The following is a 66,315-nucleotide window of genomic DNA, read 5'->3' on the forward strand; positions in this document are numbered from 1 at the left end:
ACACATATATGACTAGCATGGAACATGAATGATTTAAAAAGAACAAAACATCTCTAACTAGTATGAAACATGAATTGTTTAACGATAATAATCGAGAATATTAAAATAGGAATACCATACAAGAGCAAATAAATTATAAACAAGGTAGCATAATTTCATCAAAGATGAAGATTTTAATGGGTCAATAAAAATAAGTATGAGAGATAGACCAAAATCACTATTTACATGAATTTCGGGTTGGGCATGGATTATCTACAGATAAAATATAACACCTGGCTAGTACCCACTGGATTTTTTAGGTTTTGGATGAGTGTATTCACGGGCAAAATGAACCCATGCTCATACCCATCGGGTCGGGTACCCACTGATATCTGAACCACTGAGTAAAATTGTCATCCTACATCTATTCAATGCTAACACCGCCTATGCGCAGCACGATTGCAAAAAGGAAACATATTTAAGACGGGACTGATAAACTAGGTAGTCTTTTGGTTTTTTAAGAGAAAAAAAATAAAAGACCTATTTACAAAAGAAAATAATTTATGAATAAAAAAATTGTATACATGTTATTTTGTGTTTTATAAGCCAACGCTTAAAAATAAACTTCGATTATTAAACACGAGCAGAAGCGAGAGGACGAGACTTCCCCCATTCTGAGTCATAATTAAGGACCGTGCAAACCATTTTTGATGGTGTAACCTGTTGCAACATACGAGAATGTTGCTCGTGAATAATAAAAAAAGGATGATTTCATTCTGTTTTACGCTCTCTTGAAGTTGCATGACGAATAACTGAGCACATTCTCGATAGATATATGATGCCATGATGGCCTGATGGATGAATGCTAGCACTAGCGGCTATATAGATACTCTCTGTTTCGTAATAGTCTCTCCTGTACTTATTTAATGCAGTTGACTTTTTATACAAGTTTAACTATTTGTCTTATTCAAAAAATTTACATAATTATTAATTTTTTATGTCATGTTATCTATTGTTCAATATACTTTTATGCAGATATATAACTTTATATAAAAAATAAATAAGACGAATGGTCAAACATGTATAAAAAAATAATGGCAACGAGTATGAGTAATACAATAACTTTGGAACCGATAGATAGAGTAGCTAGCTGCTACGTACGTGCAGTGAAATTAAGACGAATGTTGCGTTGGCTCTAATTGCGTCTACGTCGAGTGAAAAAGATGTGTCATGTATATATTCCCCGCGGAAGAAAAAGACGTACGTGTACATACGGAGTAGCAACAAGCATATACTCCTAGGCAAAGGCAAGCTTTTGGCGAAGCACTCCTTTTCTAAATTAATACTTATCATTAAGCACGGTTCATATTAAACTCTGACCGTTTGGCTTTTTTCAAAAAAAGAAAAAATAAATAGATGCCATGGTATCCAAGTATATATATTGTATACTAAATATAAATATTAGACTTTTCTTTATCATAATCTAATCATTTTTCATGTCATTACTGGCCAAAGTTATAACCGTATTGGTTAGATGTGATAAATATTTAGAAACAGAATGGGGACTATCTATACTTTAAAATATAAATATTTTTAGATTATTTAACATGAATTAATATTGAGAAAAAAAGACTATCATGTCACGTACGTACTAAATAAGAAATAGATGATGTGCGAGGGTGGATGTATATGAAATAAAAAAAGGTTTTAAATAAGAAATCGGAATGGTACAAAAATGATTGAATTGTAAATTAATATTTAAATGCTAGCTAAAAATACTTTTATTTTGAAATACAATTTAATAAATGCTTAAAAAAATACCAAAAAGGAGGCAAAGATATCGCATCTGGACGGTGAGGCGACGGGTCACCGCGCGCGTGTGTGGTCACGTCATGTCAAAATCCATGCGTGTCGGCTGGCGTACGTGCGCGCGCACCGTATCGTCGTCGGTGTCTGCCGTTTGTACCATCGTTGTTGCCGCGATCGATCGGTGCCACGGCGCCACCGAATTAACGGCTTTCTCAATGTTGCAAACCCCAGGCCGGCCCGGCGTTAGGGTTTATTTTACCGCGGAAAACTCGAGCCGTTGTCGACAGAGCATGATTATCACTTTAATGTTAATGGTTTATTTATATATCTGAACAATTTCTTATCACGACAATCATAGCAACCGTGACGGATGGGCGGAAGAAACCACCGGTTTCGCTTACCCGAGCGGCGCCTTGTCGATCTCAACCAGGAGTAGTGAACCAATACATGCAAATGCAGGTAGCAGGGCCCGTCCAACATACAAAGGCCCTGTGTAGTTCCTAAAAACTTTTTCCAAAAATATTATATTGAATCTTTAGACATTTAAATAGATCATTAAATACACATGAACATTAAAACTAATTACATATTTATGGAAGAAATCGTGAGATGAGTCTTTTGAGCATATTTAGTACATGATTAGCCATAAGTGCTACAATAACCAATATATGCTAATGACGGATTAATTAGACTCAATAGATTCGTTTCGCAGTTTCCAGGCAAAATTTAAATTTTGTTTTGTAATTAGACTATGTCTAATACTTTAAATATGTGACCGTACATGTCGATGTGACCTCTCTCCCGTAAATTTTTGGAACTGAACACAGCCAAAATGTTGACATAGTATAATAACTAACATCAGCTGGCCATATTTATCGGTTGTCATTTAAATTCTTAAGAAATATTATCTCATTCCCAAAATAAATTCAATTTTATATACTATCACTTATCCATGGCTCATTGTTTTGTTGTTTATAAGGAGCGAAACTATTTATTAATGATTAAAATAATCTATGAGTAAAACTTTTATATAGATGCTTTTAGTGATCTAACCGTGCTGAAAAATAAAATAAATAAAAAACCCTTAAAATCACCTCCAAACTTAAGCTTTTCATTAAATTTTTGGCTAATATGCATGAAACTAAGCAAAAAGATAAGCGTGTTAGATTAATATATAAAAGTAGAAGTACAATTAACATGCGTGTACAAAGCTAAAGTAGTGGGCCAAAACAACTAAGGGTATGTACTATGCATACCTCCGCTCTTCCTACCTAAGCTAAACCAACGATATTTTTTTATAAGATAATTGATCCATATTTTCACTTTTGTTTATGCTTATAAGTTAAAATTTAATTTTCTATCTTAAATTTAGAGTTGATTGAGATTTTTTTCACCAAATTTTATTTTCTAGTGTTGATTTTTAAATTGCTAACGACATATATATAAAAATTTTATTCACAAATTATTTTATTCAAATATATCATTTAATTTTTTTAAAAAAAAAACTCAAACAATCGCCCTCAACATTTCAAGAGAGAGAGTAGGGCAGGGCCACGGACCTTCTGGAGCACCACCAGTCCAGCACATGCCTGCCTGCTACTGTACTACAACATCTCAACTACATTTGATTCCTGCACTGCACTGCACTCTTGCTCCCACTTACTTGGAGTACCTCGATTATATATGGCTTCAATTAATCGATGCTTTTAAAAATATATTTACATTATTTAAACCTTATATCATAATATAAGTATTTTTCGCACTCTTTTATGGCCATTTTTTATCTTTTCAACCACTTTCAATCTTCTTTTTTCAATTTTCTCTCTACCTGCCTACTATCTTATTCTCATCGATTAATTACTCGTTTATATTAAGAGACGTTATAGTATTTTTTTCTTCAACTTTAATCCCTCCTAAACAACATAAAAATCAAATCTAGCTGGGTCCATCAGCGAAATGGAAGGATCTGAAAGCTGCGACAGAGAAGGTGGCAAGATCAATGAGATGGTGCCGGTCAGTCCGGTCCCCCAAGCTTTTTCATGAAACGTCCTCCCCCATGTCGCACCTTGCTAGCTACTACTATTACTACCACCTGCACGTCTGTCGTCTGTATCTGAATGTATCGATTATATATGGCTCCAATTAATCGTTTCGCCTTTTAAAGAAAAAATGAACTGGTTTATGTACTAATAAAAATTTTTATTATTCTAAGTAAAGCACTAGGGTTTCTATATACATGTTTATAAAATTAACTCCAAGAATTAAATTTAAAATTTACATTTTAGTTTATAAATGGTTGCTAAAGCGAAACAATGAAAACCGTATTGGTTTGGACCCAACCTACGTTTGGACCGATTGGTCACAATGCACATTTGTTTGCCATCTTTTCACAATTACAATTGTTTATAAATTAAAATTTAAATTCTAAAACTTAATTTTTTTTATAGTTTATTTTATATTTTTTTTATTTTGACCCAAGTTTTACCAGTAAATTACTTTTCTTCCGCAAAACGCGGTTTGTTTTTTTTCTTTTTCTTTTGCAAAAGGCAAAAAGATGGGAGCCGCACAAGTGTCACCCTGCAGCTGGCTGGCTGGGCTCTGCCCCGTACAACCTGGGCTCCACGTCACACTCATCATGCGCCCCAATGCCACGTCGGCATCCACTTCGTCGTCGTCTCTAATTCGTGTTGTACACAACTTGTACTGAGAATCGATCGATCGAGATTGCTCAGCGGAGAATCACACGTACGTACGTGTCCTTCTCCCTTAGTCGCCACCACTGCATGCATATACACACAGGAGATATATACTAGTCGAATCTGGATTCATTGACATTGTTTCGTAACATTCTCGATGATATTCTGTCACTGATATGTGGGTCTCGCATGTGTCTGGATCCACATGGACTCGCATGTCTGTGACAAAATATCACCAAAAATATCACGGTACAGTATGACTGAATCCGCGTCTATATTCTTCTTCCTGGCCATATATGAATTTTGCTTGTTGGATCGATCCAACTGCAAGCAAAAGTACCATCCATGGACCAACGACGTACCATGAATATATTCATGATGCAACACCAATATTGATCGATGCGATGTATATGATGCAAAGAGCAGCTGCTGTACTGTACTCTACTGTAGTTAGTGGCGCCACTTTGGTGCTGTCATGGAGGCAGCGCTGACACGTGGCTAACAATCATGCGCATATCCTAGGTTTTACGCACCGGAGTAGGTCGCCACCATCTTGGGTTTGGTTTAACGCGTCCTTTGATTTTTTTTTATAATGGAATAACATTCTGGTCTTTGCTTAATAAGCTACGGCTAATTATTACAAAATTCGTGTATGAATAAGTTTCACACACACTGACATAATATAGAGAAACTCTATACTAAAAGACACCAACCCAAGATAAAAGAACCCTTAATTACTTAATTCTATTCGAGAATCTTCATCCGAAGTTGACAAAAATGTGCATAATCGTCGACTCTAGTTTTATGACATGCATCATTTATTAGCTTGATATCATCATCATGCCTTTGCAGTTGGGCCCAACCCCAAAGCCAATATGTTATGCTGAAAAGTACCTGCAAATAAGATTTTGGTAGTTTGATGCCTTCAATATTACGTAACTAAAATTTTTTTTGTCGTATCTCTTTTAGCAAACTTTAATCATAAATAGACTCTTAAAAAGCTTTGATAAAAAATAAATATTTTTGTTTGGTGTCATGATCATTGGCGCCGAGGTCAAATATCTCGATGCTAAATACATGACATCAGCAACCTCGACCTCCCGAGATAGTTAATTCGTTCATATGAAGAAGGTTTGCGACCTATTTGCAAAAAGTTCTGAAAAAGGACTTATACATAAGAAAAAAATATTTTAATAGGTCTTTGGCACCAATATGACTAGAGCCGAGGACATAATTATAAATAATTTTTCTTACATATAAATGCTTTTTTGAGAGTAATAGACCGTTTGCACTAAAGGCATTGTCGGCATCCTTACAAAATAAATTTTCTAGAAAGTCTAAAATGTAAAATAATGCTGTCAATGATACACCGTATATGAGGTTTGCATTTATTTCTGGCTAGCTTTGTCCAAGTTTTCGAGAGATATTAAGCCTTAAATTTTATCCAACATGAATTTGGCACGTAACCAGCTAGAAAAATGTATTCAGTATGCATGCGCACAAACTTCCCATATGCGTACACTACCGATAAATACCACCGGAAGTTTTAGAAGAACTTATATATCTATTTCCAATGATATTACACAAATATACAAAGTATAATCTCTAATTTTATTATTAGGGATGTAAGTTTTAATTTGCCATAGGTTCTGGTATCCGTGAGTACTTGACCTGGTCGGTGTGGCCGTGTGGGTATGGGTATTAGCATATGCTTAATTATTTGCTAGTGGCGCTCCCGGCTGTGATCCAAAAATCTAGTGGGTGGAAGCTGATTTTATATTTTCTCTGTAGATAACCCAAGTCTAACCCGGTATTTATATAGAGGTTTAATTGTGGCTTATCTTTCATACCTACTTTCCATTGACTCATTAAAATCTTAAACTTTGATAAAATTATGCTAGCTCAAGGTGATAATTTGTGTTTATCTTTTAAATCATTGGTGATAATTTTATAATTTATTGATTTTGTTGCTCTTTGTTTAACTATCTATCAATTGAGATGTTAGCCATGTGAAATCCACTCACTGCCCACTAGGTATACCCTATCGGGCATGATTTGGACGGAATAAGACAGGTATCAGGTCAGGCATAGATTTTCTCTACTCGTGCCTGACCTGATATCAGGTCGTCATCCCTATTCTTTACACACATAGAAAAGACAAAAATTCAACAGATTTGTACTTTTAAAACTAGTAGATTTTTTAATTTTTTGTTACAGCTATAGTATAATAAATTTGAAGATAAACTTTGTACCTAGATGTAACTAATGACACCTTTGGAGAGGGATTACTTGAGATGTGTCCACCTTAAACTCTACTCTTTCAGCTCGGCCTTTTTGGAACACATCACTGTGAAAACAACGAAATTGCAATAACATAGAGATAGAATATTATGCTCATTGTATTTCGACGAGACGAAAAACTTAGAGAAGCATCGAACTATTATTTGAATGATACACAAGAAAAAAATAGGAACTGAGTTATAGAAAGGAAAATAAAATACATGAGTCAGTACCTCATGTTTATTTTCCTCAACAATTTCTCTAGAATTGTCCATTTCATAGCAATTTCAAGGGCTTCTTTCCAATGGAGGACTGCAGAAACACTAATTGACACAGGGAAAATAATAGGAATAAAATGTCGTGACCATTAGATTCATAGAAACTAAAATAATTGGACATTTCTACTATCGTTTAGATGACACAGGAAAACAGAGGAATGTTGAGGCATAGACAGAAGAAAACATATATAAAATAGAACCTCATGTTTATTCTCTTCTAAAATTCCTACGGATTGGTCCATTCTGTAGGAATTTCAAATAAAATTATAGAATCTTTGTTTAAAACTGTTCTATCGAAAGTTTTCTCATAGGATATCGTTCCTTTGTTCCAAAGGAGGCAAGGAGCCATGAAGTTTGTAAGAATTGATCCTTTGTTTCAAAGTTCTGTCTAGGATTCAAATCCCCTATGAAGTTACTATGTTTTTCCGTTGTCTTGAAGGGGCCTTAATTATATTATTATTGACCAAACAATTGTACGTTTGTCTAAGAAAAAATATTGAATTTTCAGAAATGATTAAAAACTAGTCAAGTCATATATTTTCTCCAGTTTCATAATTCCTGTCATTTTGGACAAATATGTGTTTAAATTTTTAAAACTTAGACTATCAATAACTTTTAAAATATTTAGTATGAAGATACTAAGCCTTTAAAAAATAGTTCAATAAAGGTAAACATGTATTTCACTTTTACATATTTTAATAGAAATCATAGTCAAAGATAGATTTTGAAAATTGGGTCATTGTCTAAATTATCAAACTAGATGGAGTATACACTACCAAATAAATGGCCGTTTCCATATGTTAGTGTTTACCTTGTGGCCATACCTTAACTATAGTGGGGATATGTTTTTTCTTTCTTCTTTCACATATATATTCAGGACGACAGTTTGTCGATAAGTCGTGAGGGCTTAGGCTCAATTCCAACCCTAAAAAAAATAATCCAATTTTCCACGTGAATGGAGTGTTGCTGAGCTAGTAGGATTTCTGGTGGTGGAACTTGGCCATCCGACTTTTGAATGTTAGACTTGACATGTGTGCTCGTATTTACAATTAATTACTCATTTAATAATAAACAATACACCTAGTGATGGTAAAGTGTTTGTGTTAATTATTTTGTTAATCTCAAGATTATATGCCGACCCAATCTCTCGAAGGTGTTCATAACCCTAGGGTGAAAGCATGTATGTGAGCCTTCAGCCTTGAACTGTGTTTAAAATATGAGTATTTTTCTCATCCAGGAGGTACCACCATTTTATATATAAAATTTGGTACTTCCGATATTTAAGATATCATAAGATACTAAATTTTATATAGAAAACAGTAATACCTCCTGGTACCTTCTTAAGGATGGTAAAAATTACTCTTAAAATATACTTTTCAATGTTGTTCAGGAATCCTTATACATTTCAAATATATTACTTTATTCGTCCCAGAAAAACTTCATTGATAAACGGTAACTATCGCATACGTACACATATAAAACTATAAATACTAAATGTTCTTCACTTTTTCAAACTCCAATACATTTTTTTTTTCAAATTTCAATCCATTGGGTACTGTTTATTTATGATTTACCCTTTTTAAAATCTTGACTGGATTTTTTCGTACGGTAAATTGTTATAATCGACGTGGTAGCTAGTTTTACACATGTATAAACAATATGAATTATTGAAAGCTTATTTTCAACCAGTATGGGTCAATGGCCGTACGTATTCCACTTGCACATAGTTGCATTTCCACTTGCACATAGTTGCATTTCTACTTGCCATAGTTCTGTTCCACACGGTGCTTAACTGCTAATAATTGATACAGTACACATATTAGCACCGGATGGTTGTGTCATAACCCAAATATGCTGATTTAATTTGTGTGCCCTACTGGGACGAGAGGATGTGAATAGCTAGCAGGAGCGCTCAAAATATCTTTAGTTGGCACATTGCTAGCCACTGTATATCAAATAATATATATTGTAATCAGGTTAATTTGGTGATGTTCATTTACAGCCCCACAGATAGTGATGTGTCATTGGGCAGTGAATAACACTGAAGCTGTGTTGTCGCCAGATATACTAGTAACTTTCATACCCTGGTCTTGCTAAACTTTTTTTTATCAACTTTTACACCCTTTTGTTTGGCTTTTTTTTAAAAATCAAACAAAACATATACATAAACAAAAAATAATTTATAAATAAAAACATTTACAGTGATCTAAAAATAAAGGCTGAATAATATAAGATACCATATTTTCTAATCTAGAACTTGTTATATTTCTTATATTTCCGTGGTAAATTGTTATATTAAAAATTTAATACTAGTACTTTCTCCATCAAAGACAGTATTTTTTTTCCTATCTAGCTACATTACCGTAGACATCGACCAAATATCAACAGTAAGGATTAGTTACGCGTTTTGTATGCACATTTTTCTATCTAGTTCTGCACCACAAATTAATTTGCACGATAAGATTCTTTTTCCATCATAAGACGGCCATGTACACAATCCACGGTCGAATGGTCCTCTCTAGCTACCACACACTTAGAAGAGACGGATGTCAGCTCGCTAATTAATTTGGTAATTAAGTTTTTTTTTAAAAAAAAAGAGAGATTGACATGTCCAAAACTAGCTACGCTAACGCCGGAGTGGAGCGCTGGACGTCTCCGCCGGCGACCTCGCAGACGGCGTGGAACACCGCCCTCACCGGCCGGTGGTCGGAGATCCGGTAGCCGCCGCACCGGTCGTACCTCACCTGCCTCAGCCCCTTCCCGCGCCACAGTATCCTGTCGCACCTGCAACGTACCATCGTCGCGGGTCGCTGGAGCGTGAGCTTTCAATTCATGGATGGGGATGAGAGAGCGGTGAGGTGTACGGGGCGGACTGACCATGCCGGCGCGCGCCGCGGCTGCTGCTTGTCGCCGCCGTCGACGCGCCAGCAGAACGCGTCGGAGTTGAGGTGGTACTTGTAGGTCGGGGAGAAGGTGACGAGGCCCTCGCGCCAGCCGTCGAAGCAGCCGCCGTCGGAGAGCTCGGGGAGCAGCTCGTCGTTCTCCAGCAGCATGCTCCACTTCTTCGCCTGCACCAGCAGCCGCGCCTCGCCGTCGTCCATGGCGATCCGGTAGTTCAGGTCGCCCAGCAACACCACGCGGCTGCGCCATGCGGATCAATGGAGCGTGGTGAGCTATATACGGCGGCGCGGGTAGCGTCGGGGGAAGGATATATAGTGGCAGTAGTGGCATGGCACCTACTCGTGGTCGAGGATCTTCCGCGGCAGCTCCTCGGCCGGTGGCGCCGTGGCGGGGCGGCGGAAGGTGGTTCTGGCGAGGATGTCCGCCGCGTCGGCGTTGCGGAGCTGCGCGTCGCCGTCCTTGCCGCCGGAGGCGAGGTGGCAGCAGACGAAGCAGAAGCTGGTGCCGTGCAGCAAGAACCGGACGGTCACCGCGCCCTGCACGCACAACACCGCACGAGCACATGTCCGGCACCGGCGCGCGGCCGTTCCACGGTCACCCGCGTGAGTCTAGCTGCTTGTTGCCCTCGCCTGAGGCCGCGCCATTGCTGGCTCGAGCTGACTAGCTAGCTGTTACTAGGTACGCACCTTGTTGCCCAGCCGGCCGAGGACGCCGGCGCCGACGCAGGAGGCGGCGGCGTGGCGGACGTGCCGGCGGAGGCCGCTCCTCGCCCACACGGACACGAAGATGCCCACCATCTGCTCGCTCACCACGAACCTGAACCGCTGCTGCCCATGGAGCCGCTGCGCCTGCGCCTCCTCCTCCCCGTCTCGTCTTCTTCCCGTGGACATGTTCAGAGCGTCGCCGATGAGCGAGTTCCATTTCATGGCCGCCGAGCTCTTCGTCGGACCGAGCACGTTCCTCGCGTTCAGCGGCACGATCTCCTGCAACCTGAACCACCCCAAATCTCACGACAAGAACTCGACGTCGCCATTGCCGCGCTGATGCTGATCTGATCAAGAAACCATCAGGTTCACGTACGTACGTACCCAACAACGTAGATGTCGTAGGAGTTGGCCTTGGCGTCCAGCCAATCCTCCAGGTCCAGATCGTCCGGCGGCGCCACGCCGGCGACGTTCCACGTGCCGGCGAACATCCTGCGTCACACAACCTTCGTGTCAATCTGCCATTTTTCTTTTCTCTCAAGCTCAGCTCCACGCAGATTCTGCAAGAACTACCTGTAGTTGACGGTATCGCTCTGATAGCTCTCGTGCAACGCATCCTCCCCGACGCCGGCGAACTCGGAGACGAGCCGGCGTCGCAGCAGCTTGCCTGCCACCCGTCCTGGCCGGAGAATCTGAACAAACAAAGCAGAAGCTAATAATGTTACTGATGAACAGCTGAAACAGATCGGTGAAACGCAGCGCTGCAACTGCAAGCAACGACGGTGGCTGTGCTGACTTCTGAAAGCTTGGAGCTTTGCTTCTCCTCCCCCATAATGCAGCACTTCCAAGATACTTCTCCTTCTCACTGAAGTTTTCAGCTCTGAATTTTTCTTTTCTAACACCCTGAAAACCCTCTGAATTCAGTGAGCAGGTAAGTATCAAATATGAACAGATCCTGAGAGATATATAGCGAAGGAGGAGGCAGGTCGAAGAGACAGAGAGAAAGCTATATATCGACCTAGCTACTGGCAGCGATGTTGACAAGAACAGGAGATACTACATGTCAAGCATCCGACCACACATTCGGTGAGGGAGTTGTCAAGTCCTCTACACCTGCAGGCTCCAACTGTATAATCTTAGACCTCACAAAAACCAGCACCTTCTCTTTCATCAAACCAGCTTACAGTTTACTCTCCCTGTCACTTTCTCACTTCATTACAGATGAACAGTGTAAGCTGAAAAGACTTCAAGGTTCAGATTTCAGAGTTGGAGCAGAAAAAAATCGTTGGCCATTGGTGTAATTTTCAGCATTAGATTGGGTTCTGAGCTACAGCAGGTAAACGAGTATAGAAGTGGGGGCCAGGAACAATGCATTCTAGAAAGTTCTGATGGGAATGTCAATACTGCCATGTGTGCAACATGTTTCAAGGTTTGGCTGGGGAAGCAACATAGGGAACTTCTTTAAAGATCTTTCTTTTTTTTTTTTTTGAGTGATGGATGGATGAATGGCTAAGGATGGGCAAAAGATTGTCAGTTTCTGCAACTTGGCTGCATAATATGCATAGTTTTTGTTATCTGTTTTGTGTGCCGCCTCTGGTTGTGGCAATGTCTGCCAACAAAAACCACTGCAACTTGCGCCTGAATTTTTTTGCCTGAAATTGGTTGACTCTTGTGATTGTTTTCATATGTTCCTACGAGATATCTGAAGAAATTAGCAGATTCTTTTTTCTGGAGATGACTGTTCTTTAGACCTGTAGATACATAGATACTCACATGCAGAAATAAAATTCTTCTCAACCCAATCTTTCGCACTGCCATGTTTTATTTTGTTTCTATTATTTCTTTTGAGAATGCGCGAAATCTTTGCGCACAATCTCATCAAAAGAGATACATGATGGATATTGCTGTACTTGAAGGGAATATGCAGTCAAATTGGTAATTGGTCACATATCGCTTCATTTGAGAAGCGCACGAGGAAAATAATTATGCTTCGGCATTGGAAGTGACTTTTGCATCGGTTCGTCTGAACCACAGGTTGGGCATAATGTTTGGCAAGTTTTCTCTGAATGATTCAGCTGTACGTCAGTCGCAAAATTTGACTGCTTTACTTCTGTGATCGAACTCCCTATGATTGAAATGAATCCATCCCCCCAATTCATTTTGACTTTGACATTTTCTGTACCACGTAAGTTACTCCATTCTCTTCATTCTACTTATCGTTTGGGACATAGAGATATCTTCCAAAATTAACTTCGAAAATTATGTATCTCCCGGTAATTTTTTTAAGGATGGTACAATAGCGCATAAAACTTAAAATTAAAACGGTAAAAAACATTTAACAAGAAAATGACATGAAAAAAGACAGCGTACCAAATAAAACCACCTTGTACCACCATTATAAGGACTTAGGAGAATCGACTCGAATACTATACTTGTTATTTTTATCTACAGAAACCGTTAAAAACAATTAAACAAGATCATTTTCTTACAATTGTACTTATGTTATTTTGTATTCTTAGCTGAATGGAAATATTATGTAATAATTGTGTTCGTTTCCATCTCAATACGCAGAGGCCTGGAGTTTGTAAAGCATGTCTCCATCTTGACGTTAGTGAACTCCAAATAAGTTATAAAAATATGAACAGACGTTCACGTTCATATCACTTATACAAATATCTTGTATATTTTATACTTTTCTCAAAACTGCTTTATAATGTCCAGTACAGCACCACAAACCATGAATTTAGAGTCTTTTCCAAAAGTTGATGTATCAGCATTGTTTAAAAATCCTCTCAAGAAAGGAGAAAGAAAATAAAATCCCCCAAAAGGAAAATCCCACTTGAGTCTGCAAAAGGAAGCACAAATCTCCAACTGTTGTGGGAAACAGGGACAAATCTTCACATCAAATTATTGAATCATTTTTATGATTAAAAAGCTGTGAATGGAGAGATAAGATTGGATTTTCTATCATTTCCTCCACTAACAGCACACCAGCAATAAAACAAGAGCTTTTAACTGCAATTAGGCAGAGCATGCTAACTGTGACAGCAACAACAGTGGCAGGTTAATTAACTTACCCAAAACCAGTAAGAGACAAGCACAGGGCAGCAACTTGTTTTGGGCAAGACAAGAAGAGCAGATGGCCAATAGTATGATGAAACCAGCCAATCAGCCTTGGATTCAGAATTAATAGCTTATCACTTTGTTAATGCCCTTATCTATTCTACATTATCTTTTTGCCTCAGGAATGGCCATGTTGTTGATTTAAAACTAGACACTGGGCAGCATCAGCCGCCATAGATCGAGTTGATGTTTTCCTGCTTCCTTGTCTTTAATCTCCAAGTGTGAAATGCAGAAAGAATGCATTAAGAAGAAACTGAGGCAAGCCATTAGTACCTAGCTAGAGACAGAAAGATAATACTGAATTCAGCAGAGAGAAGCACACAATATTGGATTTGGAGAACATATGTAAACATTGTAGCATGCACTAACTGGTGGCTATTGATCGATCGAGCAACGCCGTTGCTAATTGGGAGATAGCTCATCAAAAAGGAGTCCAACATTAACCACATGTATATGTCTAGCATTAGAGGCAAAGTTATATGCCCATGTAGAATCTCCAGTGGCCATCATGAGACGTTATGCCGGTATGGTGAGGGAGATTGGTGAGTTTAATTTAGCCCATATCTGTTGGAAAAAGCTTAAGTTGGGGCTCCGATTGGACGGGCTTAGAGTGAACTTCGATTGAGGGGAGATTATTGGCCTGCATAACCATGGTGCACCCTCTAGGTTTAAAAGAGTACCTTCGCTTGTAGAGTCTGACAAGAATTCTACTACTCTACTCTAATCTAACCATAATTAATTTTAAATAAATAGGACTCATACATATGACTCCTGCTCTAACAATATTCTTAACTGTTAATTAGGAGAATATTATGACCATGGATTTGTGTGGCTAGGTGATGTTGGAAGGGGTGTCCTGATTTTTTTATTACAGGAATGGTCAACCCAACAACAAGGGTGTTTGTTCTTGCAAGTAATTGAGAATTAGCAAGAACTAAGATGAACAATAACTCAAATTATGGAATAAATATGTAGGATTAAATTAATAAGAGTGTCAAAAGCAAGGTTTAATCTAACCTATCATGGATTACACGACAAATTAGCGAAACTAAACTTTGATGTAAACAAAACCCAAATTGATCTATGCGGCTAAAGTATAGTCAACCCAACCACGAAGGGGATTGCTCTTGTAAGAAATTGGGAATTAGCAAGAACAAGATGAACAAGTAACTCAAATTGTGAATATAGATGTAGGATTAAATTAACAAGAGTATCAAAGGTAAGGTTCTAAAATGAGTAAACCGGCAATCTAACCTATCACAAGATTACACAACAAATTAGTGAAACTAAACTTGATGTAGACAAAACCCAAGTTAATCTATGGCGCCTAAAGTAAATATATAGGTGAGGGTATGAGATAGTCCTCTAACCCTAATATGTAAATATATAGGTGAGAGTATGAGATAGTCCTCTAACCCTAATATGCATCCCTAACGAATTATACTTGATAGTTGATACATGGATCTATGGCCAAAAACTAGTGGAGCAGCACTGACTTGGTCATAACATCCTGATATTATTTTGGAATTATAGACGATTTGAGTGGAATCTACAGATAATGCCACATGCATTTAAAAGTAGACTTCGAGACCTTTCCATCATATACTTATATGTCCCAAACAGACTTCTGGGTCAATACGTTGCACATGAGGCCAAGATAGAAACCATCTTCCTTCATCCTGTGACACATGCTCACCTCTTCTCCCATTCATGAGCACAATAACATCATCACAAGCATTTATTAGTATCTCAGGCAATAGATTATGCTTATGCAATACCAATAAAGCATTCACCTGATAATTAAGTTGACGGTTACAAACACATACATGTGATTGGTCCTTGTATCACTAGTTTAGTTCGTGGACTTGGCGCGATTATATCCTTGGTGGAGAACTGGAGATGTCCTATATGAAGTACAAAAGAAAATGGCAACTGCTGACTTAGTATTGGCATAAAAAAACATTCACGATTTTATGCAAACAGATGTGTGCAGTCCATACTTGTATAATTAATGTGTGTTTCTCCAGAAAATGTATGACAAGTATAAAGTATTATTTGCGTGGTGGAACATGCACATACCTAATCGATCTTTTTAGAATGCTTCAAAAACCACAATTTTTTAGAGGTCAACATTTATTATATTGATTCATACACTTCTAAAGGTGAACAAAAATATTGATATATTCCCCATAGTAAAAATCACTGTATTTATAATAACTTTTAATATTATAACTTTTCATAGCTGTGTGGTCCTAAAATTTTGTAGTCGAAGCAGCATGTTGTTGATGCCGCTGGATACTAACATAAATATTTAAAATTATTTATAGCAGATATGTCGATAATAAAATAAACACGCTGTTTTGGGTGTTTTCCAAATGAAATTATAGTCTCTCATGGTCTGTTTGCAGTCTGTAGCTTACCGATTGACCCTAACCAAAATTTAATTTTTAGATCTAATTTTAGAGTTGATATGGTTTATTTACGTAATCTATACTTTTCAATAATATCTTCCAAACTGCTAATAACGCACGTATTAAAGTTTAATCCATAAACTTTTTTATTGCTTTGTTTAGCCCTTTTCATGGCTTATCAGCCATAGATAAGCCATAGCTCAAACAATTACAACAATAGTTTGTACCCAAACGTTAGGGTAACTAACGTACTACCTCCGTCCCATAATCACTTTATTTTTCGATATCTATATCCCACATTTTACCATTCATCTTATTTGAAAAATTTTATAAAAAAAATTAAAAAAAATTAGTCACGTATAAAATACTATCTATATTTTATCATCTAGTAGCAACAAAATATTAATAAAAAATTAAATAAGGCGAAGAGTCAAAATATTGTATCTAACAACTGAAAAATAAACTTATTTTAGAACGGAGGTATTATCAATTTCATCTGAAAATTAACTTTTTATTGTGCATATCCCCTTGGGGCGCCACATGTTGGCCGGAATGTGCCTTGCCATTTTACCAACCGGGGAGGCTGGCAAGGCGAGCGTTCTAGTTGCAGACCTGCAATCATGATAAATATATTTTTAATTGAGGAAAACACTAAACACCTATGATCAAAGTCAGTTTAAATATTTGCATATTGTGGCTGTAGGAGGTACGGATTGGTTATAGTAATATGTTTATGTATCCCAACGATGCCTTTTGCTATGGATTTAAAAATGCGAAACATAAGGAATATAGCTAAATTCTCGATGATTGCAGAAACCGCAGACTATGTTGAACACAAGAAAAGTATGGAATCCAAACCTAACTCAGGACATATATATGATTCTAGGTTCACATGAATAAATAAAGTACTTCGAAGTTTCAAATATGCTCCATATCGAGAAACCTAATGGCGATCGATTACGACGTGCTGATCAATTTTACACAAATCACTGCCAATGAAAGCTGCGTAGAAAAAGAAATCATTACTTCATTCAAAAAAAGTGCGAGTTTTGCAAACCGAGCCAAGTTCACCTCCTCGTGGTGGAACCTATCCAACCGGGTTAAAATACTAAACTTGATATTAGCGCACATATTTACGACTAGTTGTTGTTTTCATGGTCAGTGATGTACCTCTGGCGGTGACTTTATCACTCTCAAGATATATCATCGATCACTAGAGGTATAAGTAGGCCAAACCCATGAATCCACTTATAGGCTAATTAAGTGGGTAACCTGTTCTTTCAAAATATTCATAATAAACTCATGATCATTTCGTCAATCTCACTATCAATACGGTGTCTCAGTATTTGAAGATGTTTGTAGAAATAAAATGTGCTTGTAATATTCATAATAGGATGTATGAATGTATATCTTTAGGAGCGAGTATACGCGTTGGTCTGTACCGTGTTTCGACAAATAAGAACGATTTGCTTGTGAAGAGTAAACACAAGCACCGATCTAACTGTTGGCCCGACGGAACGGGATCATTTGACTTAGAGTCAAGGGGACCCCTCTCACTAACATGTGGGCCCATATACGGTGAGTCCACACGTTAGCCTCGATGTTCCTTTAGTTTTAACTCAGAGACAGCACACAGGCTTTCTCTTGTACGAAATGACGGCCCATCGAAGCCGGGACAGGAACAGGGCTACGAATAGCGTGGCGGCCCATTACAGTTGGACCAGAAGGTGGGGCTTTCGTCGGACGCGCGGCCCATCTTCGGTACCGCGCCGGGCGGATCGAATCTCTGGGCCAAGATGGGCCGCAATGGCTCGGTCTGGCCCGCCGAGCGCCGCGCGCCAACGTCACCGTGGTGTGTGCACCGGCGACCGGCGGCGACGGCCGGAGACGTCATCGCATCGCAGCCGCAGCCGCGGGCGCAGTGCACTAGCGAATCAGCCGAAAGGCAGCATGGCGCCCCACGCGATAAGGACGAATCGATTCGCGCGCCAAACACCATCATATATATATATACAAGAAGCATATACAAGAAGAGAAGATCTCGTCGACCCCGACAGGAGAGAGAGAGAGGGCGGGAGCTCCCTTTCTGTCGATGGCGAGCCTGAGCGTGCCGCCGGTGCCGACGGACCCGCGGCGCGACGCCGTCGACCTGCACAGGGCGTTCAAGGGGCTCGGCTGCGACAGCACCACGGTGATCGCCATCCTCGCCCACCGCGACGCCTCCCAGCGCGCGCTCATCCAGCACCATTACATGGCCATCTACCACCAGGACCTCCTCCACCGCCTCGCCTCCGAGCTCTCCGGCAACCACAAGGTATAGACCCAAGTTACCCACCCACAACACACGGTCGCCGGCGCGGTCGAGTCGAGCTGCTCACCGCCGGTCTCACGACGTCGTCTCTCATGGTCGCGTGCAGAAGGCGGTGCTGCTGTGGGTCCTGGACCCGGCGACGCGCGACGCGGCGATCCTGCACCAGGCGCTCAACGGCGACGTCACCGACATGAGGGCCGCCACGGAGGTGGTGTGCTCCAGGACGCCGTCGCAGATGCGCGTGGTGAGGCAGGCCTACCTGTCCCGGTTCGGCGGCCACCTCGAGCAGCACGTCGCCGCCCGCGCCTCCGGCGACCACCAGAGGCTCCTGCTGGCGTACCTGCGCTGCCCGCGCTACGAGGGGCCCGAGGCCGACCCGGCGGCGGGGGCGCGCGACGCCAGGGAGCTGTACAGGGCCGGAGAGCGGCGGCTCGGCACCGACGAGAGGACCTTCATCCGCATCTTCAGCGAGCGCAGCGCCGCGCACATGGCGTCCGTCGCCGCCGCCTACCACCACATGTACGACCGCTCCCTAGAGCAGGTGATCGGCCACGCAGATAGATGCTTCTTCTTCTCTTCTCCTCACTGCTTAGCTTTGCCGTTCTGTCTTTCCTTCGATATTTTTTCTTCATTTTATTATATAATTTCTATTTCTTTTTCATCATATCATAGAAGACATACAAGCGAGCACACCATTGTGTAAGGGCTCACGCACAACAAACGTAATACATAGGGTTTAGATAACTAAGATGAAATAATTGAACAATTATCTGAATTTTGATAGCTATTTGCAGATATAAACAACCTGAATTCATTACTATAAAATGCATAATATTGTTTTAAGAAGATCAGATCAGGAACTTTTGCATAAAATGAATAATATTCGCTGACAAAACATATCGTTTAGTTAAGAGCTTGAGAAACGTGCATACAAAAACCCAAAATCCATAATTGAACTGGAACACAGACTAGCATACACCCACGAGCATGTCCCTTTACCACACTAACATTAGTAAAGTCCTTGCATGTTTTATAACATTAGACCAAGAATGGACCTTCTTGTTAATTATAACAGCTTATGATTTGTTTTCATTTTCTTTTTAAAATTAAAAATATTTGTGCACATTTAACTGTGTCAGGCTGTGAAGAGTGAAACATCTGGCAACTTTGGGTTTGGCCTGCTCACAATCATCAGGTGTGCCGAGAGCCCGGCCAAGTACTTCGCCAAGGTATACAAACCAATACAAGAAACCCGTTTTCTGAATTCCCTTTAAACTCACGAACGCACCTTTTGTAAATACAAAAAAGAGAGCCCAAAATGCGAATGAAATTCATGTGAAAAATGAGAGTTCCAAATCGCCTCTGGATTCAGGTGCTGCACAAGGCGATGAAGGGGCTGGGCACGAACGACACGGCGCTGATGAGGGTGGTGACGACGAGGGCGGAGGTGGACATGCAGTACATCAAGGCGGAGTACCACCGGAGCTACAAGCGGTCGCTCGCCGACGCCGTCCACGCCGAGACCTCCGGCAACTATCGGACCTTCCTCCTCTCCCTCGTCGGCCGCGACCGCTGATCCTTCAGTTCAGCTTCAGCTGCCACCATATCTCATCCACTTTATTTACTCCCACTCTGATCAAGGCGAAAAGAAAAAAAAAATTTCCCCAGATGTAGCGGCCACTCTCTGGATATATACAGCTGTTTATGTAGAATTTGGGCGCTATAACTTGTTTGTTATTCCCTGTTTCTGATGCTGCTGCTGCTGTTCTTGCACTGCACAAATTGTTGCATGTAAGGTATGTATGTATTCTGGATGGCCAGTTTATATATTTGTGTGAAATTGATTTGTAATTGGCATCGTGCGTGTGATGCGATTGCCAACCATGCCACGTCATTGATATGTTGGTGTTGCTTTATTTTATGGTTTGTTCTTGTGTATTCAGTCCATTTTTGCACTCTTTCAGAAGACGGTCAAGGAAAACAAGTGCATTGCAGCACGGCTTATTTCATACCAACTATAGTACCAAATCATACAAACTAGAGGTTTCAGAGACGGCACCTCACACTAAAAGGGAGCAATATACATAGAGATCAGCCATGGATGTACTGTGCTACAAGCATATGTTCTATACACTCTTGAAAAGTAGGCAAACCGTAATTCATATAGAGGCATAGACCGAGGAGCTGCAGCTCACCCGGAACTGAATCACAGCTCGCCTCAGTCAACAGGCTTCTGCTTCGCATGGCGAGAAGCAGAGTATGACTGGGTGGCGGAATTTGTCACACCGATCGAGTGCTTTGTAAGGTCCATGCTCTTCCTTGCTGCAAACCAAATCATCCAAAAGAATCCAAGCCAACCTGCAGTAGTCAGGACTCAGGACATTAGTACGGGTCATGTAGACAGCTTGTTAGGAGGTAAAAATCTGTTGTCGTGGCCTGGCAAAGAATAGACCCATAAAGAGTAGCCTCATGCAGAGAAGCTGCTTTGTCAAAAATATTAGCCTCTTTTTTAGGAGAAGAATCAATATGTGTTCACATTTCTAGATCTGCAGCATCACAATCTTCATAAGTTTCGAAACCATTCAATCATTCACCATCAACATAGCTATTTCTGTTAAAGTAGTACCTACTTGTCATGCCACTTTATTCCCCCTTATCGCAATCCACCCGTGTTCATGTCTATGCTTTTCTTTTATTCTCCAAAAAAAGTGCAAGATAGTGCCGTGGTGATTGATGACTACCATTCCAAAAGTTAAGAAGAAATTGGCAGCATATTCTACTGTACCAGTCAACAACACACTGCTCTGGTAAAGCTGTATGGGAGATGATTCTCAAGACCAAAACTTGTAATCACCAGTAGTGGATATAATTTGATCTCTTCATGCTACATATTTTCATTTTACTGCATAAGATTCAACTTTCATTGTTGTGTTCATAACTTTCTTGTACTTAACTTCTGTAAATGCCCCTGACATTAAGCAGAAATGATTCCCTTATGCCCCTTAATTAGTAGTAAACAGCCTTTTCACCCATGGAATTCACTCGCTCTACATATGAAGCATGAATAGTAATTAAGGTGCCTCCAGATTACCTGATGGCACTGCTAGTTAATTACAGAACATAATGCCAAAGAGAACACTATAAATTGCATTAACAATTAACCAAAATTGTGTAGCATATTGTAGAAAATTTACATATTGGCTTCCAGTAATATAAGATAACATTAAAAATACTTCCAAGTTGAAAAAATTGCTCCACAATTATAAATAGGTCTAACAAATTAAGACAACCACTGGGTAAATAACACCCGGTGCCTTTTAATCTTTAACTAATTTACGCAAAATTGCATTGGGTGCCAAGGGAAGCTCATAGCCATAAGTATACTTTCATGTTAACAATGTGTTATGTACAGAAGATTGTGTCCAGTCAGCCTTGTCATCCTAGCAACAGTTCCATTATTTCAACAAGAAATGTCATTATGGTCAGTGGCGGACCCAGAACAAAAATTATCGGGGGTCAGTGGCAAACTTATTCTTGTGTTCTAATCTTATCTCTCCTCTTAAGAAGCAATCACTGGTTAGTTGTTCTCTTGGTGGAACTTATCCCATAATGTCCTACTATTTCCATTCCATATTGTAAGACTTTCTAATCCTGCTTAGATTCATTTATTGATCAATGTATGTGTCAAGATTCATTAGTATTCATATGAATATGGACAACACTAGAAAGTCTTCCATTGTCGAATTGAGGGAGTAGTACATTAAAAAGTGAATAAATGGACTGAAGACGCATAACATTTTCAATACTTATCACTGGATTTATCATGACAGGATAATTAAGAGTGACATTTATATGTATAGCATTATTAAATATGACTAATCAAATATGTTAAACTGGTATGGGAAAAAAGTTCATTGTGCTAATATTGATAAGCATGGTATTATGATTACAGATTAACTAATGCTCCTAAAACTAGTTTATAAGTACGGATACCGCAAGGGATTTTATAGTTTTCATGAGAGAGGAAGAGAGTGTATACCAGTAGCAACCATGACACCGACAATTGCTGAGATAACTGTGGCTGAAATGACAAAAACAGCAACTGATACCACTCCGATATACACTGCAACCAAGCAAGCAAAGAACATAGCCAGGAATCCTCCAGCAGCTGCCAGCGACATCAGGACAGAAACAATGATGGCATTGGTTGTTGCAACAAGCAGGAAGAACATGAAAACTAGAAGGCCAGTCAATGCTATAAGTGTGATCGTTCCAACCTGCCAAACCAGGGACAGATGAAATTAGAGTATTTACTGTTTAATTCAAAATACAATATCATGTATTCCCAAACTGTATGGCAAAAGAAACAATACCTGCCAATTATATAACGAAATGTTATACCCAAAAAATGAGTTCATGCCCACATCCCACAGTGCACTGCACCCCCACCGCTACCCCCAAGGTACAAAACAAAGGCATCATCTTCAACTTATCACTGATGTGTTACACATCTCAAGAGTACAGCCATTTGAAACTAGGTTGCTTATCCATCCAAAAGAAACCCAGATTCTTTATGCTGAAGCATGCTAGTCATGTAATTGAGCAAATTTAGTGGTAAATAGAGATAGCACATCCTCTATAGAGTGAAAGTACGGGCCGTAACTGCTAACCAACGCAAAGGTGGTAATTTATCATCCTTTTTACATTTTCACAAAGATCACAGAATTTTGTAAACATTGAACATCAAAGCCTAAAACAAGAATTGTGGTCATTACAGCCTGATAATCAAATTTACACATGCCAACCAACAAGTCAAGCCCCTAATGCCAGCATGTCTCAGTTAAATAGTATTCGTTTCATATTACAAGCACTTTGGATTTATCCCAAGTCAAATCTCTTGATGTTTCACCAAGTTTATAGAAAAGTATAACAACATTTTCCATACAGAATAAATACACTACAAATATACATCCAGTGGTGGATTCAATGAGGTTAACTTGGTGTTGTGAATGTTAGTACATTTTTCTATAAATTTGGTCAAGCAAGAGACTTGAGTTACTTATAATATGAGAGGGAGGGAGTATTTACTCAAGGAAAGGAGATTAACCACAAATTAAGGATATGGAAATCACAACGCGAGCATCTCTATTGGGGATAGATAGTCAAGAGAAATGCAAAGGTGACGCATGGATCCCATTTATAAGCGTGTAATGGGGAAACGAAGATCACTACTCGAACATCGAGAAACCGTCCAGGTAGAGAGGGGAACATTAGGGGAAGGCGGGCACGCGCGGCCGGCGACGGTGGGTGGGGGTGGAGGGCTTACCGAGATGACGAGGATGGCGCGGAGGCCGCTGCCCCGCCTGGTCCACTCGACCAGGTCCCGCGCCGAGTTCCTGGACGCCTCCCGCAGCCGCGGGGCGGCCTCGCAGGACGCCGCCCTGATCCGCCGCAGCAGCGGCTCCCCTCCGCCGCCGCAGACGCCCTCGACGAAGCTGCGGAGCACCCCGGGGAGAGTGTCCTCCTCCCTGGAGGACACCTCCACCGACCGGCCGCCGGGCGCCTCCTCCCCGTTGGCAATCTTGCCTGCCGCCGCGTCGGACTCTTCCATACCCTGGGCGGGGCGGGCGCGGTGGTCGTGGTCGGGGGCTCGTCGGCGGCGAGAGGAACGGATGGGGATAGGGGAGCGATGAGTTGTTGCTGCCGACTGCTACTACTAGATTTAAGAGGGGGTTACGTGACACGTGTCCCTTTTGACCGGGACGAAACTGCCACGTGGGCTACAGGTGAGTCGTGTGGACCCACCCGTCAGTGGCCATGGGAGGATTGAGGTGTGCTGGATGGATTGCGAGTCTTGCGACCCCAATTTACAATTGTGTATTCTATAATTTTTTTTAACACAGTACGACGCTTATAACACACGTACACGCACACTTTTTTTTTCTAATAACACACGTCTATCTAACCACTAGGCCCATTCATGTATTCTATATTTATTTTGATTGAAAACACAAATTATCCATGAATTGGTATGTCCCCGTGCCCATAACGTGTTTCAATAACAACGTGCAAAGTGCTGCTCGATTGTACCAGCGACTTAGCCACGTTAAAATAGTTGTGACCATCCATTGATCGGTTAGTTCGGTTTGGCTTTTCATGAATTTCGGCTATCTAAACTTTAAGACCGAATTACACGTCAAAAAACTTAAAAGATCCATCGATGTTTGGTTTCAATTAGTTTCGTTTGGTCTTCTGACGTGACCTCTTTTAGGATCTACTCCATAATTAATTAATAGCACATAATAATTAAAAACAATATATTATGCAATAAGTTACGTACCAAGATAACAACAATTATTATGGATTTTACTTCCAACTTGTGCTCTTAATTACCAAGATTACGATAACTATTTGTATTTTTTATTTTCAAATTTAAGTTATTTGGGTCATTTTGATTACTCACAGATGATACGGAATTAACCAGATTAGTTTCAGCTAATTTGGTTCAGCTTGTACGACGTTGACATGCTCGGAGACTGCACCGTGCACAGGTCGAAACGACTAAACGCGCGCTGCAGAGAGAAGTACACCTCTCCAAGGCGCGCGGCGGCGGCGCGCATGTCGTCGCCTCGCCTCACCTGCGCCTCCGTTGCTGCTAGCTGTACGTTGTACTACCACGGCGCGGCGCGTGCACCAGCGCCACAGACGAACACCGTCTTCCCGGCGAGCGAGGTCGATCGCCCTCTCCCCGCCGGGACTAGCTGCGCGTCGTCGTCGACGGTGGGTGTTAGGATCACGTACATCTATATTCTGACTGACCTACATCAATAATAAATAATGCCTTCGACCCATTCCAAATGAGTCACCAATTTGCTATGGGCTTAATTCTCTGAGCTGACAGCTAGTAGCTCGTAAACAGGTAGTCTAGTGGTTACAAGAGCAACCTAAGGTTCTAGGTTCGATTTCTGGTTGAAGCGAATTTTTCAGGATTTTCTAACGGCTTTGTGTTTTCAGGGAGATGCTCTAGGGGTAGGGTTTGCATGCGTGCGTTCTTAGGGGAGAGAGTACGTGTATATATGGAACAGAGATTAGTAATTGGCTAGTGTAGGTAAACTATAGTGCAAAATTGATTTGATTATATTTTCTGGAAAATATGGTGTCATAAATATAGTTACCACTTTTCTTTGTAGTGATGTAATCCATTGAAATTTTTTATGTACGTTAGACTGTTTATTTTATATAAATTTCCTTTTACAAATTATATGTAAGATTATAAAGTGTAGTTAAAAATAGTTTTTATAATAAATCAAATTAAAAGAAAATAATTAATAATTATATTTTATTTTAATACGACAAATGATCGTCCACCGCCAATAGCGTTAAATAAAAAGTTATTTAGGCAGTATGTATGTACGTGGTCCGTCAAGCAGGAGGTTATTACGGAGTCGTGTCCGTGAGTGGGTGAGTCCCTAAGCAAACGGGTCTGTACAGTGGCAAAGCTTCCTAAATAATCCTACCCGTTTAGTGAGCTAACCACCCAGCATTAGTTACCACCACCAAAGCATCGCAAAAAGCAAGCCAAACACAACACAAACCCACCGCAAAAAGCAAAAACCCTAAGGAAGAGCAAGACGATCGAGCTCGCCGCCGCAGCTGCTCCTCGCCTCCTCCTCGGCGGAACCAGCGACCGGCCGGCCGTCCGTCGTCCGTCCGCCTCTCAAGGTAACGTACGCCAACCTAGCTTTCCGCCCTCTACTACACGTACCCTGTAGCTCTAGCTCTCGTGATATATGGCGGCCGGTGAGTCGATCATGGGGTGATCCGGCCGGCCGCCACCCTCGGCGACGGCGGGCGGAGGAGGATCCCGCTGCCGGCCCCGTTTCGTCGATCCTAGCCGCTATTTCTTTGTATTGTGCTTTTCCGGCTCGGCAAAGTTGAGTACGTTCTAGGCGGGCGGCGCTCCGGCCGTCCGGTACAGAACACTGCAGATGCAGGCAACGAACTAGGAGGCCCGGCCAGATCTCGGTAGATGGATAGATTTTGGGTCCTCGATACTCGCCGAATCTGGCCTTCGATCGGGATCTGGCTGGTGCGCGCGGAACCAATATATTCATCACAGTTTTTGTTTTGAAATGTAGTTCACTGTTTTGGCTGGCTTAACCTTCATTCGATCGTATATACTGTACTGCTTTGGATGGCTTTGGATATATGTAGTAGTGCGTGACAAATTAATTGAAGGCCATTTTCATGGTGGATAGGTGTGCCCTCCCAACGATCGATCGATCGATCGAGCGAGCGACCGGCGTTGTAGTGTTAAGTTTGATGTGGGCTGTGAATTAGGGGGGTGGATTTTAAACCCTCGAGGGGATATCTCCTCGTTTATTGCATGCTATCCAAATAGTCATTAATAAAATTAAAAAAAATTATGAAGACAGATTAATATAAGATACATCACTATACAAACATGCAAGTTCAAATATGACTTCTACAATCCATAGAAAAAATAACAAATATGACTGTGAGTATACGTATACTATTCAGAGTTTAATTTGTATTTTTGTTGTGGATCGTAGAATTCATATTTAAATTTGTATGTTTGTATAGTGATATATCTTATATTAATCTATCTTTATAATTTTTTTTCAAATTTTTTGATGACTATTTGGATACCATGCAATAAACGAGAGATATCCCCTCAAGGGATTAGAATACTTTCCCATGAATTAGATGCAGCAGTGGCTTGTATGGGTTCGATCAGAGCCTTTTCCATGTGTTTCTCAGATCGTGCCATCCATATGATTAGGTCACGTACTGGGTTTTCGCTGGCCTCCTTCTGATATCCTTGTTCTGGATCGATCTCTGGGTAAAACATTGCCGGCCCTGCTTGGAGCAAGGTGCAGCATCAGTGCAGGCATGGTGAGGCCGTCGTGCATGGTTGAGAGTTTGAGCCTCATCTTTTGGTTTTTTCTAATAAAAAGTCAATAATATCTGTACCGGATTGGTTAGGAGTTTGATAATATCCGGATTGCATGATAGGAAAATTTAATCGGACATATCCGTAGAATAGATTTTAGTCTTATGAAATTAGAAATCTATCATATTTATAAGTCCTACCCCACACTATATAAGAGGTTATGTGGCACACATCAGGGGACACAGAATTATACATCATCAAATACAATCTCAGTAGGACTAGCGTATTATCTCACCACCCGAGAGCCTGAACCTGAGTAAACCTTCATCTTCATCCTAACCATCGACTTCCACGTCTTTTAGCCAACCTATAATATTATTGCTGATCTAGATCATCGATAGTTGACGCGCCAGGTAGGAGGTGCGGTATTTTTTTCAAGGCTTTTTCGACGAGAATGGATCCCCACTCAAACATTATGAAGAAGAAGTTCACCTCAGGACAAACCTTCAAGTTTGGCGGGATTAGGCTTCAAGCTGATCAGTTCGCACGCTCTCCTGGACGGATTCAGATTCATCCGACTCTGAAGATGAAGTATTCCACTTCGAGCCCGACAAGACGGTACCAACACAAACTGAGATCTAATATGGGTGTCACGACACAGAGATGTCATCTCCCGAGTCGGCACCCTTGCCGATAGAAGCGGAAGACAACGCTGTGCCAATGGAGGTCGAGATCAACCACAGGGCAGTGCTGATTGCTCAAGTCGGCACATCAAAGACCCACAACAGCACGGGAAGCTTCGTGCCGCCGAGGAAGATCTTCGCCACCATCCACCAAACAACAAGCGACGTCGAGAGACATCTACAAGAGGAGCATGTGGCCAAACTAGCTGAAGAGCGACGACTCGAAGACAAACACTGATAACGAGAAGAAGAAGCCAAACACCAGCGCGCGGATCAATCTCACGAGGAGCGGAGGAGCAAATTGCACAGAATGTAGCGCGTTCTGCTCTGAACACAAGTTGAGGGGCATGACGTCTTCAAGACCCCTCAACAAAATGTTCGAGTGGCGGCCGATCTACTCGGCGACGTCCTTTAGCAACTCCCAGATCCGGACCTGCCGGTCATTGAAATAATCCACATAATCAAGGAGATGGTCACTACGGCAGCCATCCGGTAATCGCTGCAGCCCAACTCGGGAGCACCCCCACCACGGTCAGAGGCCCAATCTTCTAGATCACCTTGATCTAGGCCACCTTCTAGGCGTCCTTCAAATTCGAGATAGCCTTCCACCAACAGGTGGGGTCGGGCATCTCCTATCTCGGAGCATAGGTGTTAACACCGGATTTTGGCAAATCATCGTTATGGACTAATGCACAATTAAAGACTGAATCGGACAGGAAAAGACGAATCGGCTAGAAACAGAAGATATAAGATGACACGGATGCAGCCGATAGAGTTGAATCGGACAAGGGTTAGAGTCCGATTGGGCCTAGAAATTAGAGATAGATTCAGTATTAATAGAGTCCGTGTAAATTAGTTAGTTTTTATCTTAGAATTTGTTTTGGATTTTATATTTAATTAGAGTCCGGATGTAATAGGTTAGTTATTAATACGAATCCTTATCCGGTTAAGTTAGTTAAACCCGAGGGTATAAATATATATGCCCGGGGTCATTGTAAATCATCAATCAGATCATCTATTAAACTTCGCCGCATCGCCAATTGTCTCAACTTGCTTGAGCTCTCAACGTGAAGTTTGTCAGTTTTGCAATGTAAGTTTTAAGTTCGTTAAACCCGTCGGTCGGCTAGAACAGGACTGTCTCGATTAAGTTCGATCTCCTACCTAGCTGATCGATGGTTTGAGTTCTATTATTACTTTGATCTACTTGTAGTTTGGAGTAGTAGTAGTAGTTCTCGATCAAGTCCTTGCGAGTTCCTTTGTTCGATTTACTAATATGAATCTGTTCGCCTGGATTCTGTCTTGGTTTGGTCCGATCAATCTAGTCGGCTAGATTCGTATGGTCAGATTGAATCGAGTGCTCGTGAAGGCATATCGCTGGAGTTCTAGCCAGCATTATCCCACGTAATTTACTGGTTTACTCGTTAAATTTACCGATCTTCATGTCCCTATAATTATATCGTACTTGATCGTATACTATCTTGGTTAGGTCCGATCTATGCATGTTTGGTATGATCTACTTATAAGAATCCGTCCGATTGATTGATATTAGCGAGCAAATTGATAGGTTACGCTGGTTTGATATCCTGTTACTCGTATGCTGCAATATTATACTGATTTCATGCATGATTGCAGATCTGTACTGTCTTGGTTGAGTCCAATCTTCTAGGTTTAGCGCGAGTATGTATGCGATTGATTATTATTGTTTTATATTAGTAATTGGTATAGCAATCCAGCTTATTTCAAATTCAATGTTCAGTCTCCTATCGGCTTCTGACATGTGCAATAAGTGCCAGATCGGTCCGATCGGCTGATTAATCTTAAAACTGTCTTGGTTAATTCCGATCTTTTAATTTTAATTGGTCGATTAGTCTGTTTGTTGGTTATCCTACTTCTAATTTAGCCAATTGCGCATATTTACATCTACCATCATGAAATTCCTATAAAGTCGATCGTCTAGTTCGTCGGCTAGGGTCCTAAAACGGTATTAGCTATCCGGCCGATAGCGATTTTAGGTTTAACTCTTTTTCCATGACATATCTTGTCAGTTACAGGATCAAACTGACTAGCACACCCAACATTCTAAGAATTAGGTCCTGCACTGGAGTGGTCTTAGAGTAACTCCCAGGTCTACGTGTGTGACACGTTGTTGTTATTTTCAATGTCAACAGTAGGAAGGAGATATCCAATAAGGAGCATCGCCTCAACGACGAGCAACACCGACTGGAGGAACAATGCCAAGAGCTTGAGGCTGAGAAAAAGCGGCTTGGTTGGAACAACAGTTTTGAGCTTCGCAAAAAGCTTGACCGCCTGCGCAAGGCTCAGGAGGAGGTCCGCCGTCAAGATAGAAGTCAAGACCGCCTGAGTCATAGTCGGGAGTCTATGCATCGGTCATCTGAGAGCTTTGACACCGATGTGAACGATGGCGTCCCAGCATTCACCAGAAGCCTGAGCCAAGTCACATGGCCGACTAGGTTCAAACCGACTGGAATCACGAAGTACGACGACACCTTCGATCCCAAGTCCTGGCTAACAGTCTACACTCTCGCCATCCGAGCGGTCGGCGGGGATTCCAAGGCATTGGACAATTACCTACCAGTCGTCCTCGATGAGTCGACAAGACACTGGTTGATGGGACTGCCCAAACGATCTACCGATTCCTGGAGTGAGCTCCGCGACCGGTTCATTGCCAATTTTCAGGGCACCTACGAGAGGCCACGGACTAAGTACGACTTGTACCACGTCCAACAACGAAAAAACGAATCTATGTGGGCCTACATCAAAAGGTTCTCCGAGGTTCACAACTCCATCCTAGACATCAAGGATGACGTGGTCATCGCCGCCTTTCACAAAGGCGTAAAAGATGAGCAATTCATCGCGAATTTCACAAGGAAGGAGCCGACAGCCATGAAGAATCTCTTCAACCTGGCAAACTCGTATGTGGCGGTAGCAGACGCTGTCTTAGCAATACGAGGCAATAAAAATGAGGACAAATCTCAGCCCTCGAACAAGGACAACAAGAAGGAAAAAGAACCGCAAAGACTCGAACAAGAGAAAGCAAAAGCCAGAGGAGCTGGTTGCAGCGATCGATCGACAATTGATCTAGCAACTGAAGCTCAATGACTACGACGAGGCCATGAACAATCGGTGCCCCTATCATCCAAAGTCCTCTCACCTCACAAAGATTGTTTCGTCATGTGCAAGTATGTGGAACAAGTCGGCAAGAATCTATCGGGAACAACAGGGTCCAGTAAGGAAAAGCATGCCGACAAGAACGACGATGACTTCAAGGACCCGCAAGCTGAGCTCAACCACATCTATGGTAGGCCACTCACCTACAAGTGAAAGAGGAAGCAGAAGCTAACTTTGAGGGAGATCGACAAAACAATGGTGAACGTCCCTTAGTACATACGATGGTTGGAGGCCCCAATCACATTCGACCGCTCGGATCATCCTAACTGAGTGGCTCACCCGGCCGGTACTCACTGGTATTAGCCCTAGTCATCAAGAACATCAAGCTGAAGCGGGTGCTCATCGATGGGGTAGCACCCTCAACATCCTCTTCGCTAAGACCCTCAACGACATGAAAATTCCTAGGTTTGAGCTACGCCCGAGCAATGCACCATTTCACGGAGTCATCCATGGGCTATCTGCAATGCCACTCGGACATACTCTTTTGGTAACCTTCAGATCGAAGGACAATTAGTGGACAGAGAGCATTTGCTTCGAGGTCACTAACTTCAATACGGTTTACCACGCCATCATCGGAAGACCTACCCTGGTGAAGTTCATGGGGTCCCGCACTACACCTATCTCATGGTAAAGATGCTGAGCCCTCACGGCGTCATCACCCTACACAGTGACGTCAAACAAGCCTTCACCTACAAAGCCGAGAACTGCGAGATCGCGTAGAGTGCTGAAGAGAAGATCGGTCAGGAGCAAATACGCTAGGAGTCAGCATGTTAACCGGAGAAAGATGAAGTACTGTCCAAAACGACGGCCAAGATTTCCACCAATGACAAGAAGCAAATCTCCCTCGACCCGGCCGATCCCTCCAAGTTTACATTCATAGGGACACAGCTAGATCCAAAATAGGAACTCACGCTTGTCACTTTCCTACAAGAAAATAAATATATGATATGCCAGGGGTTCCTGGGGAAGTGATCGATCACTCTTTAAATGTTAGACGTGACACAAAACCGTTCAAGGAACGACTGTGATGCTTTGCACAAGATAGAAAAGATGCGATCAAGGAAGAGCTGACCAAGTTACTCGCGACAAGCTTCATAAAGAAAGTTAAATATCCCGACTGATTGGCCAATGTAGTCTTAGTCAGAAAAAAGAACAAGTGACAGATTTGTGTCTTAGTCAGAAAAAAGAACAAGTGACAGATTTGTGTGGATTATACGGATCTAAACATGGCATGCCCAAAGGATCTGTTTGGTCTTCCGCGCATCGACCAAGTGGTGGATTTGTCAGTCGGTTGTGAGCTACTTAGTTTCCTAGATTTCTACTCGAGCTATCATCAAATTAGTTTGAGGGTTGGAGATCAAATGAAGACTACCTTCATCACACCATTCTGAACAACTACAACATTACCATGCCATTTGATCTGAAAAATGCTGAGCAATCTATCAACGAACGATCCAGGGTTGCCTCCATGATAAAATCAGACGTACCGTGGAGGCCTAATCGACGACATGGTGATCACGATGAAAAAAATGGAAGATCTCATAGATGATCTGCAAGAAATGTTCAACAACCTTTGACGCTATCGGATGAAGCTCAACCCTAAGAAGTGTGTATTTGGCGTCGCTTCCGGGATGCTACTCGGTTTCATCGTGTCCCACAAGGGCATCGAGGCCAACCTAGAGAAGATCCATGCCAGAATCAACATGAAGCCGCCAAGTGAACTTAGACACGTCCAGAAGCTGGCCGGTTGCATGGCCGTGCTCAGCCGATTCGTTTCTCGACTCGGCATGCGTGGTATGCCCTTCTTCAAGCTACTAAAAAGAGCGATCACTTCACATGGACTCCTGAAGTGCAAGAGGCCTTCAACGACTTCAAGAAGTATCTGACTTCGCCTCTAGTGCTAGCCTCACCAAACTCAAACGAGCCACTCCTATACGTCTCGGACACCGAACAAGTCGTCAGCACCGTCCTAGTGGTCGAGCGCGAAGAAGGACATGCTCAAGCGGTACATTGGCCTATTTACTTTCTCAGTGAGGTGCTCAGCGTATCGAAGCTAAAGTACCCCCCAAGTTCAGAAGCTGCTATATGGCGTGCTCACCATAGTCCTAGTCCATTACTTCTAAGCCCATCCCGTCTCAGTCATCACATCATACCCACTCGACGATATTATACATAACAAGAAAGTCCAAGGCTAGATTACAAAATGGGTCCTACAGATGATGCCTTATGACATCGCCTTCAAACCTCACACTACAATCAAATCGTAAGCATTGGTCGTCTTTCTAGCCGAGTGGACCGACATCCAATTAGAGACTTCACCGAAGAAATTGCCCCATTGGACAATGTACTTCGATGGATCTCTACGGATGTCGGGGGCTGGGGCTAGGGTGGTAATCATCTCTCCGAAGGGCGAAAAGTTCAAATACATCCTTCAAATTCATTTCTCGGCATCACACAATGTCGCCGAGTACGAAGCATTGCTCCATGGGCTACGGTTGGCTGTGTCCCTTAGGATCAGGTTGCTATTGGTTCATGGAGACTCCCATCTTGTGGTCAATCAAGTCATGAACGAGTAGACTTGCATCGATGACAACATGGAGGCATACTGACAAGAAGTACACAAAGAATAAATTCGATGGACTCGAGCTGGTTCACGTCCTGCGACACAACAACGAAGCCGTTGATGAACTAGCAAACCTCAGGTCAAAGCATCTACAAGTACTGACTGACATCTTCGCGGAGCACCTCCTGGAGCTGATAGTCAAGAAAAAGGCTGAGACAGAAAAGGCGCCAAATGGAAAAACGAAGGAAGCCTTGTAGACAACAGAAGCGAGCAGTCAACCGAGGAGCACAACACTGATGACCGCACGGTAGCTATCATCACGGAAGACCAGAGGATCCCCTTCATCAAATTCCTGACAGAGGAGGAACTTCCGACCGAGAAAGCAGAAGCCAAACAAATCATGCACCGAAGCTACTGTTACCTTGTCTCAGATGGAGAACTCTTGCGGTGAAGTGCAACCGGCATCCTCATGTGTTGCGTACTATCCGACGAAGGCAAGAAGATTCTGTAGCCATGCCTCTGAGAAGACACTAGTCAAGAAAGTATACATGCAGGGCTTTTTCTGCCCGACCGTTGTCTCAAATGCCCACGAGTTGGTCAAAAAATGCGAGGGATGTCAATTCTTTGCAAGGCAGACCCATGTGCCAGCCCAGGAGCGCCAGACAATCCCATTCTCTTTGTTGTTCGCTATCTAGGGACTCGACATTGTCGGCCCTTCAAGCGGGCTCCAGCGAGGACATAGCATTAAGATCTGCTACGCTTCTGTAGCACACTTGAAGAGCAACGGGCAAGTCGAGAGGGCCGACGGTATTATCCTCCAGGGGATCAAGACCAGAGTCCTCGACAGACTAAAGTCTTATGCCGGACGATGGGTGCAAGAATTCCCTCTAGTTCTCTAGGCTCTTCGCACATCTGTCAATCGGACAACAGGTTAGTCTCCCTTCTTCTTGGTCTATGGAGCTGAAGTAGTCTTACCTATGGAGATTGAGCATCAATCCTTTCGCATACACAACTACAACGAGTGTACAGTTGACAAATCAAGGGAAGATGACATCAACAGACTAAGGGAAGCTAGGGACATCGCCACGATCCAGTCAGCACGATATATGTAGGCTCTGCACCGATACCACAACCAAAACGTTTATGGTCAGACATTCCTGGTCGACGATCTAGTTCTACACAAAGTTTAGAATACAAAAGACCGACATAAGCCCTCCCCCATCTAGGAGGGACCATACTCCATAGCTGAGGTCACTCGGCCCAGCTCATACCGACTTAAGATGGAAGACGAAGGACTTAGGGAGAACTGATGGAACATCGAGCAGCTACGTCCCTTTCACATTTAGTCACAATTTTTGTATATTTTTTATTTTTGAACCTTTGTCTGCCACCGCCGAGCGGTTACACCCTCGACAGGCCAGTCAAGGGCTACACTGTACATTGCCCTTGGGCTTATAATGAAATCTATTGCTTAATCTCTTCATTTGTCTCTGAGAGCAATATCTGAATGTGGTTATACGACCTCGTGGCTACACCGTACTTACCATACCGAACAAAGTAAATGATGCTATGCTGCGCGCTGCTAAGTCCACTCGGGGGTTCTCGGGATGGGTACACTCCATGAAGTTAAACAACACACCTCACGATTGCGAGATCTAAAATAGTAAAAGGCTTACGATAACAGATTAAATGAAAAATGTTCTTCACCACAACATTGTATTCACAGTCATTACATATTGGCCAAAACTTTGAAGTACTACAAAGACACTAATCTACTCTTTACATGCCTCATGTCATGATTATAGAGTCCGCTGCATCCTAGGCCTCGTCCATTAGTGCCAAGGCCTTCTTCGAGTCGTAATCGGCAGCGAACCCTTCGATCATCGCAGAGACATCCACTCGAGGGTACATGGACTTCACGACGACAAAAGCTTGGCATGCAACAACTTTTGCCAAGTCCCTCGTCTCCTCGAGCACTCGAGCTGGGGCCTCCTACAACCTCCGCAGTAGCTCTCGGTCGGGGCAGACCTTGGTCCGACCCTCATGCTCTCAAGGACCCTGAACACTGCTTGGGCTGCGGAGACGAACCGTACCTGCATGGCTCCAGCTTCCTTTAACCGAGCTTCAAGATCGACCACCGCAACTTGGGTGCTTTGGCACATCTCTGCTAAGCGACAAGGGAAAACATGATCAGTACGGGAAAATCAAAGACTGAAGCTCTCAATAAACGGTTACCAACCTGACAGCTCAACGATGACAACCTCTTTGCCCTTGATGAGCCGCTAACGCTCAACCTCAAGGTCAACGTTATGCTTCCGTAGCTGTTCTAGCTCAGCGGCTTGGGCTAAAGACAAGCAACCAAACAACGTTAGACTATGGAAAATGTAATGACCAATGAATACTAGAGAAATACAAACCTTGCAAGGCGTCCCACTGGCTATCTCGGCTAGTCGCAGTGCCTGGATCTCGGTGGCCTGCTTCTCCTCGACCGCCTTGGCCCGAGCCAAGATCTCCGCTCAATCCGTCTCCATCTCCTCCAGATTGGCAATCCGAGGGCTCAAGAGACAAAGGGTCATGACTTAGTATCCGATCGGGCTTGGATTCGCTGTAGACACAGAAATAGTCAAAGATGGCGATGGAACTTGGGAGAGACAGAAAAAGCAAAGTTGATACATGAACTTACTCCAAGAAGAGACACCGACTTGTTGATGTACTTCTCCATCATCACCAACTCGTCGCTTTCGCCGAAGGATCAATGGCCAGATCCTCCCGATGCCCCACAACAACGTCTCATGAAAGCCTGAAAGGCTGTGGGACCCCGTCACCCGAGCCCTCTAGCCGGGGAGCTGCTTGAGGAATCTCCTCCAACATAGCCTCCTCGGGGCTTGGCAGAGGAGATTGAGTCCGTGTGGGGACCGGGGTCGCTCCCTCGACTGCTTGTCTCATTCTCGCAGTTAGCGTTGGAGTCGGTGGTGTTATGGCTGGTAGAGTCAGGGGTGGTGTGGAGCCTAGCTGCACAGGAGTAGGTGTAATTCGAGACGACGGTGGGGTAACCGCAGCATCAGCCAAAGCCTAGGTGATGCCAGAATTACTCGGAGGCTCGGTTGTGTCGCCTCCGGCAGTAGCAGATGACTCAGTGGGGTCAATGTCGCTAGAGACCCTAGAAACAAAAGACAAAGCTTACCAACGAGCCACAGCATCACAATTAGAGTTGATTTGAGCAAATTAAGCGGAACTTACCGTGAACCCTGCCTGAAGTGAAAATATTTTCTCACTCGACCAAGGGGAGAAGGCGGCGAGGTGCTCATAGGGCTCGAGATGCCGACATCTTCCAGAGCTTCGGCCACCTCTAGCTCAGCATCCAGGTCAACAGCCAGCCTCTTGGCAGCTGACTCATCATCAGATGGTTCTCTGACACGTTTCCGCTCAGGCAGGACATGAATTGGTGGTGGTCCTATAGACATCCAACGTCACCAAGGTTATGTGCAATATTGAGAAACAAGTTAATCAGAAGAAGATTTCAAGACGATTCTCCTTACCGCAGGCGACTGTTAATACCAAAATTTGGTAAATTTCCTTATTGGATTCAAATAAGGAGAGGTGCAATTGCCGATAGAGATTTTATCCGGAAGAGTTCGAATTCAACAGGGAATCGTGAAGACCAAGGCTTAGCAGCGTAAATTTATCTATTAGTTAGAGTTAGTTAGAATTTATCTCTAAGGGAGTTAGAGTCCGAACGAGACTTGTTTGTTTTTTTTATCTATTAGAAACATTGTGTCATGTTAGAGATAGAGTTTGTTATTTCTTTTTATCTATTAGGAGTCGTGTTCGATATAGACTAGCATCCACCGGAGGGTATAAATATGTATGCTCGGGGTCATTATAAACTATCTACAATCAGATCAATCAAATTTCGGTGCATCGCCACCCTCTTGTCCAAGGTTTTCAACTCCGGCGGAACTTGGCACTTAACGCGGGGCTGCATCGCTTCGATCTCCAGCGGAGGGGTAAGTCCTACGTTCCGCCGGGCCATGGTAAGCGCATCGGCTAGAGTAGGACTGTCTCGGTTGGGTCCGATCTTCTAATCTGGTTGTGCGATTACTAGTTTTCGCATTAGTTTCAGCTTGAGTTACTTCCGTATCTGGAGTTGATCTGGTCGACCACTTTGGGCGATCTATGTTGGTTTGATATTTGCTATTTGATATATTCAATCTAGTACTTTCTCGGTTCGGTCCGATCTAGTAGATTACGTTTATCAGATGGTTTATATAAGATTTCATCATTTTATCAGAGTACCAGCCGATAAGTTATCAGTCATCGGCTCATTGGCTTGATAGCAATCTAGATCGGTTTAGTATATAGCTTGACATTGCTAGGCGTAATTTTGAACTGTCTCGGTTGGGTCGATCTTCTATGTTTATTCTCAGCAATCTGGGCTAGATATTTTATAGATTTTGGTTGTTTGTCCGTCGTCTATAGCCGATGATTCTTGCCGATCTACATGCTTATCATATTCACATCAATAGAGTAGCCGATCATTTTACTGTGTTATTTTTACACCAATCGGCTTGATTTATTTAGATCAGCAGTTATTTATGTTGCATCGGCTTATGAGAATTACATGCAAGTTGAGTTTAGCCGATGATTTTTGCCGATCTACATGTTCATTATATTTACATCAATAGAGTGGCCGATTGCTCTACTACATTATTTTTATACCAATCGGCTTAATTTATTTAGATTGATAGTTATTTATATTGCATTGGCTTATGAGGATTACATGCAAATTGGTTTTAGCCGATCATAACACATGATTCATTGTTTATTCTAAGTAATTCATAGGTTTATTTATTAACCTTATCGATCTTCATGTTTCCTATAATTATATCGTGCTCGACTACATAATGTCTTGGTTAAGTTCATCTATGTATGTTTGATTCGATCTGGTTATAGAAGCTTGTCCGATCGACTAAGATTAATAAGTAACTTGGCGGATTACGCTGGTCTAATTTTTATTTCAAGTCTACTTCTATCAAGTTTCTAGCCGATCTAAGCTTTTTATGACCAATCGTTTGTCCTATTGGCTAAGTACTACTACACCAATATCCGAACGGCTGGATCTTCAGTTACCTATCGGCTCGATAGCCGATTAGCTTGTTTTACCGTTCATCTTGTCAGTTGCACGATCAAACTGACTAGCACGTCCGCGCATTCTAAGATTTAGGTTCTACACTGGAGCTGTCTAAGATTGACTCCCAGGCCTTCGTGTGTGACACGTCAACGTTCACATTTTGACGTCAACAACGACTGGAAGCTAGCATTGAAGGGCCTTGGGAAATCCTCACCCCGAGTAGGCATGTCGGTCCCGGACGCGCAGAGCCGCTTTATTCGGGAAGCGATCACCCTTGTCTTCATCGGCTCAGGCGATTCCTGGGTCGGATCAGCTTAGCCCATGTAGTCAAAGGAGAGATGTACCCGGTCTTTCAAGGACTGGATCTGACGATGGATGAAGTGGATTGCCAAGAAAAGTCTCTTAAATATAAAGAAAAACAGAGATCTAGAGGATAGAATTGGGGTTTGGATGGTGGAGCTCAAGTTTGTAGAAATCAAGCAGACCACGGAAGGAGGACACATGAAAGCTGGATCCTCGCTCAAAGAAGGAGAAGGCAATGATCTCATCGGAGTAGGGGTGGGGAATGGCTCACCTACGGCCGGATGCCACCCCACTACGGCATGCACTGGGATCAGTCGGGCCAATGTCAACAACGCTACATCTCGATTCCCGGCAGTCAACTTCTGCCCCTTGCCGCAAGTGGCAGCTCTTGACCAACGTCTTGCGGAGAAGCCATTGATGAATCAAATCCCAATCTATTCGCGAGGACCGGTGGTGGAGTTTGGTGGCGGGGATGTTGCTGGAGGCAGAAGCGAGGTCGTTGGGAGTGCAGTGGCCTTGGTCTAAAGGGAAGAAATGGTGGCGGGGTTGGAGAGAGAGAGAATCAGTGGGGTCAACGAGCAAGGAGAACGGAAAGACGAAGGGTTTAAGGTGAAGATAAATAGGTTGTGCCCCTTCGGCTTCATTGGCCCAATGGTCAGAAATGATTTGTGGCCCAATAGCTAACAACAGTTCACCAAGAGTAACGACTAAGTGTTACGGTGTCCCTCAATGGGTCTAACAAGCCGGAGATTAATCGACAAGACCAGTGCTGACATAGTCTATACCATGCTATATTTGGAACGTTACGGATTTATGGTTAACTTAACGGTAACATAAATTTCGTAACTTCCTATAAAATTGGGAATCAACAGTGCGCCTGTATAATGCTCGTGACCGTTTTACAGAGGGACTGCTTGATAATGCCCAAGGCACTTAAATGTGCTACACAACCTGTGCCTAAATATTGAGTAAACATGAATCAGTATTAACTACTCGGCTGTAATGGTTAAGCTATTCAGTGTAACCTACCCCACAAGCAAGACATAATTCTAATTATATGTTTGGGGATACACGTCAAATAGTCATCTCCAAATTACTCGGGTTCAAATCGCTCAAAGAGAGCAACCAGAGCTAGGTACCACTCGGGTCTAGAAGCACTCGGAACAGTGTTGCGCGAGTCAGGAATCTCAAAAATTTGAGGACGCCTTTGGTAACAGTTCATAGAAGACTTTATGTTTAATTATTACGCATTTAAGCATAGATTCAGGACTACAACTAAATTTTTAGACAGTCTTGAATAGACTCTATGGTTAATTGTTACGCATTTAAGCATAGAGTTGGGGGCTACATATAATAGTCGCCTCTCCAATCATCACGGAGCACTCGGGATCACTCGAGAAGCACTCGGACTATGTCGAGTATACTGCGTGAAAATATGCTTGATGATCTACAATCTACACGAACGATTTACGTGGCTTTGTACGACTCCGGAGGCTGCTGTGGGATACCTATATTAGGGGTATGGTCATAGGGGTATCGAATAGGAAACAATAATACATGAATTGGATCGGTTAGGAGTTTGGTAATTATCGGATCGCATACCGCATGTACCGGACCTGACCGTATCCATAGGATAGATCTTAGTCTTATCATATTAGGAATCTACCATATCTGTAAGCCCTACCTACCACTATATAAGTTGGTACGGGGCACCCCTTAGGGGACAAGCAATCGTACATCATTAGATATAATTTCAGCAAGACTAGTGTATTATCTCGCCAGTTGAAAGACTGAACCTAGATAAACCTTTGCCTTCATCCTAACCATTGACTTCACCGCCTTTTAGCCACACTATAGTATGTTTGCCGACCTAGATCGTCGGCAATGATCTTTTATTTAATTGCATTATGTTAATTCCTATTCGTTAGATTTTATCATATAGCTTGTTTTCTTCCACCTAGAATAGAAATATACATGTTGTTGCATAATAATTTCTCATTTCACTTCATGTTCTCTATTCTTATGTTAAAATTGTGTCTAAATTTGAAGTGCATAGAAGTTTAAAAATATGATCTTTATCATGTATCTTGTTTTCCTTTTTTACTTTATTGTACATTGTGAATGAATGGCATGTGCTTATTAATATCTTTATATATATGGTTTGAATCACTCATCTATGAATCTGTATTTTTTTAATGAGTTCGTAGTATCAATTTTGTTTTACTTTCTCCTTGGCCTAATATGTGCATTTATTATTTTGAGCTTTTTTATAATTCATAGGAGTAACTAGATGTATTTTCTAATGTAAAAATATGTAACTTTAGGTTCTTTCTTAAGAACTATAAAAATTCTACTACTATGTGGTTTTAGTGCTTGCAACCTTCATTAATAAAGTTCATCTTTTCTATTTTATATAGATGGTTCGCCACGACGTCATTACATATTGGTATGAAGTAAAATCAGTTGAGACCGTCAATCCTTTCGGGGATAAAGAGGAAAGTTTCTTCAGAAGATACTGCATTGCGCGTGCCCATCGCCCAGATGTAACTCTTCCGTGCCATATCTGTCTGAAGAAGAAACCAGATGAATCACTGGTGTTTATCAAGAGCAGCAAGGTAAATTACATTATTAGAAAGTATTCTGTTATGTTAAACAGGTGAATTAATAATAGATTAGTGGCCATATTTTTTAACCTTATAAAATATGCAATCTAGTATATAACAATTAATTAATTATTTTTAACCTTGAAATAATGATGACAAATCATTAGTCTATTCATCTGTTCAACACTGGAGAACAAATGACTTAGAAATGCTAAAATATGTCTCTTATGAGCTAGTCTTAGAATGTTTGGAATGCCACATCTGGGCAAATTTTATAGAAATTTAAAACATATTGTGCTTGGATGGTTCATAGAAATATAATTATAGGAATTTGATGGAATTAAAAGAGATGAGAGATTAAGAGAGAACATGCACTGTACTTCTCAAAGGAAAAATGAAATGAGGCTTGAGCTTGGTAATATTTTGAAAATAAAATGGTGTGTAGGATAGTAATCCGTGGAAATTTGATATGCTAAAACTGTTTGTTCTAAACAATACATTTAGCAAAAAAAAAATTCTATGGTTTGGAATAGTTTAAAATTTCATCAATCCAAAGAAGCCTAAAGCGTGTTGTTTTGTAGATATAATATCACTCATTTTCATTCTTACAAATTGTGTAGCTCAAGCACCACTGTCGCCGACGTCATCCTCGTTTTGAATTTAAGTGTGAGTATACCAATTGTGACGTATACTTTGAGAATGCCGCTGACAAGGGACGGCACACGCACTATGTCCATCAGAAGTCACACGGTAAGTCATGATTATAATTGCAGTATTCTGCTTATGTTTGGTGGACTTATAATTGCACACTCATTTGTTTTATCTCTTTGCAGCTTGGTGGTGGAGCTTTTGAGGGTGCTTTTACATAAAGCGATATAAGTAATTCTAGATGTAGATACTCTTCTTGTCTAGCAAACTAAGCATGAACCAGGTACGGTGCAGAACTTCAAAATGACATGCCACTGTTGGCCTATTGCGATCAGCCATGGTGCCAAAATCCCTGCCTGCACCTTTGGCTATATTCCGCTTTCTAGTTTTTCATGGGATTGGGAATTGGTTACTAGTGAAGTAGAGCTGACCCCAGCGTCAGGAGGTAAATGACCTGTTGATTTGGCCAATGAACTGTCAACACCAAACAAAGCAGTGTGTGACGACACATTCTTCAGTTGTTCTGATACTACAAAAAAAAAAAAGTAGTATATTCCTATACTTAGTTCTGGGATGTCTTTCCAGTGCTTACATATGCTCAATCATCGCTTATGCAAAACCATGACGAAAACATAGTGTCGAGCATGCATGCTCAAGCCCATCCGCACAAAGTATGCATGTCCAAACCCATCTGCACATTTAATTTCCGTAAGTAAACTTAAGATTTCACCAGTGAAATGCTAACGGTCTAGTGCTATGCAAACAAAAACATAGCGCACCATTACAAGGAAAATCTTAGACATTGGTCAATAGAGAACTGTACCATTCAAAGTACAACATGTAATGTTTCAAAAATATATAGTCATCTGTTTCCAAGATTTAAGCACATCAAATCATATATTTAAGCACATCAACGGTTCTGATTTCTAACATGGAAAAGGAAAGAGGGCAAGAAATTCCACTTAAAATCAGTCCTGCAACAGCATAATCAGAAGCAATTTTGTGAGGTCATCTCCATTGCGTCCTCTAAGAACTTTCAGGCATCCATATATGCACAGAAGAAAATTCACCAATTGCAGTTTTAGATGCAAGCATATGTAATCACTCTGTTTTCTACGGCCCATGTAGATCCAATTACGATCCTCTGCCATCCTGCCAGTTAAATAAAACCATTAAACATTAGAAAGTCCAGCATAAAAAAATTTAGGAGCTGTTGGTTTTCCCTATTCATACACGAACGAATTTTCTATTAGGATGACATTCTAGGTGCCGACGTGTACAACTGTAAACACTTTCAGGTGATCAGACATAATTGATAGGAAAATCAGTAAAAACCAACAATTTTTATGTCCATAAAAGCAGAAAAGAAAATTCAAAAACTCGGTTCATTTAATGATGGAGGACACCCACCGTTCAACAGGGAATTCAACAGAGATCTTCTCATATTTATAACCTGGCAAGAATAGAAGATAAATGTTAGATGTGAAAATGAATCTTGGTAGAATGAATAACAAAATTAAGTGCTAGTTATTGCAAACTTGATAAAGACTATTGCAAATTTGAAAAAAATACAATTGGTATGTTTTATAAACAAACTTTTACATACGAGTTTTTCATATTGTGTAGCTCTCGGTCCTACCGCATACGCATCCCGCAACAATCGCCTCTCCCCACGTGCTCGCTAACCACCGCCATGCAACCGCGGGCCACAATCCCTGTATTGCCGCCGCCAACCACCTCCCCACCCTTCGTGCGCCACAGCCATGCCCGCCTCCCTATAAATACCCTCCCCCGGTCGCCGTTAGCTTCCCCTTCATCCGCTCACGCCGCCGCTCCCGTGCTACCGCTTCGCCGTCGCTCGGATGTCGCGGAGCCGCCTCGCGCCGCCACCGAGCGATTCTTCGCCACCTCCTTGTCGTCACCGGGACGCCGCCGTCTTCCTTCCTTGCTTCCCCTCTCTCCTCTCTTCCTCCCAGCCCGCGCCCATACGTCGACACCGTCGCTGCGCCGCCGTCGGTCTTCGTCGCCGCCGCCGTTGGGCCAACCCAAGGTCACCGCCTCTGTCTCCTGCTCTTCCCCCTTTCTCCTCCCTCCGCCTCCGCTTCCCTAGCCTTCCTCTCCTTGCCGCCGTCCCACTCAGCAGCTGTCACGCCCCAAGTTTCTATCCCAAGCCAAAATTCAATAAAGAAATTGTTAATTAATAACTGGTCTAATAAAGCTTAGGAGAAATACCCCTTTAAAGAGCTATTTTAATTTAAACAAATCGAAGCCCGCTAAATCATTCACTGGAGTTAAAGTTGAAATTCAAATTATAAAATTTGCCCCAAAAATTTAATTTAAAATTTTGGCTAGTTGAGGCTCCCTTTTTCCTTTTCTCTTTTTCCTCTTTTTTTTTCTCATTCTTTCTTCTTCCCTTTCCTTCTTTTCTTCCCCGGGCCGGCCCAGCTGCTCGCCCGCGCCGCGCCTCCCTCCGCTCCCACGCCACTGCCAGGTGGGCCCCACCTGTCAGGCCGCCCTTCCTCGAGTCCGGCTCGGCGCCGCCGCCGCTGATGCCGCCACCAGCCGCGATTTGTACCACCGCTTTCCAAACACGCGCCACCTTCTATCCCGGCGACACCTTCCAAGCTCTAGTCTCCATTTTAGTCCATTCAAATTTCATTAAATCTAGAAAAATGCCAAGAATCCATTAAAAATAGTTTCTTTTACTGTTTTAGTATAGTTTATGCCTGTTTATTTTTGTACTTTGTCGTATAGATTCGAACCCCGCCGAAGCTCCTGTTTACTTCAAGATCGTCACGGAAATCCCTCCAGAAGCTGAGCAAGGCAAGTGGCTCTCCTTTTGACCATATTGATCCTAGTTATTGTCAAATTCTCGCTTATTCAATTAAAACATGCATTATCTATTTACGGTATTTTCTGTACTTTACTTTATGTTATTTTCTAGGTTCAACCTATTGTTTTATGTCATTGTTTATCCACACTTTAATCCTGTTGTACCAAGGGTAACTGAAGTAGTGTTAGGTCTAGGCCATGCTTAGACTTGCTTAGAACAAGTAGCACATGGGAATCTGAAATCACCTTTAGACTGATTTTAGCTAATAATCATCCATTACATGTTAGGGTTAATATCAACTAAAATACTATTATTGGTGGGTCGTGAGTGCATGGTTTTGAGAGTTGCACCCATGACAATTAAGGACCGGTTCACGGGAAACCCTGGAAGTAATCTAGTGCTAACCACATGCCGAAATGGGTAAGGTGGGATTTGAAGCATGGCTTCGAGCTATTTAACGTACCCAGACAAGGGTGGGCATGGTGGAGTATGGATGGGAGTCGTGGTGTAACGATGGCATATGTTGCTTTCGGATTCACCAAGGCACAAGAGGGGACTGCCCGACTTGGTTTAAAGTAGGGGGTGAAACCTGAATTGCGGTGCGATTAAATAGGGAGAGTTATGTGACGGGTCCTATCATGGTCTCCTATCCGGGTATGTCATGGTGACATGTCGGCGCACGTTCAAGTGTAGTGGAGTCGTGTCTTGTGGGTAAAGTTGTACACATCTGCAGAGTATAATCTATTCGAATAGCCGTGCCCACGGTCGTGGGCAGACTCCTAGATTCACTATGATTAGTTGAACCATTAATATCCTGGGTAAACTGGCTTTCGCTTGGGCCTACTGCAACGTGGTGTAATATTGAGTAGGGGTTGGGCCTGTTGCAACGTGGTGTAACGTTGAACAACATGTTGATGCTTTATTTAATTACTTTATTTAACTGTTTCATTTATCTAAATTCTATATTACTTAAATCTCTATTTTACCTAAATTGCTGCTTTGGTGCAACTAACCCTAGCATATCCTTGTGTTTACCTGCATACATTTATTACTCCCTTTCCGTGCTACTTGTTGAGTACGTGGATGTACTCAGCCATGCGTTTTCCCCTTAAGAAGTTGAGTACCGTTCATATGGAGGCGATTCTGAGGTTTAAGGCATGTCTGCCGTAGAGGTGTTGCCTATTCAGATGTTGGTGTAGTAGCGCTTAGCCGATAGGCTGAGCAATCGGTTGTAAAAAGCTTGGATCGGCTATAAACTTGATAGAAATAAACTTGAATTAAATATTAGACCAACGTAATCCACCAAGTTACTTATTAGTCTTAGTCGATCAGACGAGCCCCTATAACCAGATGGAACCAAACATAAATAGATCAGACTTAACCAAGACAGTATCCAGTCGAGCACGATATAATTATAGAAAACATGAAGATCGATATGGCCAATAAATAAACCGATGAATTACATGGAATAAATAATGAATCATGTGTTGTGATCCGCTAACCCCAACTTGCATATAATTCTCATAAGCCGATGCAACATAAATAACTGTCGATCTAAATAAATCAAGTCGATTGGTGAAAAAATAACAAAGTAAGATGATCGACTACTCTATTGATGTGAATATGATAAGCATGTAGATTGGCAAAAATCATCGGCTATAGATGACGGACAAACAACCAAGATTTATAAACTATCTAGCCCAGATTGCTAAGAATAATCATAGAAAATCGGACCCAACTGAGACAGTTCAAGATTACGCCTAGCAATATCAGGCAAGATACTAAACAGATCTAGATTGCTATCAAGCCAATGAGCCGATGACTGATAACTTATCAGCTTGTACTCCGATAAAATGATGAAAAAAATACATCGATCTTATATAAACCATCTGATATACGCAATCTACTAGATCGGACCAAACCGAGAAAGTACTAGATTGAATATATCAAATAGCAAATATCAAACCAACATAGATCACCCAAAGTGGTCGACCAGATCAACTCTAGATGCAGAAGTAACTCAAGCTGAAACCGATGCAAAAACTAGTAATCACACAACTAGATTAGAAGATCGGACCCAACTGAGACAGTCCTACTCTAGCCGATGGGATTACCGTGGCCCGGTGGAACGTACGACTTATCCCTCCACCGGAGATCGATTCGTTGCAGCCCCGCGTCAGGTGCCAAGTTCCGCCGGTCTTGAAACCTCGATGAAGACGGTGGCGATGCGCCGAGAGTAATTGATCTAATTGATGTGTAGATGATTTATAATGACCCTGGGCATACACATTTATACCCTCGGATGGAGGCTAGGCCATGTTGGACACGACATACAACTCCTAATATATATAAAGAAATAACAAACTCCTATTTAGACTCTATCTCTAACACACAAGTCCCGATTGGACTTAACTCTCTTAGAGATAAAAGGAAAAATCTAAACTACCTCTAACTAATAGATAAAATTAAATTTCCCGGACTCTGATTATTCCCGAATCTATCTATAACATTCTAGGCCCAATCGGACTCTATTTCTTATCCGATCCATACTCCATCGGCCGAATCCGAGTCATATTTCGTCTGATCTTCTATCCGATTGCCCTGTTTCCTATCCAATTCGGTATTTAATCACAGTTTAATCTCCTACATCAATTATCCAAATTCTAGCATTAACACGGGCGCGGCGGGGGAAGAGGCGGCAGCGGTTGCAGTGGAGGACTCTGGCTCGGCGGTGGCTCGGACTCGGCCAGCCGCAAGGAGGGGAAAAGGACTTCGGCGCATGTGGCGGGAGAAGGATGGAGGATTGGCTGGCTCGGCTGGACCAGCCCGGGAGGGGGAGGAGAGCGCGCGAGGAGGGAACAGAGGTGGGCCGACCCGAGGGGAAAGGAAGGGAAAGGGAAAAAAAAGAGAAAAAGAAAAGGAAAAGGGGAATTGGGCTGTGGCCCAAACCCAGAAAAAGAAAAGAAAAAGAAAAGAAAGAGGGGAAAAAGGAAAAGGAAAAGGAAAGCCTCACCTTTTGCCGGGGTTTTAAATTAATTTTTGGGACAAAATTTTATAATTTATAATTTGAGTTTAAATCCAGTTAATGATTTAGGGACTTCGATTTATTTAAATTAATTCTTTTAGAGATATTTTTCTTGAGTTAATTAAGTCATTTGTTTATTGGCGATTTTTTTTAAAATTTAGGCTTGGAATAGAAACTCTGGGTGTGACAGGGGCGGTGGCTCTGTTGGTTTTCTATTTAGTTCGAAACTGGAAGTGAAGTCTCTAATCTCCTTGCTGTTCTGGGAGTGTCAGTACCTTTTTTAGACCGATAACCCCGATATACGGTACGGTACGGTTCCAGCTCTCCGTCGTAGAAGGAGAGCTCGTAGCTGCGGAGCTCGCCGGCGTCGTCGAGGATCGGGCGCACCTGCTCCAGCGTGGCGACGGGCGGCAGCTCGATCTGCTCGCGAGTGGCCGGGTTGAGGAGGTGCAGCTCCGACCGGGCGTCGGCGGTGACGAGCCACCCGCGCGACGAGCCCGCGATCGTGCGTTCCGTGATGTGGCCACCTCTCGTACACACTCGATGTCTCGTAACTTATGATAATGTTGATGTCAAAATGTGATCCGATGACGTGTCACACATAAAGTCATGTGAGTCATTTATGTCTTATAACACTCTAGTGCAGGATCAAAATTCTTAGAATGCGTGGACGTGTCAGTCAGTTTAATCTTGTAACTGATAAGATAAAGAATAAAACAAGCCGATCGGCTATCGAGCCGATAGGTAACAAAATATCCAGCCGATCGGATATTGATGTAGCAGCGTTTATCCGATAGACGAGACAATCGGCTATTGAAAGCATGGATCGGCTGGAAACTTGATAGAAATAGACTTGAATAATTAAATAAACAATGCATGCTTTGCTGCGATCGCCTAAATCCAATTTGTGTGTAATCCTCACAAGCCGATACTACACAAAATAAATACTGATCTAAGTAAATCAAGCTGATTGGCGTAAAAATAATGCAGTAAGATAATCGACTCCTCTGTTGATATAAATATGATGAAAATATAGATCGCTTCCCCCATCAACTTCTGCTGTCTCGTGTTTCCTCCTAAATGTTTACCGTAAACTTTTTATACCTTTCAAAGACTGTAAAATTTCTCATTAAAAAAAGTAAAATCTCCATCAATCTACTCCTAAATTTCCTTGAAAAGTTGCTGGCTAGCTACTCGATGTTACTAAATTTAAGCATGTTTAATTATATCAAAACATGTTCTTATATATAGGGGTAGAGTGCTCATAGCAATTAGTGACCGTATATACGTACCAGTACGACTGTACATGCATGCATTCTTCTGAGTGAAATCATAGGAGGGAGGGGTATATGCATGTCCTCTCTCCTGGTAACTTGTAGAAGTACTTTTTAATTCATTAATTATGTACTTGTTAATTCCCGGCCAGTACAGTATGCAATGCATTCATGATCAGCTAATTAATACGGAGTACTACGTACCAGCATGCATGCATGCACTATACTACAGTGCTCCATCTAATGTTTGGATGCTTATTATAAATAGTAAACGTAGACTATTAATAAAACTCATCTGTAATTTTGGAATTATTTATGAGACGAATCTATTGAGCCCAATTAATTTATGATTAGCCTATGTGATGCTACAGTAAACATGCTCTAATTATGGATTAATTAGGCTTAAAAAAATCGTCTCGTGGATTACCACTCATTTATAAAATTAGTTTTTTATTAGTCTATGTTTAATACTTTAAATGAGTATCCAAACATCCGATGTGATATGAGGCTAAAAAGTTTAGCTACATCTAAACAACCCCATGTATCACTGCTATGAGCTAGCATAATTTTGTTTAGTTGTTAACTATATACCTGTACGGCTGTACGGCTCGAACTAACTATGTTTATTTACTACCTTTGTTCTAAAATAAGATCATTTTTTAGTTTTTTAATACAATATTTTGACTCTTCGTTTTATTTGAAATTTTTTTCTAATTAATATTTTTATTCTTACTAGATAATAAAACATGAATAGTACTTTATGTGTGACTAATTTTAAAGTTTTTTATAAATTTTTCAAATATGACGAACAGTCAAACATTGGACACGGAAAAACGAAAAATGGAGATATTATGGGACAGATGTAGCAGTTAATTTGAGTACTCGTCATCAAGTTACTCACTTCGATACCGTTAACTTTTTTTATGTTTGGTCAATCATCTTATTAAAAACTATATTATATCATTATTAATTAGTTTATTATGATTTGATTTATTATTAAAATTTTGCCAACGTTCAAAAGAAAAAAAGAACATATCATACAAACTTTTCTACGTGCTCATATAGTCATCAAAGCTGCTAGTTAGACCAATTAATTTTGTTATAAATGTATTTGGTTTAATAGGTATGTTTTTCTAAAGACAATGGGTCAGTTCACAAATGCTGTACGTTAGTTAACTGGTGCATGTAAAACGAAAAAAAACCATTAACATATAATTAATTAAATATTAGCTATTGCAAACTAAAAAAATGATTAGATATGATTTTTATGCAACTTTCATATAATTTTTTTAAAAAAAATGTATCGTTTAATAGTCCAAAACGTATGCTTATAAAAAAAGAGAAAAAAATAGCGAACATCGAGGTTTGCAAACGCATGTAATAATATGTATGTTAATGCCAATAGATAGAAAAAGGAAATCTGACCGAAGAAAATCCGACTACCATAGTTGATACTAGCTAGGAATGCTCGCATGGTTTGCCAACAAATATCAAACTAATAAGAACTAATTAAATATCTTTTTCTCGTTCCCAAAAATTCTAAGACCTGTGCAACATGAAATTGGTGGCTACACCGTCCTGCTGAAAGGTGTGGACAATAACCAACAACAATGGGCTGACAACATCCAGCTAAAATGTGATATTGCAGCTGTGGCTTAATTGATCGATCCTCCGAGAATGGTCAGAACTTCCAAAGACGCAAAAGGAAGGTTAAATTGACTGCTCGGGCCGCGTTTGATATATGGGGTGGTAAGTTAGTACATGATTAATTAATTATTAATTATTAAAAAAATAGATTAATATGAACTTTTAAAACAACTTTTCTATATAAAATTTTTGCAAAAAATACACAGTTTAACAGTTTGAGAAGTGTGCGCGTGGAAAACAAGCAGGGCAAGTTAACTAACCAGCACAGCTAACGCGGCCTTGGTGATTTTGGTAGCCTGGCAACTCTTGAAAAAGATTATTTTTTTGTGCGTTTGACAACATATACTCATATATGTAACCGAGAGCGATGAGACATGCACGTAACTTAGTAACCAGGCATGTCATGGTGGAATATACCTTGAAGGAACCCTTTTAAAATCAGCGACGACTTTACAAAACCGAATATGGCTAGACTATGAACTTCTCTCAACAGCATAAAGCACGAACAGCCGTCTAGTCTGCTCGAGAGGTAGATCGATCCGTCAGTGAAAACTTGTCATAAAATTACTTTGGAATTTAACTAGTGTATATATAGGGCTTACAAAAATCATTTGTTTTTGCAGTTCCTGTTTTCTTTTTTCTCTCTGTACGTACGTCATCACTGCGTGTCAAAGGGCCGATCGAGTGCCTAATTAAGCTAGCTAGCTGCATTAATTATTATTCTCTCTCTGATATATTTCTCAATTATAACAGATGACAATGAATTAATGATATAACTATATATACTACGTACAGTGCGTGGTAACACGTACGTACGTACGCGTACCACCGTATATATGTACGTCCACGTACGCTTCTTCACGTGCCAAGCCTGCCTGCCAATACATGCACTGTAAACCGATCGAGCATGCAATTAATAAAATACTAGGCAGCTTTAATTAGTACGTGGAGGAGGGCGGATTCAATGTAAGGCGCGCGTGGCTAAGCGATTTCTCATTCACCACACCATCATCTGGTGTCTGCCCCGCTGGTCGTGCGTAGTTACGGCCAATTTAGAGAAAATTGAGAGATGCACCACGTACATATGCAATTTAATACGTGGGTTAAAATCAATTTTATATTAACAATTCTGCAGTTTTTAGTACTATATAAATTAAGATCAAGTACGTTAAAAATACTTATGAAAATAAAGATAATAATTGATACCCCCGTTTCGTATTGTAAGATTTTCTAGCCTTGTCTAAATTCATTAATTGATGATGCATATAATTTATATATATGTCTAGATTCATTAGTATCCACATGAATTTAGACAAGGCTAGATAGTCTTATATTGTGAAACAGAGGAGGTATTTGTTAGTGCAGTGAAAATATAATTAATACTGATTGATAGTATTTTTTTACGCGAAGTGGTATCAAGGTACCTAATTGCTAAAACATTGAAAAAAAACAGATAGGAGGTTGGAGGAAAAATCAAGTTGCATATCATAATTGGGTGAACAAAAGCTATGAAGAATGAAACATTGAATATTTTACATTGGATAACTAATTATCCAAAGTAAAATCTACATTGACATTTATTAGTAACTAATTATATGGCAAAAAGAGAAACATTATTCAATAGGCTCGGCAAGTGCCATACCTTGCCTATGTGGTCCTCCACCACTGGGCAGCTTGGTTTCCTTTTCTTGTGGGAGAAAATATTTGATTTATGCTATCTCTTCTTAGAACAAATACGATTTGTGTGGTATTCCCCCATTCTATATTGCATTGTCTTTTTTGTCATTCTTATTAGATTCATCCATTGATTTATGTATATGGCTTATATATGTGTCTAGATTTATTAGCATCAATATAAATCTGAGTAAGACTAGAAAGTCTTACATTATAAAAAGGAGGGAGTAATGCATCTCTTAGCACAAATATATAACAACCCTACAAGAAATGTATCTTCTTTAAACATGTAGTAAAGTATATGTAATATATACTTTAAAAGAACACAAGTTTTGCTATAGGACACATAAATTTTGTGTAATTTTTAGAAGAACACCATAATCATTAACCATGATTTTATTATTTCAAGTCTAGTTGGAGAGAGAAAATTTTCAAAAAAAAAAGAAAAATGTTAGTTATGGAAGATTGAGAGGTGCATAATCTGTAACTGGAAAAAACTGAAAATTTAAAAGATAAATGAAATTTCAGATTATTCAAATTTGGAAAAGATTGAAAAGATACTCGTGGTGCCACACGAGAGTTTTGAAGCATATTAGGGTAGATATATGTTTGGTTTGACCAAACCAAGCGAAGTAACACATGCTGGTCCAAGGGGAAAATCCATAACACAGTAAATCCTCCAATTGAGTGTACTATAGCAAAATTTTCCTTAAAAGAATGCACTGCTTGTGACACTGCCTACGATTTTTGCAAATTACTCCTTAGAATTCTTAATATCAAGAAACCATAAATATAATTGGATATCACATATAAAATCAAATTAAGGTGAATACTTTCCAATAGAAAAAAATATAGTACCACTATCAAGAAGTGAGATCCCGACTATAGTATTCAAGGCACATATGGTTTTTTGGTGACAAATGATGGTGTGTAGGAAAAAAAGAGAAAAAAGAGAAATACCAAGATTTATACTAGTTCAGGCCTCCAAATCGGTATCTTTCTTGTTCTGTCTCTTCCTTGGCAGTCACCCCCCCTTCTTTTCAATCGCCCATACTCTTTTTTTAAAGCCTAGCAAGATTGTTTCTATTCCACTCACCTACTCACCCTCAGTAGACCAACTTGGGTCTGAACTATGATTCAGATCAAGTCTTACCGAAATTGGTTTTCTTTTCGTGCCATTTTTCGCTTAGAATTTTTTCTCCTTTATGTCCTTTTCTCAATTTCTTCGATAGCGTCTTCAGCCATAATTTAGTTTATATAGACTATGGATGGTTGAATCACACTAAGTATAATTAATGTGTGTGGAGTTTCTAGTCTGGCCTAACAATTAATCTTAGCTTGAAGATGAAAACTATAGTCAACGACTATAGTCAATGGCTAAAGTCTATATCTTCCCGACAACTAGCTTAATGTGTGGCTTGGATAGTTAAGTCTTGATTTGATGCACTCCCCACTTGGTAGGCCTTGGTATTTATACCGTGGGTGACCCTTTCTCCAAATAGAATTCTGGGCACCCTTCCTTGATATGGGCAAAGTAGTCTCCATCGTACCCGAATCAAACTATTGTGCACCTTCCAATTCCAGGATAACCTTCTATCCCAGCTTGTGTCCATATCCGTATCACATTATTCACTTCCCTTATAACCTTAGATACATGGTATTCCCAACAACTGTACATGTGATAGTAAGGTATGCCATATCTATTACTTTGATAAATATTTTTATGAAAAATATTTTTTATTTATCTTAGACAATATTATAATATCTTTTATTAATAGAAAATAATGGGTATTCATCTTGTTCCAAAATAAAATGGTCAAGAAGAAACTACCATATTACAACATTTGACAATTCCAAGGAAAAAAAACAATACTTTTATTAATTTGGACACCAAAAGAAAACAAGATTACACTACATATCTATATATGGAAAAATCTCACTTTATAACTTAAAATTTCCCAAAACTTAAAACTACAAAGCAAATATTATTCAACATTCAGTTTTTTTTAAGCTGTTCTCCCCTCAACCAAATTAACTAACGCCTTGTTTTGTGAGAGCTGGACTACATATATAGCTACCAAGTCTTCATAATCTGAGTCAAAATCTGCAGTGTGTGTAGAGTTTCTGGGAAGCAAAGACAAATGGCTTCTTTAGTTTGCAAAAATTTTTTTGCAAAAACATCAAATCAAGTTTTTGAACACACATTTAAAGTATTAAACGTAGTCTAATTACAAAACAAATTTTAGATTCCACCTGGAAACCGCGAGACGAATCTTTTGAGTCTAATTAATCCATCATTAGCACATGTTGGTTACCGTAGCACTTATGGTTAATCACTCCTAATTAGGCTTAAAATATTCATCTCATGATTTTCTCCATAACTATGTAATTAGTTTTAATATTTATGTATGTTTAATGTTTCATTTAGATGTTCAAAGATTTGATGTGATGTTTTTAGAAAAAGTTTTTGGGAACTTAAACATGACCAAAGTGGTGGTTCCATCCTGCAGGGGTCTATAATTGACAACATATTGTTTGAAAAGGTCTATAATTGACTTCTGGGTTCTAGTAAAAGTTCAAACGTTCACAAGATTAAACGATGGACTATTTCAATCATCATGCACATATATCTAAGATAGGGATTAGTAGCTAGGTTACACAGACATGAATGGGCAGCAGTAGACACACACAGTGGTCCAAAGCAGTGCAACTCCCCATCTGCACGGTGCCAAAAGGCCCCATGCAAATAAATGTCACAATTCGAAGTGGCAATGGCATGCATGTAGCATATATCATGGTAGCTCCAGTACTGCAAACGCACAGTGACACACACAGTGAGACTGTGAGAGTGAGAAAGAGCCTAGAGACCGGACAAAACATTTAAATGCACACAGGGATGTTACACAGGGACATGCATGCATTTGTCACCTTTTTATTTCCTGCACTTTTTTTTGCCCTTCTTTTAACGAAAATATTTTTTTTGCCCTCTCCTTTGTCAGATAGCAAAAGGGCCGACAAAGTAAGCATTGTGTGAATGACATCGTTTGTGGGGCAGACATGGACCACTGTGCTGCTGAATGATTTTGCAATCCATTGCTTTATGATTGGGGCTGTTTCTTTCTTATTAATTTCTCTCTCTATCTCTATCTATATTTTTTCCTTTTTTTCTCCCTCTGCTGGCTGTGTAGTACTACTACTGTTTCAGTGTATTTTGTTTTCTTGGAACAGTTTTATACCATTGTTGCCTGGAAACAATGTCTGTACTAAGTTATATTCTTTCTTGCAAGTATTGTGTTACTGTAACTCGTTTGGTATGGACAGCACATAGTTGTCCACATGGTCCTGCCTGGAATTCTTTTATTAAATAAACCTTTTTAGCAAGTAATTTTATTATTAAACTAGCGGAAATTTTTTTTCAAAACTGAATCTTTTGACCACGTCAGTGTTAGTGGCATGGCAAGACAACACTGTCACGCCGCCTGATCGGCATGCATGGTAGCATTGTTAGTGGCGTGGCAAGACAATGCTGTCACGCCACCGACAATGGCGTGGCAAACCGTTTTCTTACGCCAATGTTGGTGGCGTGGTCAAAACGTTCATAGGGTAAAAATATTTTCTCGGAGATTTAGTAATAAAATTATTTATTAAAAAGGTTTAAAAAATAAAAAAAATTCTCCTGCCTGCTGCCTTCAACATCAGTGATTTTATCTTAGTGTAAATGTATGAAATAAACTCATCGATCATCCTTTCTTTTCCTCTCTGCTAGCTGGGTTCTCGCATGTTATTTTGGTGTGAGTTCTTTGGAACAGTTTTATACTATTGTATTGTACCTAGAAATAGTTAATAATGTACGTACTATATTATATTCTTTCTTACAAGTAATGTGTTACAGTAACTACTTTGTTGCTGATAGCAGAAAGTTGTCGATATGGTCCTGCCTGCCTTCGACATCAACGATTTTTTTTATCTTGGTGTAAAGGTCTAAAGTAACTAATGCATTTTTATCCACAAATTAAAGTCAGTTCGTGGAGTAAAATCTTGTACATTTTAGCCAATATTTCTTTTAGAAAGATGGCAATATTAGCTACAAAACGAATACCTTAGTAAATTCCTAAGATATTAGCTGTAGTGAGTACTCTTTCCTAATTTATTTGAAATACGAATTATATCACAAATATATATTTTTAGGCCGTCTTCGTAATAAAACCCATCTAGCTACCTGATAAAAATAATTATACTGTGGAAGTATTTTTCCTAGGTAAATCAACACGCACAGTCAATCCAGCTACATGACTAAAAATATATTGATGAATTTTTAAAACTTTGATCCCTTGAAAATCCTTTTCAAGGCAAATTAACACATACATGTGATTTTCACACATCAAATCTACATATAAAAAAATTGATGTAATTCTGAAAAGTTTGATCACTTGAAACACGACTGAAATGATGACCTGCTGTGTCATGATGGATGGAGTAACTAGAAGCTTGATAATATATATATAAGAAACCAAATTAATCAAGTGTCCTCACATCATGATCAGCCCACTATAGGCGTTGGATGAACAACCGACATATATCCCTTCAAAACCTCAAACCAGGTCATCATCCCATTTTCTAATATTATATATCCAAGTGGACCTAGCTTATAATACTACCTGTGCGTATTTAACTTATTGATCACACTGTGCATAACAGTATCACAACCTCTAAGATAGTAACACTTACTTGCACAAATTAAACACTAGTTGAAAAATAAACAAAATAAGAACAAATATGTTCACAAAACAATTGATCTGCCCAACTACGTACACATATTCAGGTGGCAAAAATCTACCATTTAGGCTGCGTTATTTTGGGCTTTTATAAGTATGTTTTTCGAACTGTTAAACGGTATATTTTTTGCAAAATGTTTTTATATAAAAGTTTATCATCTCATTTTTGCATAGTAAATTTTAATTTTATATTAGTTAATTTTATCATTTGTATTTATTAAATAACTATAAAAGTTCAGATAAGCTTTCATCTTTTATCAACCAAAAATTGCTAAGATATTGCCTGTCAATTAGTAACAGTTGGATAATGTGTGGCCTATTTTTCATATTATGTGCCACAACAATACAACTAACCTCAAAGAAAATCTCCGGTTGGAGCAAACCACTATAATTAAGGACATAATTAAAGACTAGCACAATAATAGATCTGGGTTAAGCGGCAATAATCAAAGTTGTCGCATGGCTTATTGTTGTACGTAGCTCCTCTCTGGCTTCTAGCTATGTTATGCTCAATTATGATCAACACACATATATCCTTTGGTGATGCAATAATTAACTTCCATTCGATTATTGTATATGCGCCCGGTAACTATATATATATGGATTTACAGTGTTTTCAAATGGGTATCAGAATTCGAACCATAATAAAAGGAATTATGGGTACCACCGCATTAAAGGTGATTTCCAAAGTATGATCAACATATTGGTTTTACTGAAAAAAAAATATTCGCATCATGTATATATATACATCACAAGTAGAATATAATCACTGTCAGGTTAGATATTTTCTTATCCATGTGCAAATGATACATTACACCAGTCACCAAGTTGCAAAGAGGCATATTACAGCTTTCAAGCATCCTAGTCTCTGGTCCCTGTCTCATGTGTGCATGAACAAGCAACTGCACTACTTACACATTGATAGAAAATAAACACAAAAATGTAATGAGAAACTAAGGAAAAAAAAAGAAGAAAAACAAACTGGAAGAGATGGACTATCGTGTTGTTTCGGCAAAACACAAACCACTACTAAATTTTTCTCATCCTTTTTGACTTGTTTCTCATCGCATTGCTGAAATATCGGCGACGCAGGTATGATCGAAGTATTGTCATAATTAAACAGTAGTATGTCTGAATGTGCAATGCAAGGTTCCATGTAGCAAGCAAGCAGGCTTGCTAGTCATGATCTATGCTGTGCCAATTGGGTCTTCCTAGAGTGAACTCAAGGCTAGGGCAGCTCAGTTCATGGCTGGATACTTGCAAGCTGTTTGATCTACAAGGTTCTATGTCCTGATCCAATTGTACAAAAGTATGTGTTAGTGTAGTTTGCTAGGAATAATTATGAGTGAAGTGTACCAGCGGTCCCTAAACTTGTGTGCATGTGTCATTTAGGTCCCTGAACTCTCAAAATGCATTTTTGGGTCCCCAAACTTGTCCAGGTGTGTCATATAGGTCCAATTGGGCTCCGACCGCTCCATTCGCTGACGTGGCATGCCACGGTGACGCCTACATGTTGTTGGGGCCATGTAGATCCCACATGTCAGTATCTCTCTCTCCTCCTTATTCTTTTCTCTTCCTTCTCGTAGGCGTCACCGTGGCATGCCACGTCAGCGGATGAAGTGGTCGGAGCCCGATTGGACCTATATGACACCCCCAGACAAGTTCGGGGACCCAAAAATGCATTTTGAGAGTTCAGGGACCTAGATAACACATGCACACAAATTTAGGGACGACTGGTGCACTTCACTCAATAATTATATTAAAGTAGCTATCTAGGAGCTCAAAAAGAGACAATTAATGGAGCATAATATATGCATATATACCTCAACTGTGACCAAACGTTGAGCATCCATGTTGCACACGCTTGATGAAAGCCATAGATCTCTGAAGAGAAAGAAGTTGGAAAATTGTGTCACTAAAGTCATGAAGACTGTAGTTAATTATAATTAGCAATAATATACATATATACTAACTGCTCTTTCACCTGTATTGTATTATGAACATGAAAATTTGCAGATGAGTAGGGAAATAGACCCAAATGTAAATTACTTATAAATAACGTCTGTAAGTTTTAAACTAAATAAAAAATTGCATATTTCAAATTAAAGCAATTAACCTTGCAAGTACGGACGTAATAACTTAGTAGTATCATTTCCAAACTAAGGACTGTGTAGGCCATGCACTTTAATTTGGTGTCCCAATTAATTAATCCCTACCTATGCTACGCTTTTAATTTGCAACAGTGGTGACTGTACAATTTAATTAGCAATCATGAAAAATGTGTACCTAGCTAGCATATATAGGTCTACTGGTTACAAAGCTCCAGCTCTAGGCAACATGCCATTAAAATGATTTATATGTTGTGTTGGTACAAATGTGTGCATGCAGTACTGTCACAGAGAAGGAAGTTTTACTCTTCGAAATGTAAACCATGCCTATATGCACTTAAATTAATTGCATGCAGGCACAAATGCTGAAATGCACACTAATTAAGGTGCAAATCTCTGGATCGATCGAGAAGCTTGATGAAACCCAATTGCTCTCACTACACATGCATATATTCTACTAGTGTACACTATTGTAATTGTTTATTTTTAAGACAGATATATAAAGTACTTTATAATTGACATTTTAGTTTTTCAAATGGGCTAGATGTTTTTTCCTAGACCACGCGAGGAAGGTCCCTTAATTAATATATTCGGTCCTTTTTGAGCTAGCAGAAATCCCACAGCTGATACTATAATTACATAAAAGCTTAACCAAACATACAAAAATTCATTCACACCAGAAATAATGCCACCGTTGGTAGACATACCAATGTGTGTATTCCAAATACTTTTTTTTAATATTCGTGCATACAAAAAAAAACGAAAAATTGATATTCCAAATGGTTAGACCTATTAAATATTTATGTTTCCTAATTTTAATTCCATTCCAAAGGGATGAATTTACTTTCTCCAGCAAAATGAGCCCTTTTATGTTCCCATGATGCACACACGCATTTAATTTATTGACCACAGTTTACCCAAAAACATCTCCTCAGGCAAAGGGAAAGTGTGTGGTTAACTGGCTGAAGCTATATTTTTAGAAAAATATGTAAACATGAAATAATGTAATGCAAAAATTCCAAGGTTCAGGGTCGGAGCTGCTTGCACTGGGGTGTTCCGGTTCAGAAAAACTTTTAGCTAGAGTTTATCTATTTTCATCATATATGCATCATGTCAATCCAAATTCAGGCATCTGCATAAGCCTAAACCTGGTTCGAAGCTCTGAAAAATAGTTGAGTGGCACACCCCTCTGTTTCGTTCTAGATGTGCTCCTACTAAGGTCACGTTCCAACAAGGAAGTGTCTTTGGGGGCTTACAGAGCACGCATATTAGCCACAAGTGAACAAGATGTATCATGAATGCATAATTATTTGAGCTTTAACCATTATAAGGATAAAAAATATTTTTGATTTTTTTAATAAACTTATATATAATATTTTTATAATAAATACACCGTTTAATAGTTTGGAAAGTGTGCTCATGGAATATGGTACGGTAGCTTAGCCAAAACACTGCATAAAGGGCTGAGCTAATTCCAATTTTTTCCGTGAGTACAATTTTTAAGTTTTTAAGCAATGCGTTTTTTAAATCTATATAAAAGTTAGTCTGAAAGGTTAAATAATTTATTTTTTAAAAAGTTTATAACAGTTAATTCTCAACTAATCATGTGCTAATAACTCATTTTGTTTTACGCACCGCCAATAAGTTCAGCTTATCCTATGGTTCGGACACAACCTAAATTGTGTGCACAATTCTGTGAAAAAATGAAATAGTATATAAAGTTCACGTTTTGAAAAAAATTGCAAGACAACCTTTAAAATATAATTAAAATATTCATAAAATTCATATGTGATCAATACATGACCAAAAAACTTCCCAGGGAAAGTTCATAGATTACAGATGATCATGAAAAGTGAACACATTGTTGGTGAACATCCCACAATATCGTACTATAATTTTCAAATTTTGGAAGAACTTTATCAAGCTAAAAACTTTTTGAACAATTATTTTTTTCGGTTTGAGAGATTGTTTTTGTGTCAATATTCCATAAATACAATCATATTAAATTTCTCCCATTTGAACCTCAGTATGTCTGCTACAGTAGTAGTAGACACATGGAGTAATGGCAAGGAAAGTAAGGACAGAGCAACAGCAAGAGGCTTTGGTTACACATTTCTAGGATGTCAGCTGGGATCAGGTCTGAGGTCAAAGCCCACAGCCCCCTTGGACACACAGCCATCCATGCATTGACAAGAAAAGGTAAAAAAGCAGATCTATTACCACTGGAGAGAGAAGAAGCAGGAGAAGAGGACAATGCAATGCCCAAGAAAACACCCCACAAAAACCTTCATCTATCTTCAGAGAGGCCATGGCTGCATGCATGCATGCATAATGCTGATCAAGTCAATGGGAGATATAGATAGGCCCTCATCTCTCTGTCTATCTCTCTCCTTTTTGTGTGATTTGTGTAGGGCCAAACATCTTTTGAGCTTTAGCCACTACTAAAACAAAACCAGATCGATTACACTGTAGCTTGTGTTCACAAACATAGTTAACTTTATGTCTGGTTATCTTTGCTCTTAAGCTATGTAGCTGTCACGTTATCTTATCTCACGACAAGTTACTGTCCAAAATTGAGCTTAATTCAATGCGATTGACAAAATTAACACTGGGGATTTTAAGCAACAAATTCTGCTTTTGCGTGCATAAATATGTGTGTGTATCTATATAGATAGATGCTGTAGATATACCTCGGTGAATTGCTGCGGGCTCTGATGGTGTCGGAGTTGACGGCCGAGGAGGAGCAGTCGCCGTCGCCGCCGCCGCCGCCACCGTCGCCACCGCCAGCGTGGCTCGCGGCGCCCTCGGAGGAGGACCGGTGGTCGGCGAACGACTGCCGCCGGTCCGCTTCGGCGCTCGATGACGTGGCCTGCCTTACTCCGGCGGCCGGGAGGTCGTCGTCGCCGGAACCACTGCCGTCCATCGGCCCTGGACAGCACAATCATCACAAGCAATAATAACATCAAGTTACACATGTTAATTAATTATAGTTAGTGATGATATATAAGTGAACAGGAAATAGCATGACGGTGTGATTAATCAACCAATCAGTAGCAGCCAGCACATGTGTGATGGTTGATTTGATGAGGCACTCGAATTAGTAAAGTTAATTTTGGAAAATAAAAAATAAGTGGGATTAATTGGGGATCAATAACAATCTGATATATGCATGGTTCAGCTTAATTACCTGAGGCTGCTGCTGGCTTGTCAGTGCTCTTCACGGTCCTATACATCTGCAGAGAGCGCAGCAAGAAAAGAATCACCAAGAAAGCAAATGCAAAGCAAAGCTGCAAGCAAAGATACATCTTCTTGGGATGGATGGATGGATGGATAAATAGATAGACCAATCGGATTCAGAGTGGAGGTAAAAGACAGGAAAACATGATGGATCAAGCTGGAGATCATGGCAGCAAAAGCAAATCAAACACCAAGAAATGGACAAGCCAAAATACTGGAGTGTGTTGTCTCTCTCAGCTCAGCTTAGCAAAATTTACTGCACTTGTTGCTAGCCTAGCTATCTTGCTGCTGCTCAGCTAGCTTCTCTCTCTCTTCTCTCTTTCTCTCTCTTGTCATCTGTGGCTCTGGCTGGGATTCTGTTCCCTTGCTGAGTGAGTGCTTTGGTCAGGACACACACAGAGAATGCATTATTGCATAATGATGGTAACTTTTTCTCGCACACACCCCCACACGCATCGATCTCTTCACACACACACACACGCACTCTCTCTAGGGATGGCTGCTTGGTGGTTTCTCTCTCATGGAGTTCTCATTGGAATCTGTGCCCTCTCTCTCTCTCCCCCCATGTAGTACGTACGGTACAGTGGCTTGAAACAGTACAGATTTGAAGGAATCAGCTGCAATTTCCAAGCATTGGTTGCTCGATCATGGATGGCCATGGCGACGTGTCGATATGGTATGGAGGATTGGAGGGAGGAGGAAGAGGAAGAGGTGGTTGTTGTTGCTAGGTTGGATATCTTGTCACCTGCAAATGGCTCTTGACATGCGCTAGGGTCAGATCCTTGACGTCCATGAGCTCGAGCACCGACTTGGGCGTCGCCCCTGCATCGAATCAAAGATTCAAAAGGAGAGATTTTTTGAGCCGATTTCGCATGAAATGATCCGTGAAAGGTTGCGGCTTTGGGGATTGGATGGATGGGGCTCACGCTCGTGGCCGCCGAGGAGCTCGACGGCGTGGACGAAGCGGGCGTGGAGGGAGCTCGTCCACCGCATCCTCGGGGCGCGCATGCTGCGGCGGGACGCAGGGAGGAGACGCGGCATGAAGCGGGAGGAGGCGAGGCCACCGCCGCCGCCTCCGTAGGCGCCGTAGCCGATGGAGCCCGCGGCGGCGCCGTAGCCGCGGAGCGTGTCGGCGAGCACGCCGTGGAGGCGACCCGTGCTGGAGAGCATCCGGTGGTACGCGGACGGCGACAGCAGCGACGAGGTGGCCACGGCGGCGGGGTCGGCGACGCCCGGAGGGGGAGGAGCCTGGACCGGCGAGGTGGAGCACAGGGACGACGACGACGATGGCCACGCCGTGGAGTGGTAGGGATTGTACAGCCCCACCTTCCCGTGGTTGTGGTGCCGGTGGTCGCCGCCAAGGAACGGGTGCCCTCCGCCGGCGGCTGCGCTGCTGTACACAGGCACCCCCCGGATCGGCCGCGCCTCCGCCGCACCCGCCGCGCCGTTCATCGTCGGGAGCGTAGGCAGAGTCACGGGCACGTTCGACGCCACCGCCGCCGGTTGCCGCAGCCGCCACGGCAGCGCATCCGATGCCTCCTGCTGCTGCGGCGTCGACAGCGACAGCTCCGTCGACGCCGTGGACCCGTCCAGCCTCCTCCACGGGTCTCCCACCGCCGCCCCCGCCGCCGCCTTTACACCCGCGACACCTCTCCCAGTAGTAGCAGCACCCGCACCCCCGGTGCCCTGCATCCCTGCCGCCGCCGCCGCCCCCGCCCCGCCTGCGCCGCTCGGCAGGCTGATGTGCAGCGACAGGTCCGGTGTCGTCGCCGACGCCATGCCCCGCGGGCGCCGCCGGTGTGCTAGCTTAGCTCAACTAGCTCCCTCCTGGGATCGAGCGCGAGAGGTCGCTCGCTTTGTGCTTTGCGATGTGTGTGCGTGATGCTTCTCTCTCTCTCCTTCCTTCCTCTTCCTCTTCCTCTCTCTCTCTTTCTTCTCTCTTTTGTGTGTACAAGCATCTACCACCACATCCACAATCTTTCTTTCTTTCTTTCTCTCTCTATTTCTTTCTTTTCTTTCTTTCTCTCAGTAGGATACCATGTACGCTTAAACTTTCTCTCACTAGTTTCTCTCTCAAGAAACCAAGAAAGGAGACATTAGGGATGGATGGATGAATGAATGGAAGGAATGGAATCGGTTTCATGTGTTGTCTGGGTTAGGTACTCATCTTAAAGGGGGCACGGTGATCGGTTGATTTATGAGAGAGAAAAATGGAGAGGATTGTAGTACCACAGTACTGGCCCGTATCTGTACAGATACGCGGAGAAAGTGAGAGAATTATTTCGAAAAAAGCAGGAGGGCGAAAATATATGTGCGCAAAGAGAGTGAGAGAATTATTTTTTAAAAAAAAATTAAGCATAAATACTCCTCTGTTGCATATCGTAATACGTTTTAGCTATGTTTAAATTTATTTATTAATCAACATATATTAATTTTATTTATTTATTTATTACACGACAATGCTAAAAGTTTTATACCGTAAAACAAATTAATGGATGTAGTATATATATTTATTACAAGAGGTCGTTTGGTTAGGGTTTCGAATTTGGGATAAGATGAGCGGCCGACGTTGTTCGAGGGCAGCCTCATGAAAATGACGTAGGTGGAAATGCCGAAATGAGTCAAAAGCAAACACTTAATGTGCTTTGCTCCAACATGGAGTAAATACAACGCACATATTGTATACGAGTCTATATTCTATATTGTGGACGACGATGTTCGAGCAGTAATTAACGTGGCAGGGCCACCTTAAAAATATTATCCCCGTGTATGGTAAAAAAGATAAAATAAATCCATGTGAGAGAAAAAGGAGAAAAATAATTCACTTATTTATCATGCGTACTTTCAATCAATTATACTTATATTGTATGTAAACATGTTAAATTTATACACACTCAATATATAAATTAGATCATATGCAATCAATATCCTAGACACGAATGGCCCCATTGTTTGGCTTTTTAATTAAAAAAATTCAAACTGCATATTTATAAAAAAAATAATTTATAAATAAAAAAATTTTACACATGGTTTTGGCAATCTACAAGGCTGAAAAATAAACTTTGATACCCTCAAAGAAACTCCAAACTTAGAGATAAAAATTCAAATTTTTACTTATAGGCATAAGCAAAATAGAAAAAATTAAGGTGAGAGTTAGCAGTAAAAGCTAATTGCATCTCCTCCCTCTTTTCATCCCATGCCCTAAGAAAGAATTTG

At 41.1% G+C, this 66,315-nt stretch overlaps 4 protein-coding genes and 1 long non-coding RNA gene across 6 annotated transcripts; 2 read left to right on the forward strand and 3 right to left on the reverse strand.

Moving 5' to 3' along the window:
• Positions 1-9,329: 9,329 nt before the first annotated feature.
• LOC102700264 (type IV inositol polyphosphate 5-phosphatase 9-like) lies at positions 9,330-11,746 on the reverse strand. Of its 2 annotated transcripts, none has more exons than XM_040526963.1 (7): positions 11,444-11,746; positions 11,221-11,339; positions 11,032-11,139; positions 10,630-10,933; positions 10,283-10,479; positions 9,920-10,183; positions 9,330-9,826 (listed from the first exon to the last, which is right to left on the reverse strand). In XM_040526963.1, the coding sequence occupies exons 1-7, from the start codon at positions 11,477-11,479 to the stop codon at positions 9,664-9,666; spliced, it is 1,191 nt and encodes a 396-aa protein (XP_040382897.1). In that variant the 5' UTR covers positions 11,480-11,746; the 3' UTR covers positions 9,330-9,663. The 2 variants fall into 2 exon arrangements, with proteins under 2 accessions (XP_040382897.1, XP_040382898.1); XM_040526964.1 differs by having other exon boundaries at positions 11,221-11,359; positions 11,444-11,744.
• Positions 11,747-18,216: 6,470 nt separating this feature from the next.
• LOC102709760 (annexin D5-like) lies at positions 18,217-20,425 on the forward strand. The gene is made up of 4 exons (XM_006659350.3): positions 18,217-18,495; positions 18,599-19,033; positions 19,632-19,721; positions 19,865-20,425. The coding sequence occupies exons 1-4, from the start codon at positions 18,274-18,276 to the stop codon at positions 20,066-20,068; spliced, it is 951 nt and encodes a 316-aa protein (XP_006659413.1). The 5' UTR covers positions 18,217-18,273; the 3' UTR covers positions 20,069-20,425.
• Positions 20,426-20,463: 38 nt separating this feature from the next.
• LOC102710043 lies at positions 20,464-24,187 on the reverse strand. The gene is made up of 3 exons (XM_006659351.2): positions 23,819-24,187; positions 22,532-22,769; positions 20,464-20,850 (listed from the first exon to the last, which is right to left on the reverse strand). Exons 1-3 carry the CDS (start codon positions 24,101-24,103, stop codon positions 20,711-20,713), a joined length of 663 nt encoding a protein of 220 aa, XP_006659414.1. The 5' UTR covers positions 24,104-24,187; the 3' UTR covers positions 20,464-20,710.
• A 17,622-nt stretch (positions 24,188-41,809) lies between these two features.
• Positions 41,810-43,024, forward strand: LOC121055115. The gene is made up of 3 exons (XR_005812301.1): positions 41,810-41,890; positions 42,499-42,628; positions 42,712-43,024. It is a non-coding gene; the product is annotated as an uncharacterized LOC121055115 (long non-coding RNA).
• A 15,449-nt stretch (positions 43,025-58,473) lies between these two features.
• On the reverse strand, positions 58,474-65,252 carry LOC102700549 (probable transcription factor RL9). Its single transcript, XM_040527250.1, has 6 exons — positions 64,026-65,252; positions 63,845-63,921; positions 63,050-63,095; positions 62,553-62,790; positions 59,578-59,638; positions 58,474-59,044 (listed from the first exon to the last, which is right to left on the reverse strand). Exons 1-6 carry the CDS (start codon positions 64,876-64,878, stop codon positions 58,931-58,933), a joined length of 1,389 nt encoding a protein of 462 aa, XP_040383184.1. The 5' UTR covers positions 64,879-65,252; the 3' UTR covers positions 58,474-58,930.
• Positions 65,253-66,315: the final 1,063 nt, after the last annotated feature.

Source organism: Oryza brachyantha, chromosome 8, assembly GCF_000231095.2.
Source record: "Oryza brachyantha chromosome 8, ObraRS2, whole genome shotgun sequence".
NCBI lineage: Eukaryota > Viridiplantae > Streptophyta > Magnoliopsida > Poales > Poaceae > Oryza > Oryza brachyantha.

Excerpts from the sequence above, each read along its gene's own strand:
- LOC102710043 (XM_006659351.2), bottom strand. The coding sequence starts at position 24,103 with ATGGAAGAGTCCGACGCGGCGGCAGGCAAGATTGCCAACGGGGAGGAG. Across the intron at positions 22,770-23,818 it reads GCGCCATCCTCGTCATCTCG|GTTGGAACGATCACACTTAT; the intron begins GTAAGCCCTCCA and ends CTGGTTTGGCAG. Across the intron at positions 20,851-22,531 it reads CGGTGTCATGGTTGCTACTG|GTTGGCTTGGATTCTTTTGG; the intron begins GTATACACTCTC and ends TGACTACTGCAG.
- LOC102709760 (XM_006659350.3), top strand. The coding sequence starts at position 18,274 with ATGGCGAGCCTGAGCGTGCCGCCGGTGCCGACGGACCCGCGGCGCGAC. Across the intron at positions 19,034-19,631 it reads ACGACCGCTCCCTAGAGCAG|GCTGTGAAGAGTGAAACATC; the intron begins GTGATCGGCCAC and ends TAACTGTGTCAG. Across the intron at positions 19,722-19,864 it reads CGGCCAAGTACTTCGCCAAG|GTGCTGCACAAGGCGATGAA; the intron begins GTATACAAACCA and ends CTCTGGATTCAG.
- LOC102700549 (XM_040527250.1), bottom strand. The coding sequence starts at position 64,878 with ATGGCGTCGGCGACGACACCGGACCTGTCGCTGCACATCAGCCTGCCG. Across the intron at positions 63,096-63,844 it reads ATGTCAAGAGCCATTTGCAG|ATGTATAGGACCGTGAAGAG; the intron begins GTGACAAGATAT and ends CGCTCTCTGCAG. Across the intron at positions 59,639-62,552 it reads GCCCGCAGCAATTCACCGAG|AGATCTATGGCTTTCATCAA; the intron begins GTATATCTACAG and ends CTTTCTCTTCAG.
- LOC102700264 (XM_040526963.1), bottom strand. The coding sequence starts at position 11,479 with ATGGGGGAGGAGAAGCAAAGCTCCAAGCTTTCAGAA. Across the intron at positions 10,934-11,031 it reads TACGACATCTACGTTGTTGG|GTTGCAGGAGATCGTGCCGC; the intron begins GTACGTACGTAC and ends GGGGTGGTTCAG. Across the intron at positions 10,184-10,282 it reads CGGAAGATCCTCGACCACGA|CCGCGTGGTGTTGCTGGGCG; the intron begins GTAGGTGCCATG and ends CGCATGGCGCAG.